Source organism: Cibotium barometz, chromosome 9 (genome assembly GCF_041138505.1).
Source record: "Cibotium barometz isolate CiBa-2024 chromosome 9, ASM4113850v1, whole genome shotgun sequence".
In the NCBI taxonomy this organism is placed as follows: domain Eukaryota; kingdom Viridiplantae; phylum Streptophyta; class Polypodiopsida; order Cyatheales; family Cibotiaceae; genus Cibotium; species Cibotium barometz.
The window spans coordinates 30,740,846-30,812,934 of NC_141054.1; the positions used below are offsets into that span (position 1 = coordinate 30,740,846).

A 72,089-nucleotide genomic window follows, 5' to 3' on the forward strand; every position below is an offset into this window, starting at 1 on the left:
CAGTTCCTTGAGGAAGAGGAGGCAGAGTTCTTGTTAGTGCTGCACATGATCAACAAGTAAGTGCATTGTAAAATATTTTTTTGTGTATAAAATGAACAAACATTGTGTATGTCATCATTTGCCTTGTTTAAAATGCATGCAAATTTTTCAGGGTCACTACTATTCATGTGCCAAACACAACGGCACACGATATATTTATAATGCAACGTGTGGGTCTTGTCGATCCACAATCATTGTTGTCAAAGTTTAATAACGTTGATCATGCATGGGTCCATAAAAGCGCTTACTCATCGGGGACCCAACAAATCCAAGTGGCTGAAGCTTCCCGTGGCACTCTTGTCACACTTAGTTTTCAACGTGTGTGCGCATTTCAAATTATGTTTCTTAATGTTTTGATTTTGAAGTCGTAAATAAATATAAATACATTGCATTCGGACTTCAATGCCACGTTCTAGGCCAAGATTAGTGGCTTTCCTAAGTGAGGGAGTTGAGAATACATGATGAACATAGAAATATTCGACAAGAACTATAGGGATGCCCTAAAGGAGACGGAGGCACTTTTCATTAAGAGGGGACATGAGTTGGCACAAATTGCTAACACCGAATGTGGGAAAGAGTTTTTTTTAAAAATGATCTCGTACACCAAGGCTGGGGTAAATTCACTACTCCGAAGCTAGCAGAGATTTCTCGAGCACATGTTTCAAATGAAGAGTAAGATCTCCAGCTCTCTTGACACATTACAATTTTTTAAAAAGTAAGTAGAAACCTGATGCTGTTTACAATGCAAAAAATGTAGGTTGCATGACATATGGCGAGTTCACTATGAGGGATGCGTAGATTCTGCCATCCAATAGAGCCTTCTTCATGTGGATCCATCATCATGTGTATTAGCTCCAATTGACCGAGTACATGCTTGTACACGAAGCTCGAGGCCGCCTCACCTGCAATAAGCCGGCATGCAGGAAAGGGCCATAGAAGACTCTGGAGTAGGTGTCACGGATGCCCTGAAATCTTACAGGAAGTCTCATTTTGAGAAGGCATTCATTAGGTGGAAAGGACAAATGCATGCCACCTTGGATCGTGACCAGCAACCACACCTGCCATGCATAGCACCTGTACAGGTATAAAGTACCATTACTCTCTTTTTTCCGCCTTGTATGGTGGAGAAGTTGTCACACCTCTTGTATTGGTTTCTTAGACTTCTTTAATGTTTGTGTATTAGGTGGTGAAGTAGTGTACGTGATCGAGTCTACATTCCCAACAAGCACCATTTAGATGCATGGGTGCTGTCTGAGGTAGAGGAGACACGATTGTACCTCAAAGAGTGGATCGACGAGCTTCGGGGCAAGGACACACGGATACTTTACCCATGGTGGTTAGACTACCCAGAGGGGGAGTTTCCTCCAGAGAAGGTAGAGGAGTTTTGGAGTACGTTTCCTCGTGTATAGAATTTAATTTGTACAAAGTATGAAGCATGTTTTTTAGAATTTCAATTTCTAATGTTGGTTGAATGCAATAGCCAAAAAGGGCAAGAAGCCTACCACCGAGCAAGAATTGGCCCCCGAGAAGAAAAAGGGTAAGAAATCCACAATCAAGGAGCCTCCATTATCCCAAAAAAGGTCACAGCCATAGTGGGAAGGGGATGACTTTGATGTGAGGAATATGAGGACAGCCATTCCAAGGAAGATGAGCATGAAGATGAGCGGCAGTCCCATGCACACGGCGAAGAGCAGGTGACCCCTTCACATGGTGAGATCCAAGAGCAAGGGTCGAAGAGTTTAAAAGATGACAAGGCGGACCTCTTGGGATCTAGTAAGTGAAATTAACATGTTTGAACGCTCATTAGATCATTTATACAATGCTTATAACATGTATTTGGTGGTGTGTAAATGAAGACTATCGTCCCGTCGTTGTGGTGGACCCCCCTGGCACTTAGTTTTGAGCTCCAACATTGATCACCTCCATCTCGAACTTTTGTGGGAAAGCAAAAAACACAGGTACAATCTCTCTAACGTGTTAGTGACTCTCTCCATTCATCATCATTATAGCATTTCCACTCCCCTTACATGCTTTGTGTTTCCAGGAATCTTGCAGTATTCATGGAATCTCTGATGAGGTGGGGAAGCATGGATGCCTTTGATAGCCTTGCAGACCTGTGCTTGGTGTGGGCTAATTTTCCTATAGATCTGTGTCTCCATAAGGGTGATTTTGTGGTTCCTTGAGATGGAATGTTTTTTGGGAGGTGCTTGTGGAGTCGGCTTTTGTGCTCAACGTATAGTTCCTATATGATGGCGCTATGGTGTGCTCTACATACGGAGCACCCAGGGATTGCTCTGCGGGAGGCAAGAACTTAGAACTTCACATTGTGAAGGACTCTGTTCTTGCATGTCCTGCGATATCTATATGTCATGTCAGAAGATCGCCAAAAAGAGGTGAGTGCAGGATTCTTTGCTTTTTATCAAAGTGAAGCTCAATGATTTCCCTCCCTAACGTACTTACTAGTGTGTGCAAGTAGGTCTCTACTTTGGTCATCGTCGCTATCTTTACGCACCCTAGTGAGAGTACATCCAGTTGTCCAACGTATGACATGCAGGGAGGAGAGGTAGCTACAGATTGTTCAGGTTTTGAGGTGGGCGACGATATCTTCTTAGAGCCGAAAGCGCAGGAGGAAACCTCCCCATACCAATGGATGCAGATGAGAATCCCATCTGTTAGGTTGTTGAGTGTAGTGAGCCTTTTGCAATTAAAGCATGATTCTTGTAGTGAAATCATTATATAGTTATTGTCTTAAACATTGTTGTCCATTTGTACATATGGTAATTATGAGCTTGTACTATGGTAGGTCGTTACTCAAGACATTAACTAATCGCGAGTCCTGCTTTGCTGGCACTAGGACCATGGCTAGAGCATGCAGGACACTGCAACGACATTGCATCAATGTGGAGAGCGACAAGGTGTGCCTTAGTTCATGTCTATGACCACTTGCCGCTGTGCACGATGATTTGGGTAACCAATTTTTCAGGGGTGAGGTCAGTGAGATTACTCAATGGGAGCAAGAGATGGATGTGGGGGCACCATATCCTTCAGTCCTCCTAGTACCCATGAGCCCAACACAATCTAGTGCTTCATCATGGCCACCTGGTGTTCCAATGGAGCCCCAATATCAACGTGTCACGCCACATACATCCCTTGTAGGTTCTTTTATAGTTCCCTCATGGGCACCACAGCTTGATCTTGCAAGGCCACTTTTTTTACCTGCACTTGCACCATTTGGTAGAGCTCCCTACCCCATACCACCTTCCTTCTTCCACCAACATGTGCGGCATCCGTAGTACTGATGTATTTTAGTAGCTTGTAATGGCCGAAATATATTGGTTTTAGACATTATTGTTGTTCACTCATATTATGTCAATGGCTTTGTTTTTTGCTTCTTCCATGACATTGTTTTTTGACAGAGATGTAGCAATTGGTGTGAGATCTCAACAACACTAGAGAGAGAGAGAGAGAGAGAGAGAGAGAGAGAGAGAGAGAGAGAGAGAGAGAGAGAGAGAGAGAGAGAGTGTGTTTGATCGAGACATTAAAATAATAACAATCGTGCTTAAAGTAGTTATTCTTATGCTTAAAGTAAGAATTATAGTGCTCTTGTATCCATCTACTCCTCTCCTCTATTGTCACCACCATGAGTCGCAATGTGTGAGACAGTAGAGGGAGAGAAGTGTAGAGAGAGAAACCACTCGCCTAAACACCAAAAAGCGCTCACTCAAAAATGCTCACCAAAAAAGTACACCCTCACGAATGTATCCGTAATCAAGAATCAACTATAATGTGTGAGGGAGAGTAAATCCTTTCTTTCGAGCATGTTCACATACTAGAGGAAAATGCTCTTTCAATTCACATGTGATATACCATCCCTCATCTACAACAAATGCATTCTTGGACACCGCAGTAGAAAGCTCCCTTTGCCAAACATTTCAAGATGAACAAGCACGGGGAGATGCCACAACTAATCACAACCCCATAGGAAAATCAGCCCAAACAACGTTCATTACCTCCATACATAGGGCTCCGCGATGGCACAAGTTCTTGGCATTTATTTTAGCCAACCATACCTAAATCCTTCAAATAATAATTATTATGACAATGTGATTATTTACTACTTCTAGTATACCCTTTTTTGTGTAACGAATACTCTTCTCTTTAGGAGTCCTTTTACCACGTCTCGCTTGATTTTCTAGTTTGCTCAAAAAAAGTGACTCGGACTATGGTAGAACTCGTGTCATAAACAAGAGATTTACAAATGAATTTATTTTTTCTTTTGGGAGTGCAGCTATGAGTTGGAGCACGAAGAAATAGTCCCAAGAGTTTCCTTGTTAAGTATACAGGTAGAGTACAGGGGTGTTGTTATGGCAGCTTCTTATGAGATAGCTTGGTTTCAAAAACTACGGTGATATGGGTGAGCTCGTGGATAGGTCATTGTCATTTATTGTGACAACATGAGTAGCATCCAATAACCCAATATACCATGCTAGAATGAAGCACATTAAGGTATATTATCACTTTGTAAAAAGTAAATGGGGTTGACTCGAAGGTACCATAGTGAGCATAACAATATTCCTTCCAAAATTTTAACTTAAGAAGGTATGGCCACCGCCGCCAAATAGGTTGCTCCCCCATAAGGTCATGTGAGTGATTGGATCAGCTTTAGATAGTGGCCTTTCCTATCCACCCGCGGTTCCTTTTGTGATGTCCCCTTGACCATTGGTTAAAATTTCCCTCTAGATAACCCTTGATTAGGTAGAGGTCTAGGCGATCCTATAAAGGTATGGGTTGGGGTTCTACCTATGCTCTAGGATCCGAATTGTTTTAGGTAAACGTCTAGGCGATCCATGATCCTATTAAGATCTAGGTTGTGGGGTTCTACCTATGCAATAGGATCCAAATTTCTTGGTCGATGTCAAGGGTGTCTAGTGGGTCTCACCAATTGAAAGGATAATCAGGGGAACACCTATTCACGCTCCCTAATTGGGGGTGTTAGGATCTCGTCTTTTTCCAGTCCTTCTACTGCTTACGGGGGATGGGTTTAGAGCGAACCTTTTTTTTGACATTTACTCCCTATAGCGCCTAGCCCTCACTCCACTCTTCTCTCTACTCTCTACTCTCTATCTCTCTCACTCTCTGTACTCTCTATCTCTCTCCTCTGTACTCTCTATTTCTCTCCTCTCTCCTCTCTATCTCTATCTCTCTCTCTCGGTCTCACTCACTCACTCCCCCCCCTTCATCAACCACTCTCACTCACTCACTCCCCCCCCCTTCATCGACCACTCTCTCTCCTCTTTCTCTCTCTATATATTGTCTCTCTCTCTGTCTCTCTCTCTCTCTCTCTCTCTCTCTCTCTCTCACTCCCCTCCATCTCTCTCCTCTTTCTCTCTCTCTCTCTATATTGTCTCTCTCTCTCTCTATATATTGTTTCTCTTGTCTCTCCTCTCTATCTCTCTCTCTCTCTCTCTCTCTCTCTCTCTCTCTCGGTCTCACTCACTCGCTCTCCCCCCCTTCATCAACCACTCTCTCACTCACTCACTCTCCCCCCCTTCATCAACCACTCTCTCTCCTCTTTCTCTCTCTATATTGTCTCTCACTCTCTCTCCTCTTTCTCTCTCTATATTCTCTCTCTCTCTCTCTCTCTCTCTCTCTCTCTCTCTCTCTCTCTCTCTCTCTCTCTCACTCACTCCCCTCCGTCTCTCTCCTCTCTTCCTCTATCTATCTTTCTCTCCTCTTCCTCTCTCTCTCTCTCTCTCTCTCTCTCTCTCTCTCTCTCTCTCACTCACCCCCCTTACACAATCCTCATCTTCTTCTTCACTCATAATCTTTCCTCCTTGCTCTCTCTCTCTCTCTCTCTCTCTCTCTCTCTCTCTCTCTCTCTCCCCCCTTGCACAATCTTCATCTTCTTCTTCACTCATAATCTCTCTTCCTTACACTATCTATCTCTCTCCCTTCTCCTCTCTCCTCTCTCCTCTCTCTTTTCTACTCCCCCCCCCCTCTCTCTCTCTCTCTCTCTCTCTCTCTCTCTCTCTCTCTCTCTCTCTCTCTCTCTCTCTCTGTCTCTCTCTCTCTCTCTCTCTCTCTCAAACTCTCATTATAGTGCTTCTATCCTTGTCTTCTTCTCCTCTTTCTCCTCCCCCTCTCTCTTTCTCTCTCTCTTACCGATTGTCTATGCAAACACCAAACTCTCCTTAGAGTGCTTCTATCCTCTTCTTCTTCTTCTTCTTCTTCTTCTTCTTCTTCTTCTTCTTCTTCTTCTTCTCTCTCTCTCTCTCTCTCTCTCTCTCTCTCTCTCTCTCTCTCTCTCTCTCTCTCTCTCTCTCTCTCTCTCTCTCTCTCTGCTAAAAGAAAATATCCATTAAAAAACGCGCTCACATCAACCAAGAATATCTCGCAACATGGTACCCAATGTAGTGAGGCTAATCCAGCGAGAGAAAGTCTTGCAGTGGTGGGAAATGATGGCTCTGATCCTCCTGAGGTAATGTGAGTGTGGGTGATGGGCCACTATGTCGGGGGCATCGGGCTCTACATAGCTCATTGGCTTGGTCTAATATCATCACTCCTCTCGGTTGGGCTTCTGCATTAGCTTGGAAGTCGGGGGAGTGGGTAGATCTGCTCTTAGGGCTATAGTCTAGAAGAAGTTAGTGAAAGCTCTTTGTGCTGGTCCTCAGGTAGGTGTAGTTGATCTAGGCCACAGTAGGGATTCCCTATATTTGCGAAGCTTGAGAAGAAAAAGCCCAGGCAATGCTGATCTCGAAAATCCATGATCCTAGATAGTGGTCCAAAACCCTCTCGAAAGAGGTAGTGGAACCTCCCCCTGATCTCATAGTATATTAGGTATCTGCATATATTAATGAGCCTCTATCTCAACCTCTATATGGCAAAATTGGCATGTCATGTCCTCTAATGCAGCTGTTGTCAGGCTATATCTAGCTGTCTCCACTTTCAATTGGAAGAATAAGGTGTAGATTTGTCCAATCGCACACCACACCCCAAATGAGAGGTGTATCCATGTAGTGCAAGCATATGATGAAGCTGTCCTCCATCATGTGAAGAAGATGGTCTCTGTAGAAAGCCATCTTTGTCCCTAACAGTTGGAGGGGTGGATGCTATGTCTTCCAAGTATCCAATCTCACAATGTCCTTCTTGATCACCCTGTTCAGTTCTATGTTGTTGAGAGCAAAAGAAGGGACCCCTATGATGTACTGAAATGGTGGGAGTGCCCCCATTTGCATGCTATGCATACCAAACCAAGTGCTCACCTGTGCATACCAACACTGTGTGTCTCCATCAAGTGCCAGCTGTCTCAGTATTTATTTGGTGGGAGCTCCCATATTCTACGCTAGTATGTCATTGTTTGAAAAAGAGCCTCTATCACGATAGAGGTAGTTCCCATCTCCACTCGTACAATCTCATGTGGCACAGAAGGCTTACTCCTGATCATGTGTGAGATCATCATCACTAGTGACCTCTCCATTAGCTTCCACCCATCATATACCTATACTATATGTGCCACAGCAGCAGCTGACTCCCTTCTCTGTCTCCACCTATGGTATAAATTGTGATCCCAAATAGGAGCTCCATATAATAATGCAAGTGTGACTAATGTGTCAAATAGCAAGAGCTTCATCCTTGGCTCCTGAAATTGTATTTGAGAAATGCCTCTTAAGTGAGCCCCGAGCTGCATACCCTCACATCAATTTGGTTTTGACTACCTTTCACATAGAGAATTGAGGCTTGGCAAAAGTGATCCCAAGATATACATAAGAGGCCACAGATTCCATGGGCTGCCCACCATATGTAAACTGAGCTGTAGATCTACCTACCCACTATGGGGACGTGTTAAAATCATAACACTGGTTTTCCCAAGATTCACCCGTGAGGTCTTGATCCTTGCAAAAAGGCCTATAATGCATCCAAGCACCTCTGGTGAATCAGAGATAAAGATAATGTCATTTGCATAAAATAAGATAGGTATCAAGACTCCTGCCAATTGTGCTCCTAGTCCTCCATGTCTATCTATGTGGTCAGATATCTCATCAATGTATAGCCCACAGAGAGTAGGAGACAAGGGGGAGCTATGTTTCACTATGATAGTGTTGTGTATGACATCTGAGTCACCTTTCGGGGGGGCCATACTCAACCAGTGAATGGACTCGTACAATATTTACTGGTACTCCCATATCCTACAATCTCCTCATCAATTTTGCCTGTGGGACGATGTCAAAATCCTTGCGTGATCCACAAAGCAATAGTATATGTGATGCCCTATGAGCTCTCCCCTCCTCAATGATGCCCCGTAATGTGAAAATGTGATCTAGTGTGGCGTGTCCTCTCGGAAAACCTGCTTGCCCAAGTGCTATGAGTCTCTTCTCCTTGGCCCATTTCTCCAAGATTGATCCATAAATCTTGGCCAATGTGTGACCAATCATAATAATCCTGTAGTTGCTGGGGTCCATGGGGTCACCTACCTTCAGAATGGGCACAATGGTATTCGAGGACCAACTCTCGGGAAAGGCCACTTTGTCATAGACTTGCATGGTTTAGACACTGGGGTGAGGCCAATTGTAGTTGGATGATTGACAGATAGCTTAGGTCGGCTTAGTTTCTTGCCAAGTAGGCAACATGTAATTGCAGCTCCTCCTAGTTTATCCAAAATATCATCTGCGTGGAATAGGAAACCTATTCTTAATCATGATCTTATTCAAGGCTCTATAATCCACACACACCACCCTTGCATACTGCCCTGTCGGGAAAACCCTCGCATACTGCCATGTTAAACATATGAACCAAAAGTGGAACCCAACACATCCGTGGCATGGGAGAAATTCTCGGTAAGTAGCCCATCATGATCCTATGCTCTCCCATTATGCATCCTATCAATGGCATCTTTGACATACTCAAGTGGAAGAAGGAGGAATGGGGGGGGGGTGAGGCTCAGATGTGGGTGAGGAAGAGGTGGCTATCTAGGAACGTGATAAAGGAAGGTAGCATACGTATGGCAAGTGCCGAGCAAGGTAATCAAAGTCGATATGCGATGATCCTGGAAGGGCTTCTAAGCCTCCTTGCAGTCCCGTCCCAAAAACAACTACTCTCTCTCTCTCTCTCTCTCTCTCTCTCTCTCTCTCTCTCCTCTCTAATACCATCCTAGCATGAATGAATGTGTTATAATCTTTGAGCATACATAAGCAATCAACCAAGTGTTTTGATAGAAGCCCACATAATAGCAAGATTATTAAAAGCAATAGACTATGAGAATGATGGGATCAAAATAATGAATATACACTAGAAAAATGATGGGATCGAAATAATGAATATACACTAGAAAAATGATGTAAGTAAAGAGATTTAACAAACCAAACATCATGCAATAGATTCTTATGATTAAGTGAAGATATTATTATGACCAAAAAAGCTATAAGCAACTAAGAAAATAAAATTTGATGTTTTTGTTTATACTTTTAAGAGGATGCGCAGTTCATGAAATAAACTACACGACTAACTTATCAATGATTCGAGCATGTGTGTATTAGAAGAAATGCAAAAGCTCCTATTAATGATCCTAGCATGTGTGTAGTAGAGGCAATAGACTATACTCTAGTCTCTTTGCAAAAGCTCCACATTTGTCTCCATATTAAGGAGTTTCATCTCCTTTGCACATGTTTGCCTCTTTTTTGTTTATTTCTTAATCCTTAAAGAGAAGAATCCATTGGATACACTTGCTAGACATAAGAATCATGATTCTTGAGATCTAAAGGTAGTACTTAAATTAACCTTAACTCACATCCACAATTGATTAGCTTCTAATTCAAAGTCTTAAGCACAAGAGGAAAATTTATCTTACCATCTAGGCAAGGTTAGATTTTGAGAACCTACTTGCTGTGAGAAATTGATAAGATGGCTATTCATTTGACTTTTTATTGATAATTCCTAAGAATTTTGTTTGTTTTTTTGTTACTAACAACATATTTTTATTAGATTTAAAAGTACCCATCCTTATATACGCTTACTTTACATCTACATTTGGTTTCAAATTTTCCCTTAATGTTTGCCTTATTGAAATGTAAGGATGGGGTTGATTAGAGAAGAAATAATAAGCTATAAAGCTAGCCATATAAGAAAGTAGTAAAGAAGGTAATATAAGCAAGCTATAAAGGTGGCAATATAAGGAAGAGAATGTGTGTATGCAAGAGAGAGAGAGAGAGAGAGAGAGAGAGAGAGAGAGAGAGAGAGAGAGAGAGAGAGAGAGAGAGAGAGAGAGAGAGGGGGGGTGGATGATGGAGAAAACAAGGAGCAAGCTAATGCTTTTCCTTTTCTTGATTACCATCTTGGGTTTCCATATGAGAATGAGAGAGAGAGAGAGAGAGAGAGAGAGAGAGAGAGAGGTGGACGATGGAGAAAACAAAGAGCAAGATAATGCTTTCCCTTTTTTAAATTACCATCTTGGGTTTCCATATGAGAGAGAGAGAGAGAGAGAGAGAGAGAGAGAGAGGTGGACGATGGAGAAAACAAAGAGCAAGCTAATGCTTTCCCTTTTCTTTGATTACCATCTTGGGTTTTCATGCTAACTTTGCATGCATTATCAATACTAAGAACATCTTATTTTCTCATATGAAGCCTTTGCAAGATATGCACATCAATTTGGGTGTCATCTTGTTGCATATTCTCATGGCCTTACAGAGCAAATTCAAAGTTCCCAGTACTGACAAAGCTAGAATTCAAAGTTCCCACTATTGACAAACCTAAATTGCCTCAATTATGCAAATGCACATTTGTTAGCATCCATTTAGGCTCTCATCATTTAAGATGGGGAAGGGGTAATGGCATGGTTAGCACCTTTTTGGAATGCCCACCATTTGTGATGCCATTTACATTAGCTTTCCTTGCATCCTCAAGGGGTGTGTTCACATATGTAGTTATAATTCATGAAAAATGGGAAGACTATTATTGTTGTCAAGCCTCTATTAAGGAGAGACATTAAAATGGACATCATAGATGCACTTGCAATTCATGAAAAATCGAAAGACTATTATTGTTGCCAAGTCTCGATTAAGGAAAGACATTAAAATGAGAAGACTATTATTGTTGCCAAGCCTTTAAAATGGACATCACATCCACACATAGTCTAAACAAAGTACTTTCATTTAAAATGGACATCACATCTACTTATAGTCTAAACAAAGAACTTTCATTTAAATTAAGCTTATTTCTCTTTTCTTTAAATAAAGTATGTACTTTCACAATTGAGTCTCATAAGTTGTATTCTCTTTAAAAATAAGCTTATTTCTCTTTTCTTTAAATAAAGTATGTACTTGCACAATTGAGTCTCATAAGTTGTATTCTCTTTAAAATAAGCTTATTTCTCTTTTCTTTAAATAAAGTATGTACTTGCACAATTGAGTCTCATAAGTTGTACTCTTTAAAAAAAGATAGTTTTGTAAGCATTTCTTGGCAAGCAAAATAAAGCTAATGGATGTATAAAGTACCCAACATGAACACATAGTCCAACTAGGCAAGGCTAAAAAATGCTTGGGACATCTTGTACATTATTTAACAAATATATATGTACACTATAGAAATGAGCATATATTATTCACAAATCTATATGGACACACTATACAAATGGACATTAAAATTATGCCACATATATTTGTAAATTTGATTTATTTATTTATTTATTTATTTATTGGCTTAAACAGCCAAAGAACATATCGTTGTTTATGCATCACATGGGCACAATTATTGTTGGGATGGGTGCCAAAGTGTGTGATCCCCTTCATGCTTGACCTAAAACATGAAGCTACAAATGATCCCACACAATTTGATGCTAACGAAACCTACATTTTAGCACGTGATTTTTTTCACCCAAATGGTGAAAACCTTCATCTCTAAAAATTGCACATATTTCCTAATTTTAAGTATTTGAAGGTATCACTAGAACCTCCTATGATATAGGAATTTTGAAACCTACAACCGTGGAATTTGTAGGTATTTTTCAAATTTAACAGGTGAAAAATACATTGTCTACACCTTTGTAGGTATCAAAACCTCCTATAATCTAGGAATTTGGATACCCACAACTGTGGAATTTGTAGGTTTTAAGAGGTGCAAAATACACTAAACCTTGGTTTCCTTTGGTTTCTACACCTTTGTAGTGACATGATGTACAATTTATTGGGGATGTTATGCTTAAAGAGGATGATGGGTTCCTTATCTTTGTGTGTAAGAGCCTTGTCACCCCATGGGGCTGATGGGGGAGGATGGGGATTATAGGTGGACTTGTTCCATTGTAGGTTTTGAAAGGATGGAGGGAAATGGGGATAAGCAATTTTGTGCTGAAGAAAAACTAAAAAATCTTCAAGGACATCATTTGCTATTTGAAGGCAATACTCTTTGTTACTCTCATTGAAACCTTCATTTTTCAAGGGTATAGCAGGGTTCCAAAAGGGTAGGGAACCTATAATTTCTTGGTCAAGTAGAAATTTAAGAAAGAAGAACCGCCACTCTATTCTTGGAAAGTATGGCTATTTTCTTGAATTTTAGGGGGGAGAGAGAGAGAGGGAGAGAGAGAGAGAGAGAGAGAAAGAGAGAGAGAGAGAGAGAGAGAGAGAGAGAGAGAGAGAGAGAGAGAGAGAGAGATAGTCTTGTTTCACTAAACTAGAATGCTTGGATATCCTTATCGGCATGTACAAGTGCACGAGTGTGCTCGAACAAATATGCACTTGAATTCATACTAACACAGAGCTAACACAGAGCATACAAAGATAAATTGTTGTACAAAATCAATAAATCTTTTTTCAAATTCTTAGATGTCAAGATATCATGTAAAGCAAAAGATGTAAATAGGCCTTGCACTTGTTCTTGATTAATCATGTTGCAAATATAAACTTACTCATTAAGTGTTGAAGAAAGATCTGATTACATTCAAAAATTTAAATTCTATATTTTTCTATGATGCTTCAAATAATAGTATTTGGTGCAATGTGTCAGATGTCCTTTCAAGTTGTTATACCCTTTGTTAGTTGTCATTTCTTCTAATGCTATCTGCTATTGCTCTAATACTCTAGCTATAACTAAGCTTGTAGTTGAATGCAAACTGGAGAATGTGAAATTCTCGTGGAAGGGTTTGTAGGCTTCAATATCTTTCTTCATTCTATTCGGTGGTTTTCTAGTATGCGCTGCTTTTTTTTTGGGTAGTATTTTGTAACTCCAATTAACTCCAATGTATTTTCTCCCATTCTTAAAGCACATGATAGAGTAGACTACGTATTCATCCCCTTTGTCTGTCGTTGTCTTTTTGTCAGTTGCTCCTCTTGTGTCTCCGTTTGCTCAATCTGGATTACTACACTGGAATTATTTTTTAATTAGTACATTTTATATGTATTTTTTTCGTATTACATTTTATGTTATTGACCATTTAGTTACCTGATGTATTCTCAATCCTCCTGTATGGATCTCTATTTTGCTCGAACTGTTGGTTGTAGAGTTTTTTATCAAAGTGCCATGTTATTTTCTCATCATTTATTGTGACGATCAAGTATTATCGGTCGTGTGGTCATATTCTTTCATTTGGCTTGTGATTTTTTTGTCAACATCCAAGAGTTAGTTGATGTCGACGTTGTATCCATAACGGAGCATTTCCATTGTGTACATGGTTATCCCTTTGCTTTTTTCATCTAGAAGTTTTTGGGCTTCTACTTCTAGCAGTCGTCTAGTTGTCTCATCTATTTCAATGTCGATCTCTGCCAGTATCTCCTTTTATAGTCTTGTAAAACGTTGGTAATATTACAATTCTTTTGGTCAGATCAAGAGTTATTAGGTAAGGGGAGGGAGAACTTTGTGTTTATATACATTGCGGCTCACCTATTGCTGCCTTCAAGTTTTTCTAATTGTCATCACTTAGTTGTTTGCTGCAATTGTTCGTGTAGGAGCGTAGATCGGTGAAGTTTGAAAACCCGTTGATATATGTTATTGGTTGATCTCCATTCATGTTTGCCAATCGCATTTGGTTTGTTGTTAGTAACGTGATGGCTCTGACTTTGGTTCGGGTTGTCGAGTGGTTGTTGCATTTTTCTTAAATGATTCAAATAGTTGCATGTTAAAAAAGTTTAGACGTTATTGTTCGAAACATAGGACATTCTTATATTACTGATTGCATGAATGAATGTGTTTGAAACATACCTTGTTGCCATCCATAGTTGTTGTTGATGACTTCGGTGTGTGGACTTAGTAGATGTGTAGGAACATAAGTTAACTCACAATAAATGAACAAAAAGTAATGGGTTGCAACTCATTATAATAGTGTAGGATCGAATAATGTGCATGTGGTATAGTGAATGTTTGTGTTGGTATTCCTTATTTTGCATGAAAAATGATATACAATACCTGCATTGTACTTGAATTTAGAGTCGTTCAAGTCCTACATTAGAGAGAGGGTATGGCATGGGGTTGAACATTTCAAGTTTGTTCAAATGTCGACGTTCTGTGATACGTGAGAACATCACGTATGCTAGTCCAGGTGCAAACGCTTCTTTTATCACAAGGAGGACTTTTGTTGAGAGCATTGCTCCCTGTGCCTTGTGTCCTATTATGGCATATGCTAATGTTAACGGGAATGTGGACTTGTGGTACCATATACCATTCACGGACCTTTTGGCATGCTTCGTATGACAGTGTTATTGTATTTTTGGTTGCATCAATTTTAACGCGTATTGCTGCAACTATTCCGTTTTAGGACCTTCAAGTATTTCCTCCACGTTGCATGATGCCCCATTTGCCGCTCCGATTTTCAAGTTAATGTTCTCGGTTATCATACACTTGGCACCTATTGCAACTTTATGTATTCTGTTGAAGTTGGTATCGCCAATCCAGTGCTCCAGGCAAGGTTCATCGAGGCCATTGGTTTTCAAGCCGACGATGACTATATCTTTTTTCGAGTATAATTGTGTGAGCATTACATCGTTGTATCGATGAACGTCTTCCTTGTGAGTGCAAATGATAGATGTCATTTTAGTTAGCATTGATATCTCGTCAATGATGATTACGTCGGCTTCTTTGATCATTATGAACCTTTCATTTGTTGGGTGTATAGAGAGTGGATATTTGCTGATATCTTGTTGGGATTTTGAATTGGTAATGAATGGTTGTAGCAATACTGCTAAGACGTGTAGTTGTAGCTCCAGTAGATGCTGTTAATATGACAGTTTTGTTCTCTTTTATGAGTTGACATGTCAGATATTTTATGAGGAAACTCTTTCCACTGCCCGGTGTTCCCGTGATGTGTAGCCCATTACGTGCGATCGCTAGTTGCCTTTAGATTGTTGCTTGCTCTGATGTGAGTGTTGCATTTTGAACTTTGTGGAACTCATGGAGCATGAGCAACATTTTGCTCCGATTGTGTTCCTCTTTGGTCGCGGGCTCGACATTCGCTGTTGTCAGAGGGCTTTCATGATTCAACGTCACTTTTTGCTTAATCAAATTGAGCATGTGGCCCATTTGGTCAGAAAGTAGCATGTTCCGTTGCGTGTACTCCGTTACATACATTTCAAGATCTTTCTATGATAATACAAGACGACATAGTTAACATTCCACAAAGTATGACGATGATTTTTTTCTGGCTACAGTAGCTCTCATTCATTCCTAAAAGCCGTTGTTCGGAGTAGGTTGTTGAAGAAGAAACCTTTTGTTTGGTGGCCTGGATGATATTCTATGAATTTGACAAGCCTTTTGCATTCTCTGACAAGATTCTTGTATGCATCATGTAACTGGTTTTCTGTTGACGTCGAGCTATCTTTGTCAATTTTGTATGCTTTGTGGTAGTTGCAAAAAGTGATGTTCTCCAAGCTGGCTAGTCATGCACGGTACTTACAGAGATCGATAGGATGTATGACAATATTCTGCCCGCGTGAAATCAACCTTTGTCGTAGCTTCAGTGGTGATAAGTCTATGTACTGCACACTATTGCTCTTTGTGATTATTGGTATTTGAAGGCAATTCAAGGTTGTTTCTGTAGTAGCTGAAATCAGTCTTGACATGATTGCAGCCGCGATGAGCTTCAACTTCACTTTGTTGAGGCCTTGTAGCCCAAGCTTTGCAGCATCCTCTGCTGAAATATTCAATGTTCCTAATGGCCTAGTTTTCATCGCGTACTTCAACAAATAGTGGGAGATATAAGAGTTTGTCACTCTTGTATATTCATGTGTGAACCCCATAGCAATAATGTAGTTGGGTGATATGGCACTAGGTTATGATGTTCATGGCTTGGACAGAAACACAACCACTTCAAAGTTTGTGGGTGCAATGTAGGCTCCATCTGCAAATGCGTTTCATATGGGAAACCATATTTGCATATGAAGAACTGTGAGCCCTTGTCCTGCAAGAGTCCTTGCAAATGTGGATTTGTTTGGATAGAACAAGTTGGCGCAAACACATTGTAAAGGTATTGGATGCACCGTCTGCTCTACTACATGAATATATGCGGCTATCTCATTTGGGACTCGTTGCACATCGTCTTTATGCACCTAGAGAATGATATGTGCATGTAGGGAACCCCAGTTTTGTATCTCATACTTGATCAGGTGATGTTCTACACGGCCAAAAAGTTTATTTCCTTCAAGAATGTTTGCATTCAAGAAGTTGTGAAGCCGTGTGTAAAATAGCAGAGCGCACTCAACTGGGCAGTCTTTCCAAGTGAAAACTGGGTTGAATTCACGAACTATGTTCTCGATTAATGTTATCTCTTGCTACTTCGTTTCAGACACCTCATCTGCTGTGAACATCACAAACAAGTATGGGAGACCCCACATGTCCACCATGGCAATCAAGTCTTTTTTCTGGTGCCTGGCAAAGATGTTGGTAAGTTGTAGCACACAATGTTCCTCATAGCGTCCTGATCATTTGCTGTCTTATTTAATCTCTTGTATGTATCAATGTCTCGCTATAACAACATGTTGTTTGAATTGTTTACAATCAATATTGCTTACTTCACTTGATACATCATTAGCAGGTATGGCTTGTATAATGTGAAGACCAAGAATAGTGCTCCAATCCTCATTCTAATATAGTCACTGAAACGGACATCTCCTTTGTAGTTCCCATGACCGAAGGGAAAAAGAAAAGGGAAAACAACAGTTTCAACAGTGATATCAGCAAATTTAGAACGGGTGTAAGGTAGGCCATTATATTTAAATCTTGTAGTGCGCTCCGCTAGTTGTTGCACCATCACGCAATTGTATCGAAGTGAACTCGTGTTTGTCAAATGTACAAAACGCTCTTCGTTTTGAAGGCTCCACTAAATTTTGCAGCAATGATAGTTCACTATGCGTCTCCGCTTCTGTCTTTAGCTAAAATGTGTCATCTTGCTCGTGGTTCTTGATGATGTTGATTATATTGTATGCAAGTATGCTTGCAGCTGGTTCGAAGGCCAGGTCTTTTGGTATGCGAACCCCATCAAAATCAATCGACCAATAGATTAGGGGGTTATCTAGTATAGATTTTCTCTCTAGAATGCCTCTTGCGATGGCATTCGTTGTGGAAGTGACACTCATCGACACATTTATGATGCTAAGAAGTTGGGTATGTAGCTGGTTGCCTGTTAGCAACCGACGAATGTAATATGGAAGTAGGGGCACTATACGTGCTTGCCTGGTCATATTCTTTTTGTAGTTATAGCAAGCACACCAATATGCTTTAACACCGTATTTGTCTGCAGCATCCAATAACAGTGCACTTGCTAGTTTCACATTAGTCGTGTAGCTTTCACATTCACTACGATGCCACCTTGTCAAAAATGAGGACACACCACATGCACAACATAGTGCAATGTTTTCGGCACACAACAATATCACACTCAGAACTCCATTGCTCATATAGCATCTCCATGTTATACCATGTGGACACATTTGGCATTAGTAGCTGTTTTCTTTTTCTCGAAGTCCTCAATTCTGCAGCATGTCTTCTTCGTAGGTGTGTATTTCCCAAGTTTTGGTTTGCCATATTACCTATAGCAAATGTTTGGCAGTTTCGATTGACATATCTCAAAGGCAAAGTTTAAAATCAAGAAATCTACAATTGTGTAGTTTTACTTTTAAATATCTTGAATTGATTGAACGAGCATGAATCTGTAAACATACTTGGAAAGAGTGTTAGAGGCACGTCCACGGTTGATGAACTACACACGTATGCTTATGATCGATGGAGCACCTAGCAAAAAGGATACTTTCAAATTGGTTAGCATATCTTAATCTGAGTTACACGACGTCGTTGTTGAAGTCATACTAATTTTGTGCTTGTTTGTGCGAGTGACAAAAAAAACATACATAAAGTATGGCGGGGAGTTGGCACAGTCCTCCCCAAAATTCTATAAACATAAGGGAACATGCCCTTCCCTCATTTCCCAAATAACACTCTCGGTATCAAAAGTGGACCAAAGATACACCTTCAGTGTTGAAACTGGCCATTAGTTTGTTCGAATATAAAAGAGAGAAAAAAAATAGGGATACCTTTGTGAGTCTACGAATTTGAAGTCGATGATGCGACGAGTCTTGTGTGGTATTGTTTCACGATCACAGGTTAATGAAGAGCTAAACTGTTGTTGTCGGCGCACACAAGTTATCTTCGACTTTGTGACCAACGTCAAAATCTATATTTTAAAAAAAACATCCCAATCAAGAACAAAATAAAGATGTAGGCCCTACTTGCTAACTATATAAAGCACTCTCGCTTTCATCCGGCCCGTAGAAGTCTCTCCTGAACTTCCTACTGAAAACCCTTACCTTTGGAAGATACCTCTGCAGCCTAGAAAGAAGCCCCTTTAGAGACCATGGGGATGGGGCCGAGGAGCCACAAGAACATGGGGACTGAGAAGTAAAAACACCTCAATCCAATGGCCCAGAATTGACCACCTCTTTTGATGGCCCAGTCCACATACACCACGTTCATCCCCTTCTGAGGAACGTTGATGGGGAAGCTCAAGGTAACAAAGTGTCTCGTCCTTCTAGTTTCCACGGACCTTCTGCTGAAGTCGTGCGTGTGTGTGTGTGTGTGTGTAGCTACGCTCTCTAGTGAGCGGGCATATGATTCCGGGCCTGCCGGACGAGCTGGCTCTGCAGTGCCTCGCCAGGCTGCCCAGGGGCGCCCTGCGGGACGCCTCGCCCGTGCACCCCATCAGGCGGGAGGCCGGCCTCTCCGAGCACTGGGTGATCGTCCTCGTCGAGACAGAGACAGAGACAGATCCAGAGCATGTGCCCTTCCAGTACGACTTCTATGTCTCCACTCTTGTCTCTCAACGCCATTTTTTGCATCTGCAGATGATGCCAGGAGCCGATAAGGAGGTCCTGCTCTACGGCTACGATCTCTCCGAACAGAGGGCCTTCGAGGAGATGCTGTGTCTGGATGCCTTGGCCCCCTGCATCTCCCCCTAGGATACCAGACGCCGAGGTGCTTGCTTGTGCCACAATCGACGGTTTTGCCTATGCAGTCAATGCTTCCTGGGCCTTTCGGGGCTCAAAGGGCGCCAAGCGGTTCAACCTCACGAGCAGAGAATGGGAGACATTACCTGACATGCAGGAGGAGCACCCATCCTGTACCGGGGTTGGCTTCAATGGCTCCTTCTATGTGCTTGGAGGCCACCAGTGCCCAGAGATATGGGATCCAAGGATCGGTGAATGGTCGATGGCGCAGCCTGAGATGTGGAGGGCAGAATGGGAAGGCCAGTCTCGGCTTAGTTTTGCTGTGGTTAAGGGAAGATTGTATGTTCTACCAACTCCACTACAACGACAGCCACAGGAAATCAAGTGGTATGATGAGAAATGCAAACTCTGGAAGTCTTTGGGATGTGTTCCAACAGAACTCATACACCGTTGTGCTTGTCTTCACAATATGTGTTAAGAGTTAAAATTATTAAGATCCTGTAGAGAAAGGAAGTTTGTTTGTGTCCAAGGTAGTCCTATTGATGAGGTGCAAGAACATCCACGTAAATCATAGTATTCAACCTGAAGATCTAGAGTGACTCGGTCAGGTGGTTATTGATTAGGATCTTTTCATGTTCAGTCCTTTCATCAACGGTGTGTTGGTTGATGTCATCACACCTTGGTGTAGTTCCATTTGCCCCTATGTCATCCACCAGTTGTGGCGCCACTCCTCCCAAATCTTACTATGGCATCTCCTCAAGATCATCTTCTTTCATGCCTTTGAATATGTGGCTACCTTTGAATAACATACCAACTTGGATCACAACGATTCGGGTGGTAAACAACCTAATAGAACATTAAGACACTCACTTTGTTTGATCTTCGGAGTAGGAGAGTGAATTAAGTTACAACATACTATGTGTTTTTGTACACATTTGGAAATCAAACATGGAATCTTATAGGTCTACCACATAACATGAATCTTGCCGGATGTAATTAGCCTTACAATCAAAAGTATAAAGCCAATAGCCAAGAATGGGGTGTAAAGCATAAGGCTACATTGCTAGAAAAGGGATAGTAGCCAAGAATGGGGTGTAGACTTCACCAAGACGATTCCACCTCAAGTTGAAAATACTATTGTGTGAATCATGAAATTTGCTTTCATGATGGAGACATTGAAGCAATATGTATCAATAGAATGACCTCGGGATTTTGCAAAGAGGAGAGCATTTATAGTATGATTCCTTGACAACCAATGGAATCAAAGAAAATAAGTATTGCCACAAATTTGCATATTATAACAAAACAATTGTTATTAATGACACCATGCATTTTACCTGTTAAAATATAGTCATATTTTTGCTAAGAATGCTTAGCCATGTCTACAATTTCGTTTCTTATCATTTTGTGATTTTTGGTTGGTGAAACATAGTATTTAATTATTTTTGGAGTAATTTTTGAGCAAAGAGTTGTATTTTCTTAATAGAACAACTTTGATTTCCTACCCATCCCACAAGTATGAGAGCCCGCACTTATTTTTACATGCTACTCCCCCCTTTTGTGTTGCAGAAAAGAAGCAAATTGGTTGCTATCCCCCCACCCCAAGCATTGACGGTCAGTAATGGATGGCCATGTGTTTGTATCCACACGAGAGCAAATCAAATTGTAGCTTCGAGCAATGTTCAGTGTAGGTGGCCCATGCGAAGATCACAAAGTCCCACCTCTACCTCTCATCATCCCTTGGGCAGTATAAAGCACCTTACAGAGGTTGAAACTTCAAGTGACATGAGGCATTCACAAGACGCATAATTATTGACTAAACATTCCTTTACTGCCTTTTATTTGTCAACTGCATTAAAAACCATTTTGGCTAGCAAAAGTAGATGCTATGCACATGTTTGCAATAGTACTCTAAAGGAAGCCTAAGAAATATAAGCTTTGCCATACTTTGTCAACAATTACAGCAATAGGAAGTCCACAAGTTTTTACTTCTTTGATATAGGAAGGCAGCTTTATGCAAGTAAATGATATTATGTGCAAGCTTAAAAAAAAGGTTTAGAAGGTGTGCTCATGAGTTATAAATAAATGTTGGATACTTCAAAGTATCTATGCTCAATAAAGGAGGTTTCAAACGTCTGTATTTGGTAAGCTCAAATACACTAAATATGTATTGGTACGTGGCCTTACCTTCCAGACACACCTCAGCCATCATACGTTATGTCCATGTACCACCACATTACATAAGCTTCTCATCTTTTGCCACCTACTCAATGCAGGGTGACTTGTTACCAGCACAAATAGGAGTACTCACTCGGCTTTGAAAGTTTAGCATTGCTAGAGAAAAGGTGTACCTGGTAACAATCGAATTGTTTAAAGCCACCAAGCATTCAGGCAGACGATAAAATTAAGATTTAGGAGGTGCTCATGTGTTGTAAATAAACGTTGGGGTACTTCAAAGTATCTATGATTCAAAAAGGTTTTAAATGTCTATCTGACATAAGCATTCAGGCAGAGGATAAACTAAGGTTTAGGAGGTGCTCATGTGTCAGAAATAAATGTTGGGTTTCTTCTAAGTATCTATGATTCAAAAAAGTTCTAAACGTCTGTATCTGGCTAAGGAAGCCTGGTAAAGCTCAAATACACCAAGCCACCAAGCATTAAGGCTTAGGATAAAACTAAGATTTAGGAGCTGCTCATGTATTGTAAATAAATGTTTGGTTACTTCATAGTATCTATGATTCAAAAAGGTTTTAAATGTCTATATCTGACATAAGGAAGCATGGTAAAGCTCAAATACACCATATATTGGCACATGGCATTACCTACTCAATGTTATGTCCATGTACGGCCTCAATACATGAACTTCTCATCTTTTGCCACTAACTATTAATGTCACTCTGAAATCTTAGACCAAATATAGGTGTACTCACTAGGGTTTGAAATGGTTAAGGATCGCTACAAAAAGGGAGTACATGGCAGCAGTCCGATTGTTTACAGTGCATTCAAAAGCCTTGCTTCATCTTATAATGCTTTTAGTCCATAAACAAAACACAAAATCCATGTACAGCCTGACCAGAGATTTGATTCCTAAGAATCCTAAACGCCTACCTGATGCAACATAAAATCCACTCTGTGATTGCATAGCCTTGGAATGTGACCAGATAGGTGCTCAAGCACAATGTTTGTGTATTGCTTCTGGTCTGGTCTGGCTCTTTACTGGCATTCTACTTCTCCGAAATTCCAACATTTCCAAAATGACTGCAACCAGAGGTTTGAAGGTCGAGTTTTAAGGTAAGATTCTCTCAGCTCTTTCCTCTAAAGGGCTGACCATGATATCTATGGTAGTGATACAAATAGGCCTTCTAAATAGAGCTTTGCTGCCAGCATTTGCAGAGAGTCCAAGGTGAAAGCTTATGCATATCTTGTCCGTCCTTTCTACAGGTTCCCTTGAGAGTGTGTGAAGGTGTAGCTCTCTCATATTTCTTCCCTTTATCTTTCCTCCACAGAGTTCCAAACAAAACTTAGATTCATAAAGACAGGAGGGTCAAACCATCTCAAGACGATTAATACTCTCTTGCATAGCCAAGGGGTGATGTTTGCCCCTTCAAGATTAACTCTTGCAATAAGCTTTGAGCTGCCTGTGTTTGCTCTGGTGTGCCAGATATCTTCACAAGCCCTTCTGATGCTCCAGATCTGACATCAAGGAGATCCACTTTTGCACCAGACATCTGAAGCCCAAAAAAGAAAGCATATTAACTGCTTTTTCTTTACAATTGAATCAAAATTAGTAACTGTGACATGAATACCTGGTGGATCCGAACAATTTTGCTCCCACCATCTCCTATAATGGCCGTGACTGCATTCGCAGGAATGACAACCTCAACTGTAGTCCTTGTCACCAGTGCACCAGTTAGCCTGCAACACACGATACCCATTTTAAAAAAACTGTAAATTTGGCTTGCCCACTCTTGAGAGAAACTAGTCATTGGAAACATATGCAAAGCTTACCTAAAGTCGGATCCTTGTTGAGCTGAAGGGTTGTCATAACCTCTCAGACTTCTTCCTCCAATAACATCCTACACAAGAGATATATACCTAGATGAATCCAGGAACATGCCCAAATTCATCTTATAAGAAAGTGCAATTTATAACCTCATGGTAGTCATCCACAAGACAATAAACCATCGACTCCATCATGCATAGTATGGACTAGATACTACGACATCCCCACTAACGTCATCAGTGCACATATATGCTCCCCCCCCCCCTCCCCAAACCACGCACACACATAAGAGCATAGATTCATCAAAGGTCTATGTACTGAGTTTCTGTCAAAGCTCCGGAGATACAAGAGACTCAAACATAATGAAGCCTAGCACTAAGAGATCATAACAAATAGAAATAATTATAACAACCAAAAGGTAGTTCATATGCACCACTAAAGATAGGAAGCATTAACACAATATCAACTAGCTGCAACTTAGACGAAAACTTCACAATGTGAAATTTGCATGTCCGCTAATATAACATAAAAATATACCTAGATGATGTTAGAAATATAAGCCCAACTTGTCCCTTAGCCATCAAATAAATGTGCATAGGATGAAGTGTTATCCTAAGGTCAAATCAAAGTATGTAGCTTCACTCCATATGTCCATCCACATGTCAAGGGGCATCCCTACATCAAAGCGATCGTGGAGTATATTTAGGAGAAGCATCTAGCTAATCTACATCATCAGTGATATCATCTAGGACTGGATCCAAAGGCTATATAAAGCCCATGTAGCACTCAGACTATGAATGAAGCTATGAAGTTATTTCTCATATTATGAATGACTCAAATCTCTTCCCACCTTGATTTCTTTCATGGTATCAGTCTATTAGAGCCAGGTTATGTTCCCAAGGCCCTCATTAGGTTAATTTACTAGTTACTTAGCATATTAATCAAGTTATTAATCACCCTCCATTAGTGGAGCCAAAATAGGCTTTCCCAAAACAGTACCCACCTAGATTGGAGGATCTCCACCGCCTTCTACAGGACATATCTCGGCGTGTTTTCTTCATAAAATCTCTCCCTCTGCTTTGGACGCAGGTCACCATCGCCTCAATTGTGCAGATCCACTACTCCACGACCCGGTATTACGTTTTTCCCCAAATCGTCATCGCGTCTCAGAGGCGGCTCCTGCAGTGGCTTGTTCTCCTTCCACAAAAGGAATTGATTCAATTCCTCTGAGCTGTACATGCGCCCCAATATGCTCTATCATCTTCTAAAAGGGCTTGCCAAATGGTACACCCAATCTCCAATGGGAAGCTGATTTGCAGAGGGGGGTTCTGCTGAAAATTTTCTACATAAAGCATTTTAATGCTTGGTGGTAATGATCTTGCTTAATCTCTTTTTAATGATCATAATAATGTTATCTCATGCACAAAAGGTCTTTGATTAAGCATTATCACATCTCTTTCCACACAGATAATAGGTGTGAAGCTTGAAAGCCATCTCTTGTAAAGGGATTGTAGACACTGCCACGAGTATATCTCCTCAGTGGGGTAAGACCTCCCTATCTATGGCATCCACATCAATCATGGCTTCTAATTCTAAGAGTCCTGATATGTTCAATGGTATAGGGTTTCACACCTGGCAAACAAAGGTGAAGGGACATTTAATGAGAAAGAACTTATGGAGCTTAGTTAAACCACTAGTAGAAGGAGAGGGAGGAGGAGTTGTCACTAGAGCTACCACTGTTGCTTTTCAAGCAAAGGATGAACAAGCTTTAGGGATAATAATCACAGCATTAGATGATAATTTTATACATTATATAGATGATGCTAACAATGCGGCTCAAGCTTGGGAAACACTTGACAAATTTTTGGTGCTAAAGCAAAGCATTCTAAGATTAGTCTTAAAATGCAACTCTATGGACTCACAATAGAAGCAAATGAAGGAGTGGCTTCACTCATCAATAGGTTAAAGAGTCTTATGACTCGACTTGTGTATGTCCAATCCCCTATACCCAATGAAGATGTTGTTGCCATCTTATTGAAGACTATGCCTTCAAAATTTGATGAACCTCTCACCGTGCTTAAAGAGAAGGATCCTATTCCTTCTTTGGAAAGTGTGATAAACTCTTTGCAGGAAGAAAAGAAAAACAAATCAAAGACTTCCAAGAAGGTGTCTATACGATCTCCACCATCAACAACAAGAAGAAATGTGCAACCTATGGGAGAACTAATCACCAAACAAAGGATTGCTTCACCAACAACCCTTGTGTGCATTGTGGAAAGACAAATAATCCATCACAAAGATGCTACCTCAAGGACAAGAAGAAAGAGAAGGTCAACACTGTTGAAGAAAATCACTTTGTAGAAGTCTCCGGTATTGTTGGACTTGGAGATGATGATGATTCCTATGCTTTGTAAAAGGTTGTCACTGTCCACTCTTGTATGGTAAAAAAAGCCTTAAATGTTTTCTTCCCTTGTTGTTTGTAAAGAGTACTCAAACCTTGTTATTGTATGGTTGAGACTTTAATGTATCAAGAAGGGATGTTGTTAGGCTCAAAACTTTTACTAGAGTGTCAAGTTTGGCTTAAGGGGGTGTTAGAAATATAAGCCCAACTTGTCCCTTAGCCATCAAATAAATGTGCATAGGATGAAGTGTTATCCTAAGGTCAAATCAGAGTACGTAGCATCACTCCACATGTCCATTTGTCAAGGGGCATCCCTACATCAAAGAGGGTCATGGAGAATATTTAGGAGAAGCATCTAGCTCATCTACATCATCAGTGATGTCATCTAGGACTCGATCCAAAGGCTATATAAAGCCCATGTAGCACTCACACTATGAATGAAGCTATGAAGTTATTTCTCATATTATGAATGGCTCAAATCTCTTCCCACCTTGATTTCTTTCAGATGCATCTAGGAACGTGCCCAAATTCACAGTGCAATTTATAACCTCATGGTAGTCATCCACAAGACAATAAACCATCAACTCCATCATGCATAGTATGGACTAGATACTACGACATCCCCACTAACGTCATCAATGCCCAATACATTGATTAAGTACTTAAAATGCCCGATTTAGATTGTAGGGTCGTGTAACTAAATGGAAAGAAATGTTGAACAAAGTTTACAATGCTATGTTTATTGTACACAAAATCTGCTTTGTAACCCCAGTAATAGAAGCCCAAACATCCCGGGCATGTATTGGTCAGGTTCAGCGTTTGATCTGAAACTTTCTATGGGCTGGCAGTGATGGGAGACCGGTTAGGGCATTTCCATTCTCATCTTTTTTTATTATCAAAAAAGCATGTTGGAAACTTAAGTTATCGAGTTGCTTGAGTTGATTGAGGCATTTCACTCTATTTGTTTTTGCTCCATAATAAAACAACTTGAAGTCAAATGTTTCTTGTAAATGCACTACCACAAACCTTGGTGCATTCGAATCAAAGCGTGCCTTTTGTTTCTACAAATGCAATTAACACAAACAGCACAAACTGAAATACAAGTTGGCCTATTTCTTGGAGGATAGTCCCCTCCCTTCCCATTCTACACATTCTATAATCCTTTCAGAGCAGTCAAGGGATGGAAAACCAGCAGATTCAGCCCAAATAGAAGCCAGTCCACAATTTCCTATTGCAAGAGATTTATATTTTGAAATACAAATTTTCTTTCGATTTTGGAGAAGGTTCAATCTGCAGAGCAAAGTTGGAGGTGGTTTTCAGTCAACATTCAGTCTTCAGTCAACATTCAAGCATTGAGTCAGAATTTCAACCCCAAGACACTGCAGTCGAAGAGAGCACCTAGTAGATTTCTTAGGTAACCTCAATTCTGGATGCCATCAATGACCCCCCCCCCCCTTCCCCTCCGCAGCCATCTCCGACATGTCAAACGAATATGCATATGGCACAGCAGAGAAGATTTACCTAATGTGGATGCAAATGTGAACATAGCAGTATGTGCCCAATTGCATTAATGAAGATGAGACAAGGGCTCACACCAAGCAAAAGGCAGCCAAGTTGGGAAGGAAAGAACGTTCATGCAAAGCAAGTTGAAAGCTCAAGAGCAACAACTTTCAATGTTAGAGAGATGAAATCAACATGTGCAAGCAGTGTTTGAGACATAGCTTGCAAAGACAGGTGCACATGAAGAGAACATGCAGTAGGAGGGTGTTCCTAAGTGGAAGAAGGATTTCAAGATAATGGGGGACAGCGTGTTTTGAAACTACCATTAATAATTGGAAATTTGCTGCCATCTTCACCAGCCAGATTCCACCAGATAGAATATCTGCAGCATTGTAAACCTACCCTGAGAAAGGAGATACCCTTCTAGTTCAGTGTCAGTATTTTGACTGATTTGGAAACTTTCAAATCGCCATGGCAAGATACCGTCACTCGTAGCAGTAACAGGTAACCAACCATTCAAAGACAAAAACCAGCTTTATAAAGACATACTTCGCTAGTCCAGAGTCATTATTGATAACTTTGCTTTACTTTGCCTAGTTTGCCGCCATCAAAGCTGGAAGATGCTTTATCTCTACTACTAACCATATCTAATGCTTGTAAAAAAGAAAGCAACCTGCAATTTATAAAGACTGTTCAACAGTACTAGTTTCCAAGCACCAAACAGTAGATGATGAGATTGTGCAAGGAAGGGTGCAAGACTAACCTGTCCAGTCCAATGCCCAGGAGAAGGTGTCAAAATTTGATAGCTGGAAGATGGGGGTCCAACACTATGAATGCCAGACCTGGGAAAGTCCATTCTGCCCGGAGATCCAAGGTCACGTGGCCTCCCAGCCATTGATCTCACTGAGGATGCATTTATATTTTCACCCAGATTTACAAGCGACCTCTCTTGATAGCATTTGTTTCTAAGTCTTTTGGTCACTTGGATGAGAGCCTCACGAGCAACTCTTACATCACCCACAATCTAAATGTTTTGCAATCCCAAATTTAGAAGGAAAAACAACCCAAGCATGGCCAAAAGATGTTAAAGGCATAAGCTCAAATCACATGCTATGACTTTACTATACTGTGGATTCTACAACGTTACTAAGACAGACCTGCACAAGTTCATCACTTGACAGTGCACATTTAGGTAGATCGTCCTTGCCCAGGATGCGAATATTTGCACGTGTTGATCTTCTTATCTCTGTTATGATGCTCCCACCTTTGCCAAGAAGGCACCCAACCTGATCTGAAGGTACTAAGAGCCTTGATGTAATCACTGCATCCTCATCAGGTCCCAAATCTGCAATCTTACTTTGCACATGTAACAAAGCTTCTTGAGCAGGTGATATGTCGTCATCTGGATGCTGCAGCCATTGATACAACATTGAACTCAACAAAAACTCAAAGAGGGAGACAACAATAAATTTCCATAAAGCAGAAAAATCAGCACTTCACAACTCCACATGCTAACAGTCAAAGGCCCTGAGTGTGTGACTCAGCCATTCACAACTCCACATTATGGATGATTTTTGTACTTGTGGACATGATGAGCATCCTCTCCAAATAGCCCTGGCCGACACAGCCCATTCAAAATCCACCAGGATATATGGACCAGGACAAACCCAGTTCCCCCCCTTCCCGCCGCCCCCCCCCCCCCCCCCCCCCCCCCCCCGGCACGGACACACCTGTGGAATCTTGAGAGAGAGAGAGAGAGAGAGAGAGAGAGAGAGAGAGAGATTAAGCATCTACTAAAAACCCAATGGGCCTATGAGATCAAAGTGTCCATGGCATATCTCATCATGGAATGGAAAATAAAACAGAAGCAAAACATAAACATAGCTATCTCATTGAGGTGATACAAAACTGTCCATGGAAACTCATCATGGAATACTAGGAACATAGAAACATGAGAGGAGCATCTGTTAGAAGTCATCTCCTGTCTATTTGTATACACCAGAGCCTTTGTTGTGGGTGTGCCCGCCCTTATGAGGTGTTTTATCATTTTTCCACACTCCCCGTATTTTTCCCTATTTTTTCCCATTTTTTCCTAGTGGTGGGAGGGTTGCCAGAGGCTGCCAGGAGCATTCCAGTGCTGGCCGACTAGATATTTATCAGTCGTGGGCTACTCGGCTGCTGGCCGACTGGATTTCATCAGTCGTGGGCACCTGTTTGCTGGCCGACTGCATTTATGCAGTTGTGGGACTTTTTCATCAGTCGTGGGCACTCTTTTTGCTGGCCGACTGCCCTCTCAGGGATGTATATATAGCCCCTCAGCCCCCACCACTTCCTCATTCAGTTTTTCCGGGATCTTGTGTATAGAGAAGAGTTTACACACCTATCTCTCTGTGTTTCTTGTGCTGTTTATTTTCTGCAGTCTACTTGCTCTTGTCTACCCAAGTTTGGTTATCATTTCCGCTGCATATTCTGACATGGTATCAGAGCCATAGGCTCTAGACAGATCTTGGGCGTTTTTCTGAGCAAGAGGGGGAGCGTTAGGCTGCTGATTGGTGGACTGTTTCGGGCTGAACGGGAAGAGAAGGTGCAAGAGGAAGGCGGGCAAAGGTGCTGGACAGCCACTTGCAGATTTTCAGAAATTTTTTTCCCCACCCACCCACCCTTTTAGGTTACTCTCCGCGATGGCAGATTTACTAGAGATGGCTGAGAAGCACGTGAAGATTCCGACTCTCCCCACGTTCCCAGTGGATCGTCAGTTGGATGGGTCCAATTACGGCATGTGGAAGGTCATGATGGAGTCGGTTCTGGAGTCATATGGGGTGCCACGACCGGAAGCTGAGGAAGGGGAGTTATTATCGACAAGGAAGGACCGAGAGGCACAGGCACACATGTGGGATCGTGTCAACGCCAGGGTCCGATCGTTTATTTTCCTCAATTGCACACCACAAGTGATCAACCATGTGAAGCACATGACGCTGGCGAGAGGCATATGGGAGCACTTGGCTTCTTTGTATAACAGGGTGTCACCCATGAAACGGATATCCTTGGAAGTGCAGATACGGGTTATGAACCCTGCAAAGTCTTCGACGATGCGGGAACACATCAACAAGCTGCAGGCCCTTCAGTAGGAAGTCCTTCAAGCTGGGAAAGAGATATCATCCGAAGATATGGCCATCACTTTACTTTCCCACTTGCCTGGTCAGTATTCTGCTTTCTATTCCTCGTTGATCACGAGTGGCAGGCTCAGCACCATTACTTGGGAGGAGCTTGTGCCAATGGTCTTGGACCAGGAGGAACGTTTCACGAACCCTTCACGAACCCTCCTCACGGCAGAGGTTCGAAGGCCTTAATTGGCCAACGGTCGAAAGGCCGTAATACCAACAAGGGCAAAGGGAAGGCTTCACCGGAGAAGTCTCTGAGAAGAAGCCTGATCCAGAACGAGAGAAGCTGAAGGCCGAAAGATCTTGTAATGATTGTGGCGAGAAAGGCCACTACTGGAGGAAGTGCCCTAAGCGGACAGGGAAGAGTGCTGATTCCTCAGCCTCAGTTGCGAAGACTCTGGCATTTGTGCACTTAGAGATGGTGGACTCTGACGCTTCATCATCTTCGAGCGAGGAGGCAGTTGGCTTCACCGCGAAGGATACCCGAGAATGGATTCTCGACAGTGGTGCTTCCAGGCACATGACTCCATCCCGTGACTTCTTTCTGGATCTGAAACGGCAGTCAGGTCGTATCTTTATTGGCGATAACTTCACTATTCCGATACATAGTGAGGGTCGGATGGAGATTATTCCCGACGGCAAGGGGGGCAAGCATGCTTCCTGTGTTCTTTATGTCCTTGCTCTGGGTTTTCATCTTCTGTCAGTGCATGAGATATGCAAGACTGGCTTTCGGGTGGAATTTGAGGAGCATTCAGTTGCTCTAAGGGATCGTGAGACAGGCAAAGTTGTTTGGGAAGGCGGTGTGGAGAATGGCATCTACAAGCTCTCTGCACTCTCCTCATTGACAGGCTCTCAGGTCGGAGATTTGTGGCACTTTCGTTTTGGCCACTTAAATGTGGATGCTTTGCGGCGCGCCTTCCGGGACCAGATGGTGGTTGGCTTGCCAGATGTTGGTAGTAGGCAAGGACGCTGCAGTTCTTGCATACGTGGTAAGCAGCACAGGGAATCCTTTCCGAAGCAGGCTTCCAGGCGGGCTTCGAAACCATTAGAGTTGATTCACACTGACTTGTGTGGACCACAGCAGATACCATCCTTGGGAGGATCTCTCTACTTCATGCTGCTTGTTGATGATTGTACCAGATTCACGTGGGTCTACTTTCTTTCCCAGAAGGACCAGGCTTTTGCTCGGTTCAAGGATTGGCACGTGATGGTGGAGAAAGAGTCTGGATATCAGGTTAAGACTCTTAGGGCTGACAAAGGAGGTGAATTCTCCTCGACTGTATTTTTCAGGTTTTGTGCAGATCATGGCATCAAAAGGAAATTGGCCAATACCGGATCGCCTTCGGAGAATGGAGTTGTTGAACGTAAGAACAGGACTGTGGTGGAGATGGCGAGGACCATGCTGGAGCATCGTGATCTTCCTCGTCCACTTTGGGGTGAGGCTGTGGCAACGACTCTCCATACCATTAACCGCTCTCCGACGACTTCTGTACCCCATATGACTCCATTTGAGGCATATTTTGGCAGGAAACCCGATGTCTCGCACTTCCGTGTCTTTGGGAGTGACGCGTATGTACATATTCCGAAAAAGCAGAGGGGGAAGCTTGACTCCAAGTCCCGCAAGCTGGTATTTGTGGGGTATAACTCTCTTTCCAAGGGATACAGGTTGTATGATCCAGAGAGGAACGAGATTGTTGTCAGCCGGGATGTGGCTTTGACGAGCATGTTCCAGCATCCACTGTCGAGGAGCCGCCACTTCTTGGAGATCCAGAGGAGTCTGATGATGATTCCCAGTCTACTACTCCAGTTGATCCACCTCAGTCATCACAGGAGGTTGAGCCCACAGCTGGAGTTGAGCCCCCGCGACCACAGGAGGCTCCACGATCTGTTCGAGTACCTAGGTGGTTGTTAGACACCCTTCGGGAGTCAGGTGTCACGGAGCTACCCTCCGAGTGGACCACAGAGGACGGCCCTCGAAGATCACATCGAGTCCGAGATAAAAGCAACACGGCGGAGCTTCTTCAGGTGAACTATGCCTTGATGTCTCGTATCATGCGGGACAAAGAGCCCACTTCCATAAAGGAAGCCCTTACACAAGATACTTGGAGGAAAGCCATGCAGGTGGAACTTGATGCCATCGAGAAGAACAACACTTGGGAGTTGATACCAAGGCCGTCAAAGCGGTCAGTCATTGGTGTCAAATGGGTCTTTAAGACCAAATACGCGTCTGATGGGTCAGTGGACAAACACAAAGCCAGGCTTGTGGCTAAAGGTTATGCTCGGCGGCCAGGCATCGACTACGAGGATACCTTTGCACCGATAGCACGGATGACCACGATTCGGACCATTCTTGCCCTTGCTTCTTCTCAGAGGTGGCCCGTGTATCAGATGGATGTAAAATCTGCGTTCCTTAATGGTGACCTGCAAGAGGAGGTGTATGTTGAGCAGCCTCCAGGCTTTATTGTTCCAGGATCGGAAGGGATGGTTTACAGGTTACGTAAGGCCTTGTATGGTCTTAAGCAGGCTCCCAAGGCTTGGAATCAGAAGATTGATTCCTTCTTTATTCGGACTGGATTTCAGAGATCGGCTGCAGATCCGAACCTGTATCTCTTTCAGGAACGTGGCATGGTCACACTCATCATCCTTTATGTGGATGATCTCATTCTCACCGGCGGTCATGTGGAGCACATTGGAGTGACGAAGGCTGCCTTGTCAAAGGAGTTTGAGATGACCGACTTAGGCTTACTCCACTTCTTCTTGGGATTGGAGATCTGGCAAACCCAGAGGGGGTTTTTCGTCTCTCAGCAGCGGTATGTTCATGAGTTGCTTGAGGTCTTTGGGATAGAGAACTGCAAGCCTATTACTTCGCCGATGGACCCGAACACAAAGTTAACCGTTACAGATCCTTGTGAGCCAGTTGATGCCTCGCAGTTCCGGAAGTTGGTTGGTTCATTGATCTGGTTGCTGAACACCAGATTGCACTTGAGCTTCTCCGTGGGGCTGTTGAGCTCTTTTATGCAGACGCCATTGAAGACTCATTGGGACGCAGGATTGCGGATCTTGCGGTATCTGCAGAGTACGAAGGATCTGGGACTCTTTTACACAAGAGGGAATGGAGTCAAGCTCCAAGGTTGGAGTGACTCAGATTGCGGAGGAGATCCAGACACGAGGAGATCTACTTTAGGATACAGTTTTACCCTCGGCTCAGGAGCAGTTTCTTGGAGCAGCAAGAGGCAGCCTACTATTGCCCTTTCTTCGACAGAGGCAAAGTATCGGGCTGATTGTGGTGCTGCTTGTGAGGTTGTATGGCTGCGGAGGCTGCTAGGCGAGATTGGGTTTCCACATAGGGAGCCCACAGTCGTCCAGTGCGATAACCAGAGTTGTATAGCTATTGCTCGGAACCCGGTTTTCCATGCCCGGACCAAGCATATAGAGATACAGTATCACTTTGTACGTGAGAAGATCTTGGCTGGTGACATCTTGCTACTTTATTGTTCGACGGAGGACAATGCGGCGGACCTCTTCACGAAGTCTCTACCTCAGGCTACGCTCAGGCGGCACTCTAGCTCCCTTGGGTTGGTTTCACAGCCAGGAGCTGAGAGGGAGTGTTAGAAGTCATCTCCTGTCTATTTGTATACACCAGGGCCTTTGTTGTGGGTGTGCCCGCCCTTATGAGGTGTTTTATCATTTTTCCACACTCCCCGTATTTTTCCCTATTTTTTTCCATTTTTTCCTAATGGTGGGAGGGTTGCCAGAGGCTGCCACGAGCACTCCAGTGCTGGCCGACTAGATATTTATCAATCGTGGGCTACTGGGCTGCTGGCCGACTGGATTTGAAACCGGCCTCTGATAGAAACCAGAGTGCGGTAGACTAGCAGTCACCCGTCCACTTGTAGTCTAGATATGAAAACAGAAAAGATTGGGACTAGAGTGCCCAAATCTGAAAACAAAGCGACACCTGTTGGCCCCAAAACTTGGCGCCCCTTGCGATATTTCTTTATTCAATTCCAAAAGTATGAAAGGCTGAGTACAACCAAAAATCAACCAAGAGATTACACCTGTATGTCCAATCTGATGGCCCACAATACCTCTTAGCACAGAGGATCCACGCACACAGATCTGTGTCTCAAAGCAACACATTGTACCTCCCTCTGATCAGCCAAGACCACTAAGCAGGGCAGCCATGAGCATACATCTGGCAAAACTCAAGCACATGATTCAACATCTCAGCTCATACATACATGTACTGTTCAACCTCTGTCTCCACCCTTGTCAATCTGCCATACCCCTCCTCTCACAAGGGGCCAGATAGCTCAAATCTGCAACAGACATAAAGCAGTAGAAAGAGAGATAGATGAACAGATGCGGAGCTTACCAAAATCAGCCCGTGAATCTGCACTCGAGGAAACAACGGTACCAATCTGTACTTGCAGGCACTTGTTTCCACAACCCTGCTTCACACGTGTGTATGTACTTGTCTGTACCCTCCTCCTTGTGTCCACCTCAGTGCTATACCTGTCTGTACAATCCTGAAAAACAGCACTGTTCCAGTCTGTACTTCCTCGAAATACGTGCCAGAAGCTGTCCTTGCATACGCCGTCGACAGCCAGTATCTGTACACGCCTGTACCTGCACAGTCAGCCTGTACCAGTTCTGTCCAGCACCGCCAGCAGCAGTACTATCTAGCATCTGTTTCTGTCCTGTCCGTACAGTCGTACCTGCAACAGAATCTGCAGCAGCTTGTCCAGAACCTGTGCGCAGCCTGTCCAGCAGAGATACTGTCACCATTTGGCCACCCGAATGGTTCACTCTTGCTTTCACACTATGTACATATTGGATTAGTGTCCATGGCTTATGGAATATGCCTATGCAGGTGATTGACACGTGTCATGCTGTATAGTTGGATATGATATTCCGCTGGGACTTGATGTTATCATGCTCGGAATATCTGAAGGACTTGGCTTTCCGCTGGGACTTGTGCCTTTGTGTACATGCCCGGAAACGCCTGGAGGATTGGCTTTCCACTGGGTCTGGTATTGCGTATACTTGCCTGGAAACGCCTGGTCTTATATGGTTTCATGAACGGAAATTGCTCATGCCAATGCTGCATTGCATAGCATCTTTATGTGCTTGCCTGCAAATGAAATTGCATGCTGTTTTCATGCCTGCATGACCTATGTGTAGTTCCGGGTAAGGGGACGCCCGCCCGTGAACCGTGCGTGTGAAACTGTCTGCTGACATGGTTGTGTGGCATGTGAACAGGTGGTAAGTATTTCCCGATCTAGGCTCGAATAGCCCTTAGGACTTAGCCAATATTTATAAGTGAATGCGTTCCCACTTCATTAAAGTTTGGGCGCCCAAAAGTCACTTATAAATTATGACCTCTTCCAAGTTCACACTCACTGAAGTCCCGAGGCGGACAAGACTCAATGTCCAGGACCTGATCCTCCCCTTTTACTCATAAATGGGCATCTCCCCCATGTCCCTTCACCTGATTGGACCCCAATTCACTTACTTATTAAGAGAAATTCGTGTTTTCTCTTCATGAGGATTTTTGGAGGCTGAAAACTCTGTTTTTCCACCATTTCTCTCCATTTCCAAGCTCTCCATAGCCATACCCAACTTGCTAGGGTGTTTTCCAAGCTTCCAAGAGTGTTTCCAAGTGCTAATCACTCTCCTACTCACTCCCAATGACTGAAATTCAGCAAAACAGCTCTCATTTTTGCTGTAATTTCTAGTCTTTTTGCTGAAAACCCTAATTTCAGCCTTCCTTTCTCAAGTTGAACCATAGGGGAAGCTTTCCCAAGGTTCCCTTCATCCTCTTGAAGACTTTTGTCGCGAAGGATTGCGGCAAATCGAAGATATCAACACTTCTAAAGCTTCCAACGCGAAGGCTTCCGCTTGCAACAACTTCTATGAAGACTGGTAAGGTAATTGGACAATGTATGACTGTCATTACTTACGCAGAAGAAGGGCAGGACTCCTTGTTTAGCCGCCCTGTGTAGTATTTCTCTTGTCCTATGTGCTCTTGAAGATGTTGCTACCTTGCTTGGTAGAACATAGAGCCAATGGTAGAGAATATGGGCACTAAAGTCGGGCCGGGCATCAAGGCAGCTCCTTGGTGATCTACATCGACATACCATTGTTTTCTAAATGCTGAATTTCATATGCATTGGCATGGAGGATTTGGCAATGGATGCCCGTGAAACTATGTATTGAATTTCTTCAATAGTAATACAATTTACTCAAGGGAGGGGTCGGCCGTTCCGGCTCATTGTGTGCCTCTTGTCAATTCAACAATTTACTTCTTGTATTTGAGCAAGTGTCCTTCAAATCTTAGTGTATTTAAGTGTATTGATTAGCATTGTGTTCAACCAAGTTACATTGGTATCAGAGCATATGGTTCTCGTTCACTTTTATCGTGAGAGACGATCACCGTGAACACTAGCTATCTCTACACTTAGAACATTATGGACAGCCATACAATGAATGTTGGAGATGCTAATACAAGAGGCAGGGACAATGAAATGCATGCCTCCAATGCTTTACAGGATGAGCAAACTCATGTGGTGCACAATAGGGAACATGAATATGTGGGACAGCCGTCCCGTGGCAAAGAGATGATGCAAGAAGAAGAGTCCATAGTCTTGAGGGCTGAACTTACTCGTATGCAGGCTCTTCTCCATGCACAACAAGAAGAATTGAATCTCTATCGCCGCGAGGATCCATTGATACATGACCGTTTGAAGGCCAAGAAAGCTGAATCTTATATGGATCATGCAATGGCAATGATTGCTCAAGAGTTGCACATGCAACCAAGGGATGCAGCACATGCATACTTGGTTCGTACCGAGGATGCCTATGCAGAAAAGGCAACCATCCCACATGTCTTGGAATCCCCACAAGTACCCGAACAAGAACTTATGTCTAAGAGGATGAACCTCCATGCAATGGGAGAGGAACAATCAGTGACTTCACGCCATGCAGGAATACCTCATGTAGCCCGTGAAGGATACAATGTTTATGGCAGTGGTCAAAATGTATGTCAAATGCCATTGCCGGCTGAAAATGTACATGCACAACACATGCAACATGGGCTGCAATTTTCTGTTGGTGCAGGTATTCCGCGTATCTCTCATGCCACTCATGCCTTCGAGTGTGCTCGTGAGGGAGAAGTTATGGCTGAAAATGTATCAATGCATGTTGAGGGGCCAGCCATGCCTCATGCTTACAAGGCACATGTATCTATGCCTTATGCATCACCTTTTGGTCCAAAAATGATGCCAATCACAGGAGCTGTCCCAATGGACAAACATGAGAGAAAACATGTTGAGATGCACACACATGCATCAAAGTCTCATGACTTCAAGGCCGGAGACAAATCTGTGAAGTTTGACACATATCATGGAGAATACGATGCATCAAAGGCACTTGCTTTTATTGCCCAGTTTGATATTGCTTTCAGTGATGAGGATTTCACTCGGAAATCCATGATCCGGCATGTAAGCATGTTCATAAAAGGCACTGCTGCCCATCGGTGGCTCACGGAGAAGCTCTCACCGAATCCCGTTAGATCATGGGAAGAGTTCAAGGAGAGGTTTTATGCTCAATTCTTGCCTCCCAATGCATTGAATGAGATAACAATGAAGTGGGATTGTGTAAAGCAAAATGAGGGGGAATCGGTAAATGCATATGTACAAAAGTTTTGGAAAGTGCTTTTGGAGGTGTCTCCATTTATGCATGTCACCGAGGCGGAAAGGAAGAGAAGGTTTCAATCGGGATTGCAACCCGTGTACAAAGCGGGATTACAAATGTATCCTGGTCATACCTTACACCAATTAATCGCAGCCGCCACCGCCACCGAGCAATTGGAACTCAAATTGAGTCGATCCAATAAGGCTAAACCCTCATTTCAAGGCAAAGAGAGGGCTGTCCAAAACCTGCAAAATGATGGACAGCCACCTAAAAGGGACCAAAACCAAGCCAAATTAGGTCCAAAAGCTGAAAATAAGTTTGCTAAAAAGCGCCCTTATAAGCCGGCAAACTTTGGTCTTAGTGCTGAGAAGAAGGAGCAATATATGCGTGAAGGCAAATGCTTTACTTGTGGCAGCACTGAGCACATGGCAAAAGCATGCCCAAATAAGAAGAACAAAGCTGAAAATGCTAATGTACCGAAGCCTAATGTGCATATGGTTCCGGATGTGCAGGGCAACACTTCACATGATAGCAAAGATAGGGTTGTATGCAAAGCTTGGGGACAACTCAAGGATCAGCCCGCTTTGTTTATGTTTGATGATTGTGCATCTGAAAATTTCATATCCACTCAGATGGCAGCTGCTTTGGGTATTGAAGAGGAGGACATGGGTCCTCAAATTGAAGCAGGGGCTGCCTTTGTTGGTAGAGAAGTGCAGGTCATGCCTATTTTTGGCAAGTTGCGCATACACATTCAAGGCTATGTGGATCATGAGGATTTTCTTGTGGCGCCTTTGAATGGCTGTGATGTATTGCTTGAAAAGCCTTGGCATACACGTATTGATCCGTGCAAGGCTTACAAGACTAACAGGATCACCTTCATGCATAAAGGCCGAGAACATGTAATTGATGCTGGTGAAGAGGGTGATACCATTCCCCTTGTATCTCATGTACAAATTAAGAAAGTAATGAAAAAGAGTGTTTTTGCGTACTTGATTTTTGTACGAGATCCTATTGAGAAAACTAATGTACATGTAAACACTCTTTGTAATGATAGGCTGAAATTTTTGCAAGAGCACAATGATTGTTTTGCTGATGAGTTACCAAATGAGTTACCACCTGCACGACCGGAAGATCATCGCATTGATCTCGTGCAGGGCAGCTCACCACCTAATAGGCCAGCCTATCGTGTAAGTGCATCCCAAAAAGAGGAGATCATGAAGCAAGTAAATGAGCTTCTTGAGAAGGGTTTGGTTCAGCCAAGCTCTTCCCCATATTATTCACCCGTCCTCTTGGTTCAAAAGAAGGATGAATCCTTTCGTATGTGTGTGGATTATAGAGCTTTGAATAAGCTTACTATCAAGAATCGGTTTCCGATTCCACGCATAGACGACATCCTTGACAAGTTGGATGGATCGGCATGCTTTAGCCGAATTGATCTCAAGAGTGTATATCATCAAGTGCGTGTAGTGCCTCAGGATGTACACAAAACTGCTTTCAGGATAGCATTTGGGCTTTATGAGTATCTTGTTATGCCTTTTGGTCTTACAAATGCCCCGGCTACATTCAATAGAATGATGGATCGCATATTCCGTGGGTACAGGAAATTTACAGGTGTCTTCTTTGATGACATCCTAGTCTTCTCGAAGACCGAAGAAGAGCATAAAGCTCATTTGGCTATTGTTTTTGAAGAGCTCCATAAGCATAAACTCTTCATAAATGCAAAGAAGAGTGAGTTCTTCTTGTCAGAGATACATTATCTTGGGCATATTGTGTCCAAAGATGGAGTGCGGATGGATCCTGCAAAGATTGATGCAATTCGGAATTGGCCCGAATTGAGTTCGGTGCATGAAATCCACAGTTTTCTTGGATTATGCTCTTACTACCGCAGGTTCATTCGGCACTTTGCATGGATTGCTTCTCCTTTGCATGATTTGACAAAGAAGAAGGCCGTGTTCAAATGGACTAATGTAGAGAGAGATGCATTCCTCAAATTGAAAGATGCAACTACTCATGGTCCAGTGTTGATCGTTCCGGATTTGCAAAAGCCTTTTTGTGTGGAATGTGATGCATCTGGAAATTGCATAGGGGCTGTCCTTAATCAAGAGGGACATGCCGTGGCTTATGAGAGTCGTAGATTGCATGATGCAGAGCTATCTCTTAGCATGTATGAGAAAGAGCTCTTAGCTGTAATTCATGCACTTACTATATGGAAACATTACCTTCTTGGGACTGATTTCACTGTGAAGACAGATCACCAGAGTTTGAGATATTTTCTTACTCAAACTAAATTGTCAGAGAAGCATATAAGGATGGCCAATTTCCTCTCTATGTTTCATTTTCAGATCTTGCACACCCCGGAAAAGAAGAATGTAGTGGCCGATGCATTGTCACAAAAGCCGTATGTAGCAGCTATCTCGGTTGCCTCTCATGGGGACTTGTCTACCATGCGTGATTTGTATCATACGGATGCTGATTTTGCCGCTATTTGGGCTGATTTGATGGCTGGTCATGCACATTCCTCATATGTGATCAAAGAGGGTTATCTCATGAAAGGTAATTGCCTATGTGTGGTGTCTGACATGAGACAAAAGGTTTTGGATGAGTGCCATGCTCCTCCATATGCTAGTCATAGAGGCATAATGCCTACTACGCACATGATTGAGCGGTATTTCTTTTGGCCAGGTATGCGGAAGGACATAGAGGCACATGTACGTGCATGTATCACCTGTCAAAAGGTCAAATTTGATAGGCAAAAGGCACCAGGTTTGCTTCAGCCATTGCCTATTCCCACGCAGCCATGGGAAAGTATTACAATGGATTTCATTATGGACTTGCCACGTACCCAACAGGGTAATGATGCAATTTGGACAATTGTGGACAGGTTTAGCAAGCAAGCTCATTTCTTGCCGGTCAAAAAGACCATCAAAGCTGAGCATATAGTTAAAATATATCTTGCACAAGTGTGCAAACATCATGGAATGCCGAAGTCCATTGTGGGGGATAGAGATCCCAGGACTACAAGTCTCTTTTGGCGGGCCTTATTTGATAATATGGGCACCAAATTGGACTTCTCATCAGCTTATCACCCTCAAACGGATGGACAAAGTGAGGCTGCAAATTCAGCCGTGTTGGATCTCTTGAAATGTTATGTGGCGGATCAGAAGTCTTCTTGGGAGAAGTACTTACCGCTTGTGGAATTTGCATACAACAACACGGTGCATGCATCTACGAGAAAGGCCCCGTTTGAGATTGTTTATGGTAAGGTGGTTTTGCCACCCATCCTTCGCACAAAGGATGAGATATTTGCAGCTGATGAGTATGTAAGAGACTTGGATATTGCTTTTGCTCGGGTGCGGACAGCCATTGCAAGGTCACAAGACAAGCATAAAAAGGCTGCCGACAAGCATAGAAGGCAATTGGATGTTAAAGAGAATGATTGGGTATTGCTGAAATTTGAGAAAGCAAGACTTGCAAAGAGGCCTGGCAAAGAGGGTGCATATCCTAAGCTTGCAACCAGGTACTATGGACCTTTTCGAGTGATCGAGAAGATCAATGAAGTGGCTTTCATTTTGGCATTACCTAGTCATTGGCACATACACAATGCTTTTCATGTGAGTCTCCTTCGAAAGTATGTAGGGCCGGAGCCCAGTGAAATGGTCATTGAGGATCCACCACAAGTGGATGAGCTTGAGGAGATCTTGCAACCAGAGCAGATTGTGTATCACAAGGACGCAAGCTTGCTGCAGGCAAAGTTGTCAGGCGTTATCTTGTGAATTTTAAGAACTATCTTCCCATTGATGCTAAATGGGTAGATGAAGAGTTCTTCAAAGATTACCCGCATGTGCTTCAGACATATTTGGATGCATTTCAGTTGCCGACAACTGTTTAGAAGCGGGGGGAAATGTCACCATTTGGCCACCCGAATGGTTCACTCTTGCTTTCACACTATGTACATATTGGATTAGTGTCCATGGCTTATGGAATATGCCTATGCAGGTGATTGACACGTGTCATGCTGTATAGTTGGATATGATATTCCGCTGGGACTTGATGTTATCATGCCCGGAATATCTGAAGGACTTGGCTTTCCGTTGGGACTTGTGCCTTTGTGTACATGCCTGGAAACGCCTGGAGGACTTGGCTTTCCGCTGGGACTTGTGCCTTTGTGTACATGCCCGGAAACGCCTGGAGGATTGGCTTTCCACTGGGTCTGGTATTGCGTATACTTGCCTGGAAACGCCTGGTCTTATATGGTTTCATGAACGGAAATTGCTCATGCCAATGCTGCATTGCATAGCATCTTTATGTGCTTGCCTGCAAATGAAATTGCATGCTGTTTTCATGCCTGCATGACCTATGTGTAGTTCCGGGTAAGGGGACGCCCGCCCGTGAACCGTGCGTGTGAAACTGTCTGCTGACATGGTTGTGTGGCATGTGAACAGGTGGTAAGTATTTCCCGATCTAGGCTCGAATAGCCCTTAGGACTTAGCCAATATTTATAAGTGAATGCGTTCCCACTTCATTAAAGTTTGGGCGCCCAAAAGTCACTTATAAATTATGACCTCTTCCAAGTTCACACTCACTGAAGTCCCGAGGCGGACAAGACTCAATGTCCAGGACCTGATCCTCCCCTTTTACTCATAAATGGGCATCTCCCCCATGTCCCTTCACCTGATTGGACCCCAATTCACTTACTTATTAAGAGAAATTCGTGTTTTCTCTTCATGAGGATTTTTGGAGGCTGAAAACTCTGTTTTTCCACCATTTCTCTCCATTTCCAAGCTCTCCATAGCCATACCCAACTTGCTAGGGTGTTTTCCAAGCTTCCAAGAGTGTTTCCAAGTGCTAATCACTCTCCTACTCACTCCCAATGACTGAAATTCAGCAAAACAGCTCTCATTTTTGCTGTAATTTCTAGTCTTTTTGCTGAAAACCCTAATTTCAGCCTTCCTTTCTCAAGTTGAACCATAGGGGAAGCTTTCCCAAGGTTTCCTTCATCCTCTTGAAGACTTTTGTCGCGAAGGATTGCGGCAAATCGAAGATATCAACACTTCTAAAGCTTCCAACGCGAAGGCTTCCGCTTGCAACAACTTCTATGAAGACTGGTAAGGTAATTGGACAATGTATTGTCATTACTTACTCAGAAGAAGGGCAGGACTCCTTGTTTAGCCGCCCTGTGTAGTATTTCTCTTGTCCTATGTGCTCTTGAAGATGTTGCTACCTTGCTTGGTAGAACATAGAGCCAATGGTAGAGAATATGGGCACTGAAGTCGGGCCGAGCATCAAGGCAGCTCCTTGGTGATCTACATCGACATACCATTGTTTTCTAAATGCTGAATTTCATATGCATTGGCATGGAGGATTTGGCAATGGATGCCCGTGAAACTATGTATTGAATTTCTCCAATAGTAATACAATTTACTCAAGGGAGGGGTCGGCCGTTCCGGCTCATTGTGTGCCTCTTGTCAATTCAACAATTTACTTCTTGTATTTGAGCAAGTGTCCTTCAAATCTTAGTGTATTTAAGTGTATTGATTAGCATTGTGTTCAACCAAGTTACAGATACTCGCAGCAACTCCTGTGCACAGCCTGTACCAGGAGAGAAAACCTGCAGCCTGTCCGTACAGGGCTGTATGGTTGGTTTGCTCAGAGAACACAGCAGCCAGAAAGATCTGCAGTCGACTTGCTCTTCTCCTCTTGCTTTCCACGCTTCCCCACAAGGACACGTATGCTCCACGATTCTTCTTCCCAAAAAGAAGAGAGAGAGAGAGAGGAGAGAAGCACACACTCCAAAAGTGGAGTGGCCCCCTCCCCATAATAATCCTAGGGCTCCCCACTTTAATTATTATTAAAGTTCCCTAGGGGCCACTAAGGCCTAGGGGCAACTTTAATAAAACATTAAAATTCTAATGTTCTAGTCCCCCCTTCACACCTAGGGATGTCCACACATCATTAACTCTGTCGGGGCACCCCCCATGTGAATCATTCAATATTCTAACTCAGCAACTACCATGCCCACACTTGTGCTATTCCATTTTCACAGGGCCATGACATACCCCCCTCTTGAAAAATGGCAAGCATCCTCGATTGCATTCTGGTGATACAGCAAAATATCCAAAGTGAAATATGCATTATGGCAAGATCAGCGTCCCAATCTCTCTAAGCCATGCACATGTAACATCATTCACTGCAAAAGAATGGTATACCACTGTGAACCATACATATCCACAAAATCTCATGTGACTAGTACACATATATCATAGAAGTCTCATAAACAAATGTACTGTCAGCCTCAGTACCTTCGGGTGAGATAAAAACTGTACCAAGCGACCTCTAGATGTCATCTGAGCCTGTCTGTATCAAGGGAGTGGAGGTGCTACCCCCCTCTTGAGCATCAGGTAATGCTCCAGACCCATGCTCTGCTGAACCTGAATGAGCCACAACAAGAGTCGGCTCTAACTCAAAGGCATCGAGATAAAGCTGCAAAACCTAAGGTGAATATGTTAAGTCACCTTCCTCCATCCACTTCGCATCCATCGGTGAATAGTTCTTGAACTTCACAAGATAGCAACGGGAAACTTTACCTCGTACCTTTCTTTCCTTATGTGCCAGTATCTGCTCTGGAATCAGAACCTCATCAAGTTCCTCAACTTCCGGCTGAGCCTCATCTGATACATCCTCAGGCACATCCCCACGAAAAGGTCTAAGGAGACTCACATGAAAAGCATTGTGAATCCTCCAGTGATCTGGTAGCTTCAAACGATAGGCTACCTCACCAATCTTTTCCAATACCTGAAAAGGCCCATAATAACGCATGCTCAACTTAGGGAATAAACGCTCTTTACCCTTCATCTTCTTGAGTCTAGCCTTTTCAAAGCGCAAAAGAACCCAATCACCCAATGCAAACTGTACATCACGTCTATGACGGTCTTCGGCTTTCTTTTGCTTCTGCTGAGTTTTCTGGAGTGCCAACTTAACTCTCCGATAAGCTTCATCCAAACTCTCCACATACTGATCAGCCTCAAAGATCTTATCCTTTGTATGCAAAATGGGTGGTACCTTCTTCCCTCCTTCCACAATCTCAAAAGGCGCCTTGCCTGTCGAGGTATGTACAGTGTTGTTATATACAAACTCCACCAAAGGAAGATACTTTTCCCACTGTTGCTTGTGCTCTGACACATAACACTTGAGAAGATTCAATACTGTAGAGTTAGCCTCTTCTGACTGACCATCTGTCTGTGGGTGGATGAAATGACGATGAAAACTTGAGAGTTGTACCCATGTTGTCAAACAACCCTCTCCAGAACAAACTCGTCATCCGTGGATCACGGTCACTAATGATAGACGTAGGCAAGCCATGATACTTGAAGATGTTCGCCATGAACAACTTCACCATATGATCCACTTTGATCGTCTTACGCACAGGAATGAAATGTGCCTGCTTACTAAACCTGCATATGATAGTCCAGATGCCATCATTTCCCGTTTGTGTCCGTGGAAGATCAAATATAAAATCCATGGCAATGCTCTCCCAAGGTCTATCTGGAATAGGTAAAGGCTGTAATAGCCCTGGTGTCTTTTGACGGTCAAACTTTACCTTCTAACATACGATGCATTGCCTCACAAAGGCATCAACATCTCTTCTCAAGGTTGGCCAATAAAAGAAAGTCTCCACTGCTTTGACCGTGGTGTCAATACCTCGATGACCTGCATACGGTGGAGCATGACTTTCAATCATAACCTTGAGTCGCAATGACCTGGTAACACACAGTCTGCCATGCATCAATAAAAACCCATCTCTGAGAGTATAGAGCTCATGCCTCTGACCCTCAGACATCTGATCATACAACCTTTCAAAGTCCTCATCATGGGCATACTGCTCTTTCATTTCATCAAGCTCATGATGATAAGCAAGTGAAACTGCAGAGACCTGTGGCTTGCGTGACAAAGCATCTGCCACGACATTCTTTTTGCCTTCCACATGCACAATCTGGAAGTGAAACATTGACAAAAAGTTTGCCCAACGCATATGCTTCTCTGAAAGCTTAGTCTGCGTGAGGAAATAACGCAAGGTTTGATGATCTGTCTGTACAGTAAAATAGCCCCAAGCAAGTAGTGTTTCCATGTAAAAAGAGCGTGAATTACAGCCAGCATCTCTTTCTCATAAACCTGTAAATGCTTCTCGGCATCTTGCAATATTCTACTCTCATAGGCTATGACATGTCCCTCTTGCATGAGAACTGCACCAATGCTACTTCCACATGCATCACACTGGACAACAAAAGCCTTTCGGAGGTCCGGTAACACCAATACTGGGTCCGAAGTAAGCTTTTCTTTGAGCTTTTTGAATGCTGTAATTTCTTGATCAGCCCATCTAAACGGAGTTGCCTTCTTCGTCAAAGCATGAAGAGGCGAAGCAATTTCAGCAAAGTGCCGTATGTAACGCCTGTAATAGGAACACAATCCTAGAAAGCTGCGTACATCATGCACGGTCCTCAAAGCTGGCCAATTAAGTATTGCTTCCACCTTTGCTGGATCCATACGGACTCCATGCGCAGACACAATATGCCCCAAGAAATGTATCTCTTGCAAAAAGAACTTACTCTTCTTGCCATTAACAACCAGCCTATGGTTTCTGAGTTCTGCAAACACAATGGCCAAATGCCTTCTATGCTCTTCCTCAGTTTGTGAGTGCACAATCATATCCTCAAAGAATGTGCCCACAAACTCTCTATGAGGCCTGAAAATCCTGTCCATTAATCTGTTAAATGTGGCAGGCGCATTTGTCAAACCAAAGGGCATAACCAAGAACTCATACAACCCAAACGTGGTTCGGAATGCTGTCTTATGCACATCCTCGGGTCTAATGCGTATCTGATGATCATGCGCCAAGAACCATCCTTCTTCTGCACTAAGAGCACAGGTGAGCAAAAGGGTGATGAGCTAGGCTGTATCAACCCTTTATTTAGAACACCTGACTCATAATCTCTTCCTGTTGGGCTGCACTAACACGGTACGGCGGTCTATTCGGTGGAGTACTACCAAGAATCAGATCAATGGCATGATCTTCTGGCCTCTCAGGAGAAAGTTCTCCTGGCAATGACTCGGAAAAACAGTCTTGAAACCCACATAAGAAATCAGTCATGTCCTTATCTAACATAGACAAATTAGACTTAGACTCATCATCCTGTGCATCCTTTACATAAATCAAGTACGCGGAAAGATGCTTTTTCATTACTGATGAAATCGCCGAAGCGGATACAATAGGAATAGATTCCCCTTTGAGTTCTACATCCAATACATGTTCTTTCCCTCTATGAGTCAGAGGGATTTTCCTATTGTAAGTATCCACCACCGCATGTACCCTGTGGCACCATGGTATCCCCAACAAAACATCACAGCCATCAAGTGGCATGATAAAGAACTCTTCGCTGTCCACATAACCCTACAAATGAAGCCGAAGCTTCCCAATGATAGGAGTAACGGGTTCTGCATACCCTGGACAAGCCATATTAGCCTCATGTAACGGCCCCATCTCCTCTGCGCGAATCCCCAATCGGCCAGCCAAATCTGGTGAAATGAAGTTGACTCTAGCACCTGTGTCAAAGAAGATCAAAGCATTCTGATCTCACTTTGCCCCATGCCCTGCACAACTCTGTTGCTTCACCACCTGGCTGTTCCCCCACAAGATCAGGAACTAAGCCTGCAGAAGGTTTTGGTTTCTTTGACTTGGGCTCTCCTTTATTGTCAGAGTCCTTTTGGGACTTTCTTTTGGGACAATTAAATGACATATGCCCCTCTTCAGTACAGTAAAAACATTTACGAGCATCTCTCAAAGCCTGTCTTTCCTCAGAAGTCCTCTTGGGCATTGGCAACTTCTTATACTTCGTCTCTGAAGACCCTTTAGCGTCACGAGAAGCATGCCCAGATTTTTCAGCTTTCTTGCTCATGTTCTTACTACCTTTAAACCCAAATGATCCACCAGTGAGTAACGCATTAGCTGTCATAGCATTTTCAATCATCTGTGACATGTTCGTTACTCTTGTCTTGATACAATAATCTCGCACCTCTTTGGGCAGCCCACAACAATACTTCTCTACCTGCTCAGATAATGGCACCGCACGATAAGAAGTCACTGGGAGTAAAGCTTCCCAAAACTTCTTGTTATAATCCTCCAAATTCTCACACTTTGAAGCATCCAATTTGTGCCATGCGGTCATAACATCCACCTCAAATGTAGATGTGAGCCATACGGAAGAGAAAACTTGTTTAAATTGGACCCATGTGGTGGGTGCTATGCCCTGCAAAAGAAGAGTAGACCACCACTGCAAAGCATTGCCCTTAAGAAAAGTGGCAGCTTTCCTCACCTTAGAGGACTCTGTGTAATTTCCACCAGAAAAAGCAACATCAAACTGCTGTAAAAAAGTTAAGTGCTTTAAGTTTATCTTTGGCTCCACTGAATGTATCAAACTTCACTGCAGCTCCCCCTTCCTTGTAATCCTTCACCTTCCCCATAGGCCTTAGATTATCATATGGAAGTGGTTTCGCAAGATTGCTGCCCCCAACATTCATGCCCATCATTGGGTCAATATTTCCCATTCCCACACCAGGCATACCATACATTCCAGCCATGTTTCCAAACATTCCATTATGCATACCTGGTTGCATACCACCAAACATATTGCCTTGCATCCCAGGTTGCATGCCTCCAAACATATTTCCTTGCATACCAGACTGCATACCACCATATATATTCCCCTGCATACCAGGCTGAAAATTAGCTCCAAAAGCCCCGTGCATACCCATGCCTCCCTAAGGGTAACCCCCAGTCATAGATTGGAACACCGTCTGACGGCCCACAATACCTCTTAGCACAGAGGATCCACGCACACAGATCTGTGTCTCAAAGCAACACATTGTCCCTGCCTCTGATCAGCCAAGACCACTAAGCAGGGCAGCCATGAGCATATATCTGGCATAACTCAAGCACATGATTCAACATCTCAGCTCATACATACATGTACTGTTCAACCTCTATCTCCACCCTTGTCAATTTGCCATACCCCTCCTCTCACAAGGGGCCAGATAGCTCAAATCTGCAGCAGACGTAAAGCAGTAGAAAGAGAGATAGATGAACAGATGCGAAGCTTACCAAAATCAGCCCGTGAATCTGCACTCGAGGAAACAATGGTACCAATCTGTACTTGCAGGCACTTGTTTCCACAACCCTGCTTCACACGTGTGTATGTACTTGTCTGTACCCTCCTCCTTGTGTCCACCTCAGTGCTGTACCTGTCTGTACAGTCCTGAAAAACAGCACTGTTCCAGTCTGTACTTCCTCGGAATACGTGCCAGAAGCTGTCCTTGCATATGCCGCCAACAGCCAGTATCTGTACACGCCTGTACCTGCGCAGTCAGCCTGTACCAGTTCTGTCCAGCGCCGCCAGCAGCAGTACTGTCCAGCGCCTGTTTCTGTCATGTCCGTACAGCTGTCCGTACAGTCGTACCTGCAACAAAATCTGCAGCAGCCTGTCCAGAACCTGTGCGTAGCCTGTCCAGCAGAGATACTCGCAGCAACTCCTGTGCGCAGCCTTTACCAGGAGAGAAAATCTGCAGCCTATCCGTACAAGGCTGTACGAAGGTTTGCTCAGAGAACACAGCAGCCAAAAAGATCTGCAGCCGACTTGCTCTTCTCCTCTTTCCACGCTTCCCCACAAGGGCACGTATGCTCCACGATTCTTCCCAAAAAGGAGAGAGAGAGAGAAGAGAGAAGCACACACTCCAAAAGTGGAGTGGCCCCCTCCCCATAATAATCCTAGGGCCCCCCACTTTAATTATTATTAAAGTTCCCTAGGGGCCACTAAGGCCTAGGGGCAACTTTAATAAAACATTAAAATTCTAATGTTCTAGTCGCCCCTTCACACCTAGGGATGTCCACACATCATTAACTCTGTCCGGGCACCCCCCATGTGAATCATTCAATATTCTGACTCAGCAACCACCATGCCCACACTTGTGCTGTTCCATTTTCACAGGGCCATGACAGGATTTCATCAGTCGTGGGCACCTGTTTGCTGGCCGACTGCATTTCATCAGTCGTGGGCACCTGTTTGCTGGCCGACTGCATTTATGCAGTCGTGGGACTTTTTCATCAGTCGCGGGCACTCTTTCTGCTGGCCGACTGCCCTCTCAGGGATGTATATATAGCCCCTCAGCCCCCACCACTTCCTCATTCAGTTTTTCCGGGATCTTGTGTATAGAGAAGAGTTTACACACCTCTCTCTCTGTGTTTCTTGTGCTGTTTATTTTCTGCAGTCTACTTGCTCTTGTCTACCCAAGTTTGGTTATCATTTCCGCTGCATATTCTGACAGCATCAGCCCCCAGTAAATGGTATGCCACTCTCCAAAATATCAAGCATGGGGCTAATGAATATAGCCAAGAGGTCTCCCTCAACTACGTCACGTGGAAAGGCAGCTCAATGGTGGTGGAGCATGAACTAGATCTGGAGCTGATGAGGGATCGTGGCCGAAGTCTGGGGTTCGAGGTCGTCGGGCACGCTGGAAAGCGGAGGCCCGGTCTGTGGTAACTCCTCTCGGGTGAGGTGGGTCTGGAGCAGCTCGAGGTGGGTCCACAAGATCCACTGTATCGGTGTCCTCCACCTCCTAGGTCTGAAAGAAACCGGTGATGGTTAGCTAGCCAGGGAGGGGGCGGGGTGGCTGGGACCAAAGCTCTCTCAAGAAAGTGTCCCTATGTCTGCGGAGCTCAAGTAGGAAGAGGCCTAGACAACACTGGTTTGGGAAGTCAATGATCGTGGAGAGTGGACCAAATCCCTCACGAATCAGGCAGTGGAACCTCCCGCGGATCTCACAGTATGCTGGGCAGCGGTATATGTAATGCTCCTATGTCTCAACCTCCGGCATAATTGACATATCCTCTCCTCTATGGGTCTCCGTAGCCACTATGAAGACGCGCTCAGCTCTACCTGTCTCCACTCTGATGCGGTGGGATGACTAGCCGATCGCAATCCGCATGGCATGGGACATGTGAACACTTTGGTAGCCCGACTACTGGATGAATCCATCCTCAATGAGCGTGAGGAAGTGATCTCTGTAGAAGTGCATCTTCATTGGGAGCTCCGGAGGTGTGATCCATGTGCAATGGGTGTAGAGGTTGAGAAGATCTAACCGGATAACCCAGTTGGTATCCTCATGAGAGAATTGGAGAAAAGGGGAGTCCAAACTATCAGAAGGGGTGTTAGGCGGTCCATGTGCCCATATACTGAGAACCAAGTGGAAACTAAGGCATATCATACTCTAGAGTGGCCCTTCAGTGCTAGGTGTGTCCAGGACTCCAGGGCAAGCCTCGTCACTATGTTCTTTTGCATCACGTGGTGCTAGTGAGCCCAAATCACCTTAAGTATGAAGACTATTCCTCATAACACCACCTTCGCTCTGAAGGGGGGTTTGTTGGGTGTCTCGGAGTCTCTATGTGTGTATCCATCATCTACGTGTACCCCTGTTTATGTCTACGTATATCTGTGTGTGCACACTCACTTATGTAAGTGAGTGAGTATATGCTTCTAAAAAACCACTTATAGCCACTAGAGTGTTTGTGTGTAAGGAATGATGTCATTAGTTTAGCCAAGTGTCATTGCCCCATGAATAGAGTGTTGAGAAAGACAAGGCATTCCAGAATGCCTATAAAAGCATTGTACCTTGTAAACTTTAAAATGTGCCCAGTGCAATCATTGTCCCTCTCTTCAGTTTGTTACATCTTTCTCTTAACTATACACATCACCATGTATCACTTTGAGCCTCCATAGCTGCTGGTCTGCTAACCCTAGGCCCATTGCACTGTCCCTCTCTTCAGTTTGTTACATCTAACTTTCTCTTTACTATACACATCACCATGTATCACTTCGAGCCTCCATAGCTGCTGGTTTGCTAACCCTAGGCCCCACATTGATGGTGGATTCATCATCTTTTTACGATGGACCGAGAGTTTAACACTTGGGACAATGTTGCATGCACACATCTCCAAACCTCTACCATTGCCTCTAACAAGGTTCCCACGCTCCCATCGACCCCATTGAATCCCACGGATGGCATAAGCCTCACACATTTTGGAACTTGGCGGGCACAATGCAATGAGACCATAGACGGCATGGTCACTCCTCTATTGGAAACCATCTGTTCCATTTGGATTGACATTATCCACACCCTATAGACTAGCAAAGACTACAAGAAGATTCAACGATTATGTACTTGTGACGAGCATCCACGACGACGATGGTATGTTCTCACATAGCAGGCTCCCAATGTACTTTTTCTACTCCCCCCACAGATGTAGTCTCTCTCCAAGAGTGGTAAGAGCCTAAAACATATTTAACCCAGTTAATGTCCAATTATTGTGGTGCATTGACAGAGAGAAGAGAGGAGAGATATTCATATAACCAAACACTCAATTGGGTCCCAAAATCCAGTGTAGCGCCCCACTTTTTGGAAATTTTGTTTTATTATTAAATTGAAAAGTGTACAAGGCAAATCTAAATCCTTGACCTAAAGATATCTCCTTCCTTTCTTGGATGAGCTTTGGCCTTGGCACCCAAACTAAATAGTAGCCAGCCTTGCTGCTCTGAATGGGTCTTTGGAATAACCTGCATACTTGAAATACTCTGTTTTGCAATGGTATGTAGCAAAACGCTTTTCTCCTATGCTAAAGTGGAGTGTTGTTGTCTTAGACTTGATGCCACCTCAATGCTCCTGTGATGCTCTGCTTACCTATTTCGAGGGGAATGGAAGAGCTTATTCATAGGGCACAACTGCTCCATGTGATGATCGGCCTGCTTGACCATCCAGTGGGTTGGCCAACATGCCCGACCACCTATCCGACATACCAGGCCTATTTAGATGTGTCTTGTGTTGCCAAAACGTCTATACAAACACCACTTCAAGTGGGTTACAAAACTCTGTGGAGTTTGCACACATACAATTGACTAGACTTAACCCCAGCCTACCATGATAATGACATGGTTGCAGAAGCTGATCGTGATGAACACTAAGCACATAGAGATTAACGCTAATCAAATCTGCAAAGAAGATCATGTAGATCTACACTACCCTATATTGCCAAACCATGAATCTATACAATGATTCTCACAGATCTACACTAAGCTCTGACCTGAATGCTGATTCTGTTGTCCTCTGAGAAACGATTAGGAGAACTGCCTTCCAAAGGTTCTTGATACTCTGCCCACAGCCAAAGGGATCGGACACTACAAACTCTAGATCACATCTGCTGCTGCTCCACCACAAATGACCCTCAACCTGCCTATTTATAGATATTGAAGGCTAATAGGCTACTAAGGTTGGCTGGTCGGCCAACTGTGCCAACTGGCCATATGATCTGCAAGACGACAGGCGTTTGGAGAGCTTGAAGTTGATCTGCAGCCAGAGTATAAGGGACAGCCACCTACAGTAGATCTAGGGCTGAGATCAAGGGAGATCACCTTCTGATTGCTTTCTGTATTTTCGAAACATTTTGTACTTCAGTTCATTATACAGAATATACGAATTAGGGTTGAGTCTACTCTATGCGTGCTTGAAATCTGAATGTTTTCCTCTGCTCTCCTCTCTCTCAAAACTCTTGCTCAGCACAAGTGGTCATACAGGAGAGCCCCCCAATCTTAGTATTCCTACCTCTGCTCTCCTCTCTCTCAAAACTCTTGCTCAGCACAAGTGGTCATACAGGAGAGCCCCCCAATCTTAGTATTCCTACCTCTTTGGAGGGCCTCCAGGCAGAAGCCCATCACTGCAAGCTATTCACCTCCACTGAATGCAAACAAACATTTGCAGATTAGAGCACATAACAGTATTGAAGTTGGGTTTGCTCCACTTTTCAACAAATGTGTTGAAGCTGATTGACACACTTTCGGATGTAAGAACTTGAAGAAAAGGGGTAGAATGGCAAGAGAACAGTACCTCAATAGAGACAATTACAATGATACGCTCATTTGATCCGGTGATGGGCTCTGTGACTTTGATCCTCACGCCTATCTCTTCCTGCAAACTGCAGATGATACTGCCACCCCTGCCAATGAGACCCCCAATCTTTTCATTGGGGCATAAAATGCGGAATATTAGCTCATCGTTAACAGCTTTAGCTGGCCGTCCCACATCAGTTACCCCACTCTGCAAACCATGGGAGTAACCTGAGTTGCCTGTTTCAATATCTGGAAAGGACAAAGAATGTCTCCGGTAATGCAAATCCACATTTCTACGAGCATTCAAACTTCTGGGAGCAACATCCACATCTTCCGGGGAGAATGCCCCACTAACTGGAGCACGAGGCAGACCTATAGAAGAGAACTGTATTTGTTCATGTGCTGGGTTCTCGTGGAGGCGCTTAGCTACGACATGGACAGCTTTCTTCACTGCAATTGCATCTCCAACAATCTGCACAAAAGATCCACAAACACAAAAACCCTTAAGATGCAATCTCTCAAAATGATCAGGCATGAGTTTACATACACACATGCACGCATGCAAATGCATGTTCCATCAATACTTCACACTCAGAAGCCGTTACCTGTAGTATCTCATCAAATGGTAGTGAACACAGTGCAAGCTGATCCCGAGGTAGAATGCGAATACGTGCCTTCGTTTCTTCACGCATTTTCTCTATGACTTTTCCCCCCTTTCCAAGCAAGCACCCAACTTGACTGTTCGGCACTAACAAGCGTGTCACAATGACTTGCGAAGGGTCTTCCTCTATCCCTTCTTTGAGGTCACCACCGTCAACAATATGCGCATGAACCTTCAAAAGTGCCTCCTGGGCAGGCGAGAGAACTTCTTTGAGGCTACTACTGTTACGTTCCACCCCCGCATCATCTGCATGAGTGTCATCTCTGTCACCACCATTACGCCGGTCCCCATCAAAGGAGGAGATGAATATCACCCTATCATCTGAACCTTCGGCTGCATCCGCAATCATAATCCTTGCACCCGTCTCTTGCCTCAAGCTCTTGATGATGATGCCACCTTTCCCAATCACACACCCAGCCCTAGATTCCGGACATATGATTCGGAAAACTGTCTCGCCGTGTGTTGCCGTCTTCGGCCCAGATGGTGGTGTCAAGGGTCCACTACTTCGCAAGTCTTCTGGCACGTGCCGCTTCGGCCTGCCATTAAAGTCTTCATAGTCACGATCATGATACAAGAAGCTTCGCTTTCCTCTGAATCTAGGGTATGGACCTTCCATGGTGCACTGTGTTTAGTGAGACAGAAAGAAAAGAGCTTGGATAAATAGAGTTATAACAGAAAATTTATTATTTTGAGCATAACGAAAATTATTCTTATTTCAAAAATGAGAGAGAAAGCAAAGGAAGATCCAGTGGTGGATATAATTACGTAACATATACCTTGGAGTCACTTACACTGGCTCGATGTTCAACATGCACCCTGCAGCCCAAGCTAGACTGACGGCATAGCCTTCCTTGAGAGAGTGTGTTTTCATACATACTTCCAAGAACCTAGCACTAAGGGATGGCTCTATGATGTATGGAGCCCCCTTCTGAGGTCGGACCTCAGTGAGGAGGGTTGACAGGCCTCAGTTCATAATGTTTTCCCACATGATCCGGAGCAAACTGTCACTACTACACCCTATCATCTTGGCAAAGTTCAGGGCTGCCCCGAAAACGGTGATATAAATACATCGCCTCCACACCCTGGACAGCCACAGGTTACCAAGGCTTGCTTGGGAATCCTCCCGACAGTTAGCAAAGCAGAGACGTGATCAGGTATGGTATGCTAGGGTCACTAGTTGGTTTCTCACACAGGGACTCCAGTTTAGACCCCCTTTCTCTGCCTCACCCATTAGGATACTAATTGGATCATCTTAGCCTACACACCCACACCATAGTTGCAAGCATTCTTTGCATTCGTGCATTCGCATTCGAGAATGCCGAGTTTGCAAAAGAATGCATTGAGGGTGGATGCATTCGCATTCGTGGCAGGTTAAAAAAATAATTTTTTTGGGCATAAATAGAATGTTCAAAGTCAATGCTTGAAAACACAATGAAAAACTTGAAAGCTTGAAACTTGAAATTGCAGGTCAAGTTTGCAAAGGGATGCAAACTGCAAACGTTTGCAAACGTTTGCAACACCATGCATTCGCGAATGTTTGCAACTATGACCCACACCGCATGGCTTGCCCCAGACCGCCCCCAACCAGCTACCCACGAAGATGCAGAGATCACTTCTTGAGAATCATAGTTGGATGGATTCATCCAGAGGCCAGGATACGTGCACAAGCACATGTCACAGGCCATGCAGATTGCAATTGAACAGATTTAGGCCTCATCCCACCACCTTAGAGTGGAGACAGGGACAGCAGAGGGCACTGCCAGAAACGAGAATATGTCGACTCTGCACAACACATGTCGAGATGGAGGAGCACTACATATGCACATGCCCAGTATTTTATGAGATCCCAAGGAGATGTCATTGCCTCTTCCGAGAGGCCATTGTCCAATATCATTGCCCGATCAGCACTGCATAGGACTTCACCTCAGAGAGCTCAGCCAGCACTAAGAATCGCTCTTCAAAGAAAGCAGAGCCTCACAGCAGACCATCAAAAGCTTCTTCCAATCTCAGGATGGCAGCACAGGGAGCGATCCAGAGAGGTACCTGTGCCCACAAATCCACCCCAGAGGTCTAGCTGCCCCCATGTCCCACCTCCACCCTACTGGAGTCACCCTGGACCATGCCCACACTGGCTACAGCGCACTCCACGTCCACAGGTCCCAGGACATGACATCTCTCCACAAGGCAGCTCCAGATTGGGGAGATTCTTCACCGATATAGAGTACTAAGGGTGAACTTGGCGAGTCTTTCGACAGTCATAGACTTACCTATGCTAGATATTCTGGATGGATGAGGATGACAATATCACACCCACATGAGCCCTCCTAGTTTTTTTCATGGCCCAGTACCACATGGAAATCTTGTACCACTTTTGGTCTCATAGACCCATTGGGTCTTTTGAAGATGTTCCATGTAAAACTCTCTCTCTCTCTCTCATTTACACATCCACACGTGTGTGTTTGTGTGTGTACAAGAATTGGAAAAAACGAAGTATCATTCCTACACACATTATGTATACAACAAAGTATCATTCCTACACACATTATGTATACATACATACATACATACAATGTATGTATAAACCATTCATCACATATCATTTCATAGGTTTAACCTTTTGCTTGATACCAAGATCCATTAAAAATTGGAGCTGTAGCATCCGAGGCTGCATCAATCGTGGATACGCGACCAATACTCTCTCTCTCTCTCTCTCTCTCTCTCTCTCTCTCTCTCTCTCTCTCTCTAGAATACCCTAGACCCAAAACCCAAAACATAAAATCTTAAAACCTAAACCCTACATCCTAACTCTAAACCCTACGTCCTAAACCTTAAAACATAGAGACTAGACTGAAAATCCAAAATCCTACACCTAAACCCTAAAATCTTAAAACACTGCTTTTGTGAAAAAAAATGCATAAAACATTACTTACATTTTACTCTAAATCCAAAAACGTCCAATTAAAAAAAGAATTACAAAAGAGAAGAAACTATATTCTAGAGAGAGAGAGAGAGAGAGCCATCTGCATTGGACAGTGTTGATATGAATATAATAAACGAGAACTTATAACACTGATTATTGAATACTTCTTCAGCCAGAGCAAGGGAACTCTTTTTTTTTATATATATACTGATAATTGAATACCTCTTCAGCCAGACCTAGAAGACGGCATGAAAAAAACAGAGAGCAAAACGAAGAAAGAAAAAACAAAAGCAAAAAGGCAAAGGCCAAAGCTGTAAAGGAGAGGGCTTGCTTACACATGCAGGATAGCCATGGCCTGAACAGAACGAAGAAAAACTTGCAAGCAAAAGAGCTACCTGAGATACAGCGATGGGGGCAAACCTATGGCTTTCTGGCTTCTTCTCCTGGTTCGCTCTTCTTCTTCTTCTTCTTCTTCTTCTTCAGCTCTGATGCATAGGGATCTTTGGTTAAACATTGGAGTGCATAAAATTTAAATTCTAAGTTGCACTAGTAAGTAGTAAGGTCCTTTTTTGTAACGACCGGTGCGGATTGTCCATCTCCCGATCCAACGGCTCACCTTGCATGCACAAATGTGGTCTCTCTCCCTCTCTCTCTTTAATATTTGATACGAGTACACTTGCATGCACAAATGTGGTCTCTCTCTCTCTCTCTCTCTCTCTCTCTCTCACCTTGCATGCACAAATGTGGTCTCTCTCTCTCTCTCTCTCCTTAATATTTGATACGAGTACACTTGTCCGGCCCAAACCCTCCATGGGCAGTCAATGCCCTCTCTAGAGGACACACCATCCTAAAGTCTGATGGCTTGTACCCAACACTAGATTCAATTTACACTAGAAATAGCTAATCCATAAGCAAGATTGCCTATCGATGGTTTATGTCCATTTATGTTTGTATAGCAAGCATGTAAAGCTCCAACCTCTAAGTTTCAGAATTCGTGACATCAGTCAAGTTATGTGGCACTTGGGCAATTTTGTAAGTGAAGAGAGTTTCACACAAGCAATGAGAGAGAACCTGCCTCATTCATTTTCGTCAATTCATGATCAAAAAACACAAAGATCATTCCTTTCTGTCAATTCACGATCATTGATTGTTTCCTCTTTCTAATTTCCTTTCACATACTCTTACTATCTTCCCATACAAACAATGGGCTTCACCAAGATTTCTTTTATTCTATCCTATTCAAAAGGACATTCAAGTGGACAATACACCTCTCTCTCTCTCTCTCTCTCTCTCTCTCTCTCTCTCTCTCTCTCTCTCTCTCTCTCTCTCTCTCTCTCTCTCTCTACCACCCATCGTGGGGTAGAAATGACTAGTGGGATTGCCCTTGGGATGACATGAACCCACCTGGGTTCATGTCTCTCCATCGATTGGTCTCTCTAGATCAATAAAGTCGACGTTAAGCGGCTTCGTCTCTCTCTCTCTCTCTCTCTCTCTCTCTCTCTCTCTCTCTCTCTGTGGGTTAAGGACAAGTGCCCTAGGGTCACTATATTTGCCAGCCTACATGGCGAAAGGGCCAACTAGGGAAGCAGTTTTTGAGTGCCATGTGTACACTAGGACTTTGCCACTTTGCATAATCTAGAAGAAACAATTGACAAAGGGAGAGCAATGAAGAAGGTGTTATACAGTCAAGGGTTCACATGTGTGTGGTTGGGTGATTTTAATGAGAGAGCCCTCTCTGTATTTTGGTCGGCTTTACAGAAGAGTCAAAATCTTTACTCCTTTTAGTTTTCTATTGTCTTCAATGTTATTTACTATTCAACAATAATTACAACACTAAGAAATTACCCTTATACATTTTTCCACAAACCTCTACATTCATTAAACACTTGTGTAGGTGCTTATTCTACATTCATTAAAACACGTATGTTGGTGCCATTAAACACCTATATAGGGGTTTATCTATGTTCTTAGTTTCCACGTGCCCGTACCAACCTTATGTGTTCTATGTTTCCTTCCACCACTATCATACTCACCCTTTTGTTGTGTCGCCTCACATTCAACTTGCTTTTCGACCTTCAATACTCTATGTAAGATTTAGGAGTTAAGGAGGATTAAACCAGAATCAAATCCATGATTTGATAATAGAGATGATTTAGAGAGTTAATAAGGTAAACATAAGAAGAGGACACTCGTTCCGTTGTATGAATGATAGCAATATATAGGGTTCTAAGATCCACCCATCTCAAAGACTTGCCGCCACTCTAGAAGAAGAAGATCTTGCATGTCAGGACCGTTATGACACTTGGAGACTAATTCTATTTCTCAAACACAAAAATTAGAGCAAACCACAGACTTGAAATAAATTTATACCAAAATAAATAAACTTGAAAGCTTGAAAATATGATAGAGATCACTCTATTGACACAAGTTTAGGTTCAATCTCTCCCTATGGATAAGTGTGGCCCATCGTACATTCATCCATATTTATATGTATTAAAAGCTTGCTTTCAAAAAGATAACTCCAAAAACAAAGCTTAAGAGCTTTTTGAGTTTTGAAGCATAAAAGCTCTTCCAAAAATATAGCAAGCTACAATTATCGAGCCTTGGGCCTACCAAAAGTATAAATACTAATTGGTATGTACAAAGGTTTGAGGCCTTAGCCTTCCAAAAATATAAATGCTAAAATATTTAACCATAATAGGTGTTCACATATCTTCCAAGATATCTCATTGTGGTTTAACAAATGTTCCACCCAAGACTAATAAAATAGTCTCCCCCTCAATCATTGCCTATATATCCAAAATAATATTAGTCAATGCATAAAGCCGATTTAATACATTGATCTTGACTATATCATACCAGTGCACATAATTGATTAAACATATTAATCCTGGAAAATGATATAAATAAAAAGCACATTCCACATAAAATATCCCCGACACATACATTCCCATGTGTAAGGAATGATCATATAGGTATCCCCATTTAACCTTAGAGGTTATGACTAACATTGCCATTGGTTGTTAATGGTGCTATCGTAGAGACAACATCGTTATTACTAAAGCGTCACTTTTGGTAGGAGTGGAGGCTACCATCAAGGCTTTGCATGATGATCATTGGACTACTAATATGACTGCACTCATAAAATAGATATTTTGCAACTACGTCAAATTTACAATGTGTGTCGAGTTACCCCAAAGCCAGTGGTATGGCATTGTTTACTATGCCATACCACTGGCTGCTTTTGATTTGTTGTGGCTATTTTTGTGAAAGGACTTGAGGTAAATAGACCAGTACTGTTGTTGCTAATTCCACCTCTTTTGTTCTTAGGGAAGAGCTAGTTATTTAGAAGGAGATGCTAAATTCAAGCTACTTGGAATGCTCGACTAAAGGAGGCTGGTTCACTTAAGGTGACTTAGTTATCGTATTAAGAAACACTAAGCTTCACTTGCTACTATTTATGCATGCTAGACAAGAGAATGGTCAACTATGGGAATCAAGAATGCATATCTACGTGAGAGTAGCTGCAAAAGATAACTAATGAGAATGGCTTTGATTTTGTAAATCTCTCTCTCTCTCTCTCTCTCTCTCTCTCTCTCTCTCTCTCTCAAGTTGAGTAAATCATCCAAATAATTTAGAGCTCTCTTTCATTAGAATGCAAGGATAATAGCTATCCTCACTTTAATAATCAAGATCATGGCCTAATGTAAATGCTAATTGGGCTAATCTGCTCCTCCTACTTTAATGAACTATTAATTATAAACATATAATCAAGGCAAAACCACTAATGATTGAGCATGCTAATCCCTCATAAGAGACTCTCATACCATGCATGGGATTTAGGTGCTAAGGAGGATCAAACCAAATAATCAAACCCATAATTCAGAAATAAGGCTTAATCACACAAGAGAGTTAATAAGGTAAACACAAGAAGGGGACACTCATTCCATTGCATGAATGGTACATATAGGGATTCACAAGGCACCCATCTTAAAGACTTGCCATAAAGGCATATCCCAACTCATCTTTATCTCTATCCACATGTTGATTAATTAACTCCATGACTTATCATCCACCTCACACCTTTTTGACCATATCTCACATTCGCACCTTTTGCCATCTATAATCTTTTTGACCATATCTGACATTCTTCTACACCTTTTCCCATTTACAACCTTTTTCCCATCTATAATTCACCCATGTACAAGAAATTTTTAGATATTCACCATTCTAATTACAATTTGGCATTTAACCCAACTTTTAGCACACTCCTCTTAGGTTTTAACATTTGGCTAGAATCATTTGTTCTACCTTATATGTGATCATTAATGTCAGCTTCCTTGGAATCTTACCCTTAAAAGTTGAAGCTTAGTCCCATGAGGCATTAATAAGGCTTTATTTTACATTCAAAAACATCTCAATTTGCATAAAGAAAGGAAGTAAAGTAGATTTCATGCAGGTGAGGGTAGCCATATTCACATGCAAGGTCTTATTTTTCATCCTTTATTTACCCTTGGGGGCTTCCTCTTGTACTTGATATTTTACATTTCTTGTGCTATTTTTTTTGTTTATTTCGATGAATTTAGGCTAATATATCCTGAGTTAGAGGCCCATAGTATGTTTTAAGCTTACTTACATTGATGTATTTGTCCATCTCTACACCTTGTTTTAATTATAGCTAAGCCTTGTAAGGTGAGATCTATAATCCTAGAAGGCCTTCATCCAAGATATATGGGTTAACATATCCTAAGTTAAAGGCCCATTGTATTTCTTAAGCTTACTTACATTGATGTATATGTCCATCTCTACACCCTGTTTTAATTTTAGACGAGCCTTGTAAGGTGAGCTCTGTAATCCTGAAAGGCCTTAATCCAGGATATTTTAAATTCTTTTTGTTGGAACCCATCTCAAACAAAAGGACTAAGTCTCTTTCTTTCTTTAATTTTTTGGTTAACCCATTTTTTAAAATGGTACTTTTCAACCATCAACCTATGCATGGCTATTACTCTCTTTATCTTCATGATTTTTCCAGCTCTACTAATCATTCAACCAATGCATTTTTTAATCATCCATTTCCTTATTGCAATCTTGAGGCTTGGTACCATATCATAAAGGGTATATGGATGTTACTTCCTACCCTTGCCTTAGCTAGAATAGAATTGTAGTTGTTGTGTGGTGAGCTTATTGATTACCCATCAAGTTGTGCTTTTAGAGACAAAACTTCTATTTGGTTGCTTCACTCCCTCATTCGCTCTACCTATGTCCATAATGCTCATACATACACTCATACAAATAAGAAGGATGACTCTCTCACACTTAAGAGAAAATTTAAGCATGGAAGAGGCACAACACACATGCATGAACAAGATCAATTTGGGTCTCTTGTACACATGAGTTGACCAAGAGCTCTCTTTACATTATGTGTAAAATTACAATGACCAAAAAATCACTTATATATTCAACCATGTATTCACTCTAGGCTAGACACTTCTTAAAAAAAAGGACAAAAAACTAACTTAGCTTCATAATAACAACCTTTATAATAGCCTTACACATCAACTTACTTGGCCTACTTTTAATGCCCACGGTTTAGTTAACTTTTATTACATGTAAGTCATATAATTATAATCGGGGCTGCAAAATGGCTTAGCATGCACCCCTTCTTGAAGTAGGTTCCATCCTCGTAATCTTGACAAGGAGTTACCATACGTACATGGCCATAACTTTTGACTTTATTATAGCCTTACAAGTGGGTAGCTGTATTTTATAGTTTCTCCTCCTCCATGTTAAATAGTAAGAAAAGTTCCCACACTCTCTAATCATCAAAGGGTTAGTAGGTTTAGTAAGAGGAGGTGTAGTGGAAAGAGGAGTAGTTAGTGAAGTAATAGTGTCTTATGTTTGTGATGGTGGTAGGTGATGGTGCACAGTGGTGGTGATTGGTACAGTGCGAGGTGCAACATGAAGAGGAGTAGTTAGTGAAGTGGTATTGCCTTATGTATGTCTTTGATGATGGTAGGTGATAACCCAATGGTGCAATGGTGGTGATTAGAGGATCCCCTTGGTGTGTAGTGTGTTGATGCAGTGGTGGTGATAAGAGGATCCCCTTGGTGTGTAGTGTGCTGATACAGTCGGGCGATTGGAGGATCCCCTTGATGGTTGGACAATAAAGTAACCACAAGTTTTACAAACATAAATAATTGCACTCACATGTGCACAAAATATAACACACCCCAATTATATAACATGGCAGTGGACATAATAACAAAATGTCGACACGTGGCCAAACAAATGAAGTAACCATGCAAAATGACAATGGACATAATAAAAGAATGTTGGCACATGGACAAATAAATGAAGCAACTCTGCATAATACCAGAAATGAGGAATCATCCATAATACCAATACCAATGTTCTAGTTGGCTCCGTTATAGTGCTCATTACCTATTACTCAACAATGCCAACCATGCTACATACAATCGATTGGACTCCTCATAATTAATCTCAACATGACAAAATATGATAGGCATAAACATATATGCCTATAATACTTGCTCGATATATAACAAGGAATCACCGATAATCTCAACATATGATAGGCACAAACATATATGCCTATAATACTAGCTCGGTATATAACAAGGAATCACCCATAATCTCAACATGACAACATATGATAGGCATAAACATTTACACCAATAATACTAGCTTGGTATATAACAGGGAATCACCCATAATCTCAACATGACAACATATGACAGGCACATATATATACACCAATAATACTAGCTTAGTATATAATAGGGAATCACCCATAATACCAATTGCATGGCCCCCAAATGTGTATAAACCAGTAACACTAACATGTTAGTAATTAATATAGAATCACCCATGATACCAATAACATTAGCATGGCCCCCCCAAATGTGTATACACCAGTAACACTAGCATGTTAGTAATTAATATAGAATCACCCATGATACCAACAATAACATTAGCATGGCCCCACCAAATGTGTATACACCAGTAACACTAGCATGTTAGTAATTAATATAGAATCACCCATGATACCAAAAGTATTAGTACGTGGTGCATTGGTATTTCAGGGTGAATGAGGTTTGGACAAGAGCAAAAATATTGCTCAAGAATCCATCGAGCATTTTGTATAGGTTGGTTCTTGAAGGTTAAAAGATACTTAGTGTATGTGTTTCCTATGCATGTGTTGATGATTAATGATTGCGTCAAGCTCAAGTATTTCCTCTTAATTGACAATTAGAGGTGGGCTTTTCATAAATAGGTTGTGAAGGAAAAAACTAATAATGAAGATTGGAACTGGAGCCGACATACAAGATTGACGAGGGTAGCGTGAGGAAGTTTGCACTCATCGTGGAAAGTGGCAAGTGGAGGGCATAGCTATCCTTGACTCATGTCCTTCATGATTTAGCTAGGATGAGGTTAGGATTAAAAACCTGGGGGTGTTTAGGCTTGTTGGTGAGAGGCCTTTAGGAAAAGCATCCTTGGTGATGATGCTCTCTCATGGATGGGTCAACGTGTCTCATGGACTAAAACATGATTAAGGAGAGCATGGTGGTTGGCTGACATACTGGCCTACGATTGGGTGGGCCAGATGTGTCCGATGCTTTCCTTTTCTAAGCTATATGAGGTTTGAAAGTTCTTGTTAGAACCCTTGCATGAGCGTGTTGTGCAAAATATAGCATACTGCATTGTTGTTTGATTTTTTCTATTTGTTGTATTCTATTGTATGATGAGAATTTGTGTCCATGCGGGTTATTATGATATGTGTTATCCCCTTGGGCTCGGAAACAAAATATCGGGACCCAAGTGGAGGCAACTCATGCATGCTAATTGGTCGTGGACCCAAGGGCAGGTGCCTCATTGTTTTTGAATGTACAATAATGGTATGGGTAGGCTTATTCTAATATTAATGCTCCACAAATTCATTGATCTAGATGATGTGTAGAAGGATTTTGTAGGCCTTTATCCCCCTCCTCTAATGTGCTTCTATATGTTTATGGCTTACTATAGCGACGCTCATAATAATAAGGTGCTAAAGAGCTAAATGGAACACATAATAAGGGTCTCTCATTGTAAAACACACATGTAGGGCTAAGTGTAAAAGCATTATATTCATTCCATTTTTCTCGTATAAAGGGTCTTTAAGTAGCCATATCCATGTGACCTTTCAACTTCCATAACAACTTCTTGCCTCACATCTCCACTCTCATGTAGCTCCCACGCACGTGTAACTCCTAACTGTACATGTAGGGGAAAGAGAAAAAGCATTATATTTATTCCATTTTTTTCCATTCCATATAAAGGGGCTTTAAATAGCCATGTCCACCTTCTTGCCTCACATCTCCACTCTCATGTAACTCCCACACGTGTAACTCCTAACTACACATGTAGGGGTAAGAGAAAAAGAATTATATTTATTCTATTTTTCTCTATTCCATATAAAGGGGCTTTAAATAGCCATGTCCTTGTGACCTTTCAGCTTCTAAAACAGCTTCTTGCCTCACATCTCCACTCTCATGTAACTCCCATACATGTGTAACTCCTAACTACTTCTTGATGTGGCATCTTGTAACTCCTATGGCTAATGATATACTCCCATTATGGAAAGTAGTTTATGTGCTAACCTTAGGGAAATATGACCATAGGGTATGGGTGGCCAAATACCAAGTCAGCACCCTAGCATGCTTGAGGGATTAGGATATCAATCCATTCAAACCCACATGATAATAAACATGTAAAATCATAGCTCAATGAGAGTCAGACACAAGAATGTAGGTGTTGAAAAAGTATCCAAGTCGATGCTTCCTTGGAATCTGTGTGTGAAGAAGGTGTACCTATGTAGTAGGAGCATTTGCTTGAAAACCTGATGCTGAAGTAAGCGCTATGGAATGCATCATATGGTGGAAAAGACAATGAGCCATTGCGAGTCTAGAAAAGCAAAATCATGTGCATAACCCTCCAAATAGTGCAATAATTGTTGTACCCAAGAATATATATCTAGATCATCTAAGCGTGATCTACAAAGCATCAAAGTGATAGGCATGATCCACCAGTTTGTAAAAAATATACGCCTCAAGTGGCAGGGGTAAAACAACATTAGGAACTAATTCATTAGAAAAGTGATGGTCGAATAATTGGACTATCGGGATGGTTGGATGGTCAAACCCTGGGATAGTTGGATGGCCAATGCTTGAATTGTCAGATAGTCAAATCATCAGTAGGGTTTGAATCAACCAAATCAAAACTACAAGTATGCTCCTTAGCCTTCATAGAAATACATGCAACTAGATCATGTCATAAGAGCTTCAATGGTTGGATCGTCCAAATCATGTAACATAGTTGGAAAGATCATCAACATCATATGGCTCAATGGGAACCTCATCTAGTGAACCATCATAAAAACTATTGCAACATCATAGGCAATGGCAATGGCAATGTCACATATAGAACCATCATCCATGGTCAATGTAGTTTCCAAAGCATCATCAAATGTGTCCACATCATCACATAGAACACTCTCATCGTGATGAACCATATCATTATGATAAGATTATCATCACACAGAACACTCTCATCATGATAAACCATTGCATTATAATAAGAGCATCATACACTCTTATCATGAGGAACCATTACATTATGATAAGAGTATATGTCATCAATGAAAGCATCCAAACCTACATCATTAGGAAAAACATTTGGCTGTGGCATGCTATCATATCATGTACCATAGCATCATCATGAACATGGTGGTATCGTTAACTACATCACTATATGCATCGGATTTATAATCAATATTTTGCTTCATGAGGAACCATGGCAGTATAGGCATCATCATACACCATGTCACTACATACAATCACATAATTATCACATATAACATTATCGAAAATCATCTCATTCGTATGATTGGATCCTCAACTTGCAAAACATTATCATACTCACTAGAGATACACGAATCTACATCAATGTAAGCTAGGTTATAGGTGCATCTAAAGCCTCCAGTAGGTTTTCTTAGGTTTTCTCAATTTCCCATTATACCTCAACCTTGAATTCCCCATTTTATACTTTATTGCTAGATTTTGAGTTATCATTCTGCACCATTTTCCTTTTTAAATGATTAATTTATGTATTTTTTATATTAAGATTTCTAGATGATGCACATTTTCAAGAGGCATGTTTCGACTTATTATGATTTTGATGCCAATCATGAGCTTTACCCAATGATTTAATGAGTTCATCATTTTCAAGAGGCATGTGATTCAATTTATTATGATTCTAATGCCAATCATGAGCTTTACCCAACAATGATTTAATGAGATCCATCATCTTAGCATATGCACGTGTCCATGCTAGCATGATACCACCTATAAAACATCAGCGAACTCATCCTCCATCTAAGATGGACAACACTTGGTGCAATGGCTTTAGTGAGAACAATACCCACATGTGTGTCCATGCTAGCATAATACCACCTATAAAACATCAGCAAACTCATCCTCCATCTAAGTGAACAATACGGTGCGAGCAATACCCAGATGTGGGGAATTTGTAATTCTTGGCCCCATGAACCTTTTCCCAACAATATTTGCATTTTTTTCTTTTCCATTTTGATTTGTTCCTATTTGTTTCTATTTGAGTCAGATAGGTTTCCCAACTCCTCAATCAAAAGAAATGTGAGAACATGTAAAGGATAGCATACTTGACTCAACATCATAAGAGCTCATTTGGGAGAGAGAAAAGTGCCCATTTAAGAGTTTGAATAGCTGATAAGTGAAAAAAGGAAATGAAGGGCATAGTGCCCTCTGTTGCTTGCAATAAGTATCACTTAAAATAAGAAAAAATTACACTTGAGATCTAAAGAGAAGTTATAGAGAATATTGAGAGTTATAACATTGTATGGACCTGTGTGATACCTGTAACATTGAGAAGAGTTATTCCCTCTACAAGTATGGCCAATTTTACAAAAATGTGCACCCTTGAGTTGTATTACCTTTTGTATGATTTTAATTCTTGACTTTAATACGCTGGCCTTGGTACTCCTTATGCTTCAAGGGAGAATGCTTGTAGCCTTACCTTTTTCTTCAAGATCAATGAGAGTTGAATGAGTTCCTTGAGCTGATTGTGTGTCAACATTGACACAAGGGATTTGTATCTCTAGCTCTTCAAGATCAATAAAAGTTAAATGAGGTCCTTGGCTTGATTGCGTGTCAACATTAACACCGAGGAGTTCTATTTGTGGCTCTTTGAAAGGCATTTCAAGATCACTTGGTGTGTTAACATTGGTGTGTCAACATTGACACTGGGGAGTTCTATCTCTGGCTTCTTTGACAAAACATCTGGCTTCTTTGATTGCGTGTCAACATTAACACCGAGGAGTTTTATTTGTGGCTCTTTGAAAGGCATTTCAAGATCACTTGGTGTGTTAACATTGGTGTGTCAACATTGACACTGGGGAGTTCTATCTCTGGCTTCTTTGACAAAACATCTGGCTTCTTTGATGAAACATCATGAATAACATGAGATGGCCTTGCTTTGTCTTTAAGTGGACTGTTGTAGCCTTGTATTTGATCATGCACCATTACATACCTTATTGTCAATGAAGACTCTAGTATAAAATGCTTAGTTCCATCAATATCCCAATATGAGGAAGGATCTATGCACATATTTCTATCTTCAATGTCAGCACAATCAATGAAATGATCTTGTGGGTACTAGGAAGAATCTTTTGTAGAAATGCCATGATAACAATAACCTTCCTATTCCTAAATGGGACAACTTGATGCATCTTATTAGCATATAGCTCCCACTCAATTGTAGCGTTAGTATCCATAAGTAGAATGAGTAATGTGGATGCGGAGGTTGAGATTGCAGAACAAGTGTGGATGCAGAGGCTGCGACTGTAGAAGAAGTTTGTAGTGGCTTTTAGTTAACGACCCGAGGTGGATGTGGAGCAATTACAACACAAAATGTGCTATCATGATGAGATTTTCCCTCTCCTCTATCACTCCCTTTCATCATTTAACTTAAAATTTAGTTTGTAGTGGCTTTTAGTTGACAACCCTAGGTGGATGGGGAGTAATTACAACACTGCATATGCTATCATGAGGAGATTTTCCTTGAACTCTGTCACTCTATTTCATCATTTAATTTTTAAAGGTCCAGGAATGGTGGCGGCCAAGTCATGCACATCTCCAATTGATGGTGCATGAGCTCAATAAGATTTAGGCTCCTCTTATTTAATTTGGGCATTATATTGCAAGATGTTCAATTTGGGAAAGGTTTTTTAATTCTATTTTCTAGAGGATTTTCAATGCAACTCAATCTATATATATGTATAATAATATATTAACACCACATACCATTGAAGATGGAATGATTATTCTTTCATGTTATCATTACTAATATAAAGATCAAATTTTGTTTCTTCAATTCATTGATTAAGACCAATAATATTCTTTTAATTTAAAACCAAAGAAAAGGTTTCTCACTATGCATGCTTTGATTTTTAAAGGCATGAATGTAATCAAGTGAGTGAGATTTTGTGTGTGTGTGTGTAACTCTAATTTTCTTTTTTCGAGTGGATGAGATCTAATGAGGAAAAATGAGGAAAGAAGTGATGAGTTGGAAAATGATGTGATTGGATTATAAAAGAGCCATAGACTCATCCGTTAAGGACCAGCAAGGTCAATCAACCAGATCCATGCCCGAATTCAGAAAACAGAATATTGGTTCAGTACTGTGGCGATAGTTGGAAGTCAACTGGAGGCAAGCAGGAGGACGGACAAGGCAAAATCGATAAGAGGACAAAAAGGTGGCGTGATTAACGGCTTTGATTAGTCCTTAGAGAGCGAACACACGTGCTGGCGGGCTGCCAGGGCGACTAGGCGGCGCTGACGTGTCGCATATAATCTTTTTATAGTGTATAATTTGACGCCATTAATTTGAAGGGTAATGCTAGAGCAACAAGCGTACCTACGGTACTTTGTGTTAATATGCATACTTAGGGTACTTTGATGATGGAGCAACAAGTGTTAAAGTACATTTGCATACTTTGTGTGCCAACAAGTGAGCATGCGTGAGTGGGGGAGTGGCATGCGAGTAGGCACGAGAAGGTGAGCAATAAGCGGCAGTGGTGTCTGTGTTAACAAGGAGCAAGCGATGACCCGGTACCTTTGCTTTAAATTGCATGGGCTATCAAGCAACAAAAGAGGGGGTCCATGAGCCCCCCCCCTCTTTTTTTTGTGTTAGTAGCCACTTAAACGGGAAACTCTATCGTCTACTACACGTTGGCTCTCATTTTTATTGTCATCCGCCGTGGCATGCAAGAAGGGGGCTTTCATTAGTATTGCATGGGTTGTCAATGCAACAAAAGAGGAGGGCTATGAGGCCCCCCATAGTCTACATTAGCGCAAACCTTGGGTGCACTCCCCTCTTTTGTGTTGATTTCCACCATGTACCATACACCTAGGTCATGGAAAATGAGAATCAACAAAGAGATGTTGTTTTTTGGAGGATGGGATCCAACACCATCCATGTATCGTGAACCTAGGGCATGGAAAACATGGGATCCAACACCATCCATGTATTGTGAACCCAGGGCATGGAAAACAAGTGCCAACAAAGTGATTTTTTTCAAAAGATTGGCTGTAACACCATCCAAGTGGCTATCAGTGTAAAAAAAGAGGGGCGCTGTGAGCCCCTCTATGATTTGTGCATGGGGGGGCTCACATCCCCCTTCTTTTGCTGCCTTTATAGCCACCCATGTTTATAAGACATCCCGTTCTTAAAATTATTATTCTACATCTAGTCATGATATTATGCAAATGTAATTTTAACAAATGAAGATTTTAATTCATTGAATATTCATGTAATAATAATTACAATCTTTATCTTTAATTTCATGCCACCTCTACATTTTCAACATGGATGTACAAGCTTTATTAGTATTGGTTAGTTGAAAATTCTAATCCTTCCTAATGACTAATTTAATGGCTCAAATCCACTAGCACTTGGACTTTGGAGCCACCCAGTGAGAGGACCCTTTCCCTACATGGCACTTGTAGAAATAATATGGTGATACCTTCTAGTTTTGCTTTGGTGGCACTTGGTTTGTTGAGGTTAAATGGATTGATTATGTATACTTATGGACTTAAGGTTAAATGGCATGTACTTATGTGTACTTTTAGTGGCACCTGTTAAAGCACATGAAAACGTTAATAGAAAGGGTAATGCATTTTCTTTTTTGGTCTAGGGTGTGAAGTTGGCTCGAAGCAATTATGTG

At 42.4% G+C, this 72,089-nt stretch overlaps 2 protein-coding genes across 12 annotated transcripts; one reads left to right on the top strand and one right to left on the bottom strand.

The window, feature by feature from the left end:
* Positions 1 to 19,031: 19,031 nt before the first annotated feature.
* Positions 19,032 to 19,977, top strand: LOC147635450 (uncharacterized). Its single transcript, XM_086802733.1, has 2 exons — positions 19,032 to 19,515; positions 19,549 to 19,977. The coding sequence occupies exon 1, from the start codon at positions 19,113 to 19,115 to the stop codon at positions 19,458 to 19,460; it is 348 nt and encodes a 115-aa protein (XP_086658859.1). The 5' UTR covers positions 19,032 to 19,112; the 3' UTR covers positions 19,461 to 19,515; positions 19,549 to 19,977.
* A 2,171-nt stretch (positions 19,978 to 22,148) lies between these two features.
* Positions 22,149 to 58,322, bottom strand: LOC147635451 (RNA-binding KH domain-containing protein RCF3-like). 11 transcript variants are annotated; one of them, XR_015266653.1, is made up of 8 exons: positions 58,193 to 58,310; positions 54,797 to 55,461; positions 54,190 to 54,663; positions 28,510 to 28,761; positions 28,116 to 28,376; positions 23,457 to 23,543; positions 23,255 to 23,363; positions 22,149 to 23,176 (listed from the first exon to the last, which is right to left on the bottom strand). XR_015266653.1 is itself a non-coding variant. In XM_086802726.1 (8 exons), exons 1-8 carry the CDS (start codon positions 58,284 to 58,286, stop codon positions 23,012 to 23,014), a joined length of 2,040 nt encoding a protein of 679 aa, XP_086658852.1. In that variant the 5' UTR covers positions 58,287 to 58,322; the 3' UTR covers positions 22,149 to 23,011. The 11 variants fall into 11 exon arrangements, 8 of the variants coding, with proteins under 8 accessions (XP_086658852.1, XP_086658858.1, XP_086658851.1 ...); XM_086802726.1 differs by having other exon boundaries at positions 23,457 to 23,524; positions 54,797 to 55,388; positions 58,168 to 58,322; XM_086802732.1 differs by having other exon boundaries at positions 23,457 to 23,524; positions 54,797 to 55,388; positions 58,193 to 58,318.
* Between the last annotated feature and the right edge of the window lie 13,767 nt (positions 58,323 to 72,089).

Bases quoted from the DNA above. Each gene is read 5' to 3' on its own strand.
- LOC147635450 (XM_086802733.1), top strand. From the start codon at position 19,113: ATGATTCCGGGCCTGCCGGACGAGCTGGCTCTGCAGTGCCTCGCCAGG.
- LOC147635451 (XM_086802725.1), bottom strand. From the start codon at position 58,286: ATGTTTAACCAAAGATCCCTATGCATCAGAGCTGAAGAAGAAGAAGAA. The intron at 55,462-58,192 runs GTTTGCCCCCAT...GCACCATGGAAG, and splicing joins AAGAAGCCAGAAAGCCATAG to GTCCATACCCTAGATTCAGA. The intron at 28,377-28,509 runs GTCTGTCTTAGT...CAAAACATTTAG, and splicing joins CAAGTGATGAACTTGTGCAG to ATTGTGGGTGATGTAAGAGT.